Source organism: Salvelinus alpinus, chromosome 24 (genome assembly GCF_045679555.1).
Source record: "Salvelinus alpinus chromosome 24, SLU_Salpinus.1, whole genome shotgun sequence".
NCBI lineage: Eukaryota > Metazoa > Chordata > Actinopteri > Salmoniformes > Salmonidae > Salvelinus > Salvelinus alpinus.
Genome location: NC_092109.1, coordinates 26,613,903 through 26,683,249, shown reverse-complemented (window position 1 = coordinate 26,683,249; position 69,347 = coordinate 26,613,903). Strand labels below are relative to the sequence as shown.

Sequence of the window (69,347 nt, the reverse complement as noted above, 5' to 3'; positions counted from 1 at the left end):
TACTTGTTGTCAGTGTCTTCACTGATATTTCCAACCTCTCTGACCGAGTCTGTAATACCCACATGTTTCAAGCAGCAAAGGTAACCTGCTTAAATTACTAACGCCCCGTAGCACTCACATCTGTAGCCATAAAATGCTTTGAAAGGCTGGTCATGGCTCACATCAACACCATCATCTCGGAAACCCTAGACCCACTCCAATTCACATACCACCCCAACATCCACAGATGACGCAATTTCAATCGCATTCCACACTGCCCTTCCCCACCTGGACAAAAGGAACACCTATGTGAGAATGTACCTCCCCCTCAATGTGAGCAAGACAAAGGAGATGATCGTGGACTACAGGAAAGGGATGGTCGAACAGGCCCCCATTAACATCGACAGGGCTGTAGTGGAGCGGGCCGAGTTTTAAGTTCCTTGGTGTCCACATCACCAACAAACTATCATGGTCCAAACACACCAAGACAGTCAGGAGACTGAAAAGATTTGGCATGGGTCCCCAGATCCTCAAAAAGTTCTACAGCTGCACCATTGAGAGCATCCTGACCGGTTGCATCACCGCCTGGTATGGCAACTGCTCGGCATCTGACCTTAAGGCGCTACAGAGGGTAGTGCGTATGGCCCAATACATCACTAGGACCAAGCTTCCTGCCATCCAGGACCTATATACTAGGCGGTGTCAGAGGAAGGCCGCTCGCTGTTTATTATCTATGCATAGTTACTTTATCCCCGCACATTGACTCGGTACCAGTACCCCTTGTTATGTCATTTTATTGTGTTCGTTTATTTAGTAAATATTTTCTTAACTCTATTTCTTGAACTGCATTGTTGGTTAAGGGCTTGTAAGTAAGCATTTCACTGTTGTTGTCACGCCCTGACCTTAGAGAGCTTTTTATGTCTCTATTTTTGGTTTGGTCAGGGTGTGATTTGGGTGGGCATTCTATGTTCCTTTTTCTATGTTTTGTATTTCTTTGTTTTGGCTGGGTATGGTTCTCAATCAGGGACAGCTGTCTATCGTTGTCTCTGATTGGGAATCATACTTAGGTAGCTTTTCCCCATCTATGCTTTGTGGGTAGTTGTTTTCTGTTTAGTGTTCTTCACCTGACAGGACTGTTTCAGAGTTTTTTTGGTGGTGAAGGACACTGCCTACCGGTGTCCTAGCTAGCTAGCTACCGTGGTCGCCCCCGCCAAATGTGTACCGGAGTCCGAGTTAGCTAGCTAGCACAGAGTGTCCTTCACTAATACCTGCTCTCGTACGTCGATAACAGAACTGTGGGAAAGCGCTGCCCGACAGGCTGGGGTGAGGGACACTGTCTACCAGTGTCCTAGCTAGCTAGCACATCGTGTCATTCGCTCCGACCTGCCAAACACCTGCCCTTGCCGTCATTAACAGTGTCCGCCTCTTCTTCTTCTGTGGGGTTTATCGTTGGTTGGCATCCAACCTTATGGTGCATTACTGCCAGCTACTGTAATGGAGTGCACCCGCCTCCTTCCTGTGTACCGGAGTCCTAGCTAAAAATTGGACCAATAGCAGATGCAGGATGCCCACATGCAGGAACGCCCTGAATTGCGGGCCGCTATTACACCCTTCTCAGCACATGAGAAAAGGATAGTGGGAGGGGCCCTTGCGCATCTTGCAACCTGTAGCAGCTGCTATCTAGCAATCAGCTGATCCCAAATACTGCTTACCAGATCAGCAAAGAAAACACATACGCAAAAGCAAAATGTTTGAGGCATGATTGACTCAAGGTCTAATCCTAAATAAAGTTTTCTACTCACTGAAAAGACCTTATCACTGAAGCTTGCTGGAATGTGAGCTCCTCAGGTATCTCACTTCAGAGTATGGACTCATCACGTTTCCTCTGTGCACCTCAACCTGCGTAGCGATGGATTGTGTTGGTAACGTTGTGATCGCACTGTCGCTATGGGAGTTAACTTGTCCAGGTGGGTGAACAAAGTTTGCATTCATTTTCATGAGTCAACATTGATAACTATGTTGAGTTGACCTAACACTAACACTTGTTCACTGGCTTACTTGCAGCATATCCAAGATTTGAGGTGTGCAGGGAATGAGAACATCACCCTATGTGCAGGTGATAAGAAACTCTTGACCTGGTTTTGGGGACTGAAAGTAAGTAGGCCACACACACACACACACACACACACACACACACACACACACACACACACACACATTTCCTCAAACACCTGCTGACCAGCACCATGTAGCAAGGTCAAATATTTTCTGAGGAATGACCTAACTTGTAATGTTGTCTGTCTCTGTGTTAGATCAGGAGAAAGTATCTGACTATGTTGATGGACTTGGATGTGGAACAGCTCCGTATTCCAGTGAGCACTCTTTATTCTTTACTCCCAATTAGGTCAGTCCAATTAAGATGTGACCTTTTAAATTTCCATTGATGTACAGTGGGGGGAGCTGGTGATTTGGTAGCTTGAATTATATCCTACTCTCTCTGTAGGAGCAAGAGTACAGTGAGTTCTCCCGGATTTGTAGAGACCTGCCCCAGATCGGGGATGCTGTCATGATCACTTGTGCAAAAGGCGGGGTCCAGTTCTCAGCCAGTGGGGAGTTGGGCACTGGCATCATCAAGCTGTCCCAGAACAACAGCGTGGGCAGTGAGGATGAAGAGGTGAGAGAGGCCTGGAGGACTGACTGCCTGCTCACACATACACACATACACACACAAACACACATATAAACATTTTCCCTGACATTCAAAGCAACAGGCACAGAAGATAAATTATTGTAGCACTTGATATTCCAGAATGAAATGAAGTGGCAATAACATGGTTTCCATAATCACTGTTGGTCTTAAAGACTCAGATCTACATGGAGGCTTTGTTCAACATGTGTAAAACCATCTCAACCTGGTTAGTCTCTCCCTCCAGAGGTGGAGTATAGGATTGCAGACATGGGCCACATCAAGTATTAACTGGCACCTGAGATTGTCGAGGATGCATCCGAATCCTCAACCTGACTAAGCAAGTCTGAGAACACTTGGACTGAACCCTGAAGAAGACTGACGTCCTAGTGAAAGGTTACCGGTAAAGAAGTATGGCTGTTCTGCAGGTCCCAATATGTTCCAGATGCCAGTTAAATCCTATAGGAATGCTGTATACTGTATTATGGTTAAGGCAATACAACTTATGATATGTTTTGGTGATACTGTGTTTCTATGCGAGAAACATTTAAGTTGTTTGATGGATACAGTATGTTTGCCACGTCTTGTTTATCCTTATCAAACGGCTAATTTATGGGCTTATCAATTTTGCAAGTACATAGTCTAAAACTATGTTGTTTTGACATACTCACATACAGTACCTGTACACATCACAAGGCAGTTTGTATTTAGAGCAAGCTTTTTGCATGTTCTGTTGAGATAGACAATAAAATTAACATAGTATGTCCCAAATAATGCATGATGTGAACTACTGACATGTCTGGGACAGAGGAGGCTGGTGGGAAGACTTTTAGGAGGATGTTCTCATTGTAATTTCTGGAATGGAATCAATGGAATGGAGTCAAACACATTGTTTCCATGTGTATGATGTGTTTGGTACCATTCCATTGAACCACAGTCATTACAATGAACCTGTCCTCTTATAGCTTTTCCCACCAGCCTCCTCTGGTCTGGGAAATGAAGTCGCATACCTACCACTGAGTTAACAGAGGCACATGTTCTGTACACATATGTTATGTACAGTGGCGTCCATAATTATTGACACCTTTGATAAAGATGAGGGAAAAAGACTGTATAAAATAAATAATACAATACTGAGCTGTATTGTATGGACTGCCCTCGTCAATTCATGCCACAGGTTTTCAATAAATTTCATGTCCGGAGACTGAGATGACCATTGCAAAATGTAGATTTTTGTGGTCAATTAAACATTCCTTTGTGGATTTCGATGTGTGCTTGGGGTTATTGTCTTGCTGGAAGATCCAATTGCGGTCATTATCCTCGCAAGGGGAGGGTGCTAGAGTATTGAAATCCAGGGGTGGCAATAATTTAGATTGTTTTATCACTTGTTAATAACCCATAACAATCTAAGCCCTGTCAAAGCCGGGGGAGAGGAGGGGTTCTACTAAGCTATATGGAATTGTTTTAAGAATTTGATTTTGAATTATGAGACCCCTTGAAGTATAGATATATATAAAATCTAAAGGACGTTTGTCTGTCCTATATCTGAGAGATATAAGAAAGATCAGGAAACTATTTTTTATTTATTTTTACATGTATTTAATCCCTTAGTTTTGGCACTAAACAGTCTCCATATATACTTCAATGAATTTTTTCAACCGGTACCGGGGAACCTTCAGACGTGTCTTGTGGGAGTAAAACAACCGACATGTACGTGTTCGTGAGAGACTCAGCAACCACAGCTAATGAAGTCACTGAAACCCTTAACAAAGAGTTGCAGTCTGTTTTGGAATGGGTGGACAGTAATAATAAACTGGTCCTGAACATCTCTAAAACTAAGAGCATTGTATTTGGTACAAATCATTCCCTAAATTGAGGAGACTAAATTACTTGATGTTACCTTAGACCAGTGCTTCTCAATTATTTTCTGTTACGCCCCCCCTAGGAAGAAGTAAACATTTCGCGCCCCCCAACTCTCCGCCGCGACTGTAAATAGTATAATTTGTCTATAAAATTGTTATAAGTACACCTCTGCATAACATTGTATCCTTATTAACATTAAAGAAAACAAAAAAGAAAGATATAGATCAACTTACAAAGAATAACATTATTAACATAGTTTTTTAGTCTGTAACAGAAAATACTTAAAGTGCATTGATTTGCCTGAAATTGGAGAGAAAAAATTCAATCCTTATTTAAACTGTCAATTTTTTTTACCATTTGATACTGAAAAATAAAATAAAATATAATCAATAAATAATAATAAATTCAAATTGATCAGCAACATTAACTCAGGAGCACAATATATGAAACACTTTGACCTATAAAACAAAAATGAATTAAACAATTTGTGCTGATTTTTTAAAATCAAAATGAGGAAGTCATAGATTTTATTTTTGCAGCACTTGCGTCATTCAGCATGACAGAGACCATGTCTAATGCTGCAGGTAGTATCAGCTCCTCTGCTATGGAGTGGGTTTTTTTTGCACTGAGCAATTTGGTACGCCACCTTATATGATGCTAACAGTGCTCGCTGGTTTACTGAAGTAGCATTCACAAAGCGGGACGATTGTTGGCAATATTCGGCACGTTTTCGCTGAAAACACTCAAGCGGCTTATCAGCGTGATTGGGGTGTAATGTCTTTAAGTGACGTCTTAATTTATTTGGCTTCATGCTGTCCGCTGCCAACATTTTTAGACACAGTAAACATACCGGTCTTTCCTCGTCTCCCACCGTAGTCACAGTGAAGCCAAGCGCTACATACGCGTCGTCATATTTCCTCGTCTTAGCTTTCGGGAGACTTACGTTTGTCTCATTATCTCCCTCTCTCTCCGCCTTTCTTTTCATCCCTGTTAAATATTTTTCCATGGTGTCTCTTAAGGGTTTGTTATCTGCACTTCATATCTCCTGCTCTGTGCTATGTGCTCTTGTTCGGTGCAAAAAAAAACTACTCCATGTAGCAAAGAAAAGCATGTTCCCCGGGGTCACACGCGCGCCCCCCCCCCCCCCCCTGGCATCGCTCCGAGCCCCCCCAGGGGGGCGCGCCCCACTATTTGAGAAGGACTGCCTTAGACTGTAAACTGTCATGGTCTAAACATATAGATTCAATGGTTGTAAAGATGGGGAGAGGTCTGTCCATAATAAAGAGATGCTCTGCTTTTTTGAGAACCCACTCCACAAAGCAACTGTTGCAGGCTCCAGTTTGGTCTTATCTTGATTATTGTCCAGTCATATGGTCAAGTGCTGCAAAGAAAGACCTAGTTAAGCTGCAGCTGGTCCAGAACAGAGTGGCACGTCTTGCTCTTCATTGTAATCAGAGGGCTAATATTAATACTATGCATTCCAGTCTCTATTGCCTAAAAGTTGAGGAAAGACTGACTGTGTCACTTCTTGTTTTTATAAGAAACATTGATGTGTTAGAAATTACAAATTGTTTGCATAGTCAACTTACACACAGCACTGACACACACTTACCCCACCAGACATGCCACCAGGGGTCTTTTCACAGTCCCCAAATGTAAAGGAAATGGAGTCAGTTAATGGGGTCCTAATAAATCAAATCAAATCTCACCTTTCCACAGTGGGCTCATATTAGCATGTAGACCAAACTGTTTCGGATACTACAGACAGAAGTTGTCAGATCGTCTGTACCGACTTCAGACGGGTCCCAAAACACTTGTGGTAGAGCAAAACGTAGAACATGTGTTTGTGTTCGGGAGAGTCTTATCTTTCCATAAGGGGGTCATAATAGTTTGTTTGCCAAACCGTTCGGACGCTACAGACGATTTTGTGAGAAGACCGATTTTGGGGATGTCTCATGGTCTGACAAACACCGCTCTTGCTCTGTCACCTTTCACCGCAGATGCGGAGGTGCGACATCAGCGGATGTGGTGGATTGAGATGCACCCAATGCAAAAAGCAGATATCTGTAGCTTAAACTGACAGACTTTTATGGGGATTTTTTTATTATGCTAATTGGACTCTAGAGGGGGCTTAAACAAAATATATTTCTCTGAGCAATTGTATTAGTATAAAATTATATAAAGATTATAATTATTTAATAAGGGTGTCATAAATTCTGGACCAAACTGTACCTATGGTACCTATAGTATATTTCACATTCCCTTTTCCTTTTCAGTCTAGTTATCAAATACATTTTTCTTTTATTCACATGCACCGAATTCAACAGGTGTACGCTTTACTGTCAAATGTTTACTTACGATTCCTTTCCCAACAATGCAGAGTTAAAAAGTATGAAACATTTGCTAAATAAAAAAAGGAAATAGTAACACAATAAAATAACAATAACGAGGTTATATACAAGGAGTACAGGTACCGAGTGTGGTACATGTAGGTAGGAGTGACTAGGCAATCAGGATAGATAATAAACAGAGTAGGAGCGTATCTGAAGAGTGTGTGTGTGTGTGTGTGTGTGTGTGTGTGTGTGTGTGTGTGTGTGTGTGTGTGTGTGTGTGTGTGTGTGTGTGTGTGTGTGTGTTGGAGTGTCAGTGTAGTATGTGTGAGCGAGTGCAAGAGAGTCAGTGCAAAAAAAAGGGGGTCAAAGGAGAGACTGAATTGAATCTGCAGGCTGGCAGTTGATAGGAAAAGGATGACGGAGAGGCGGTGTGTGGCAAGTAAAGAAAGCAAAGAAAATATGACAGAGAATAGGAGTGAGATTAAAGAGAGGGAATAAGAAAGATGACAGAGAAGGAGTGCAAGAAGTGTGAATGTTAAACAGGCTGAGGAATAAAAGTACAGAGAGGAGAAAGGGATGGATATAGTGGATGAAATAGCGTGGCATAGACAGAGATGGGTTATTGTGTGTATGAGTGCATGCACAGCAACCTTTGTTGGAGAAGATATGGTGAAAAAGCAAACACACACACTCACACGCATCCTCAATTAGACTCAACATTGGAATGTAATCCACCAAGGACACCAAGCGCTCGCTGGAGCTAGTCGCTAAGCTAAAAATAGACTTAGTGTCGACAGGAATGTGATAGACCTGTAGGCAGAAAAGCACCCAGAGGCACACAGCGACAGACTCATGGAAATATTTAACCTTTTAAGCTTTTCCCCTGTAATATAAATTACAGTGGAATTTAATACATGTAGTGTAACGAAATTACTCACATGAAAGAGTATAAGCCTATTTAATTGGTAGATTTTTATGTGACATTAATTTATTGGCTCTTAAAACAGAATTACTTATTACTGTATTATTATTGAATGAATTACAGAAGACTTTACCCTGGTTGAGTGAAAAAGACGCAGAAATCCACACCTGCTTATAACTTCCCTTGCCCTTAGAGAACATGCGTTTTTGGATAGCTGAGATGGCTGAGAGAATATGTTTGCATTGGTAAGTAGAATTTCTATCTAAATCCATTTCAATCCTTGACATCATTGAGTTGGAGTCTTCACTCAGGCTGTTATCTGCATGCTCTCTATTTCTTTTTCTTTATTCAAATCTTTCTCCTCTTCACTTTTTACACCTCCCCCTTATGTCTGATTAACCTTTCGCTCTCCTTATGGTCTAAAACACTGCTTAGCAACAGTTTCCACAGCAACAAACTCCTAAAAAAAACTATATCTCTCTCTTCCCTCCCTGACTTGGAGTCTTGTTCATTATAAAGTTGACCATTTTTGACTGTAATACCCTTACCCCCCAAAAATGGCTTCTGGCAAACTGTTGTGGGAAACCTTTGGTCAATTTGCCACAATAGCTCATATTTTCACATGAAAATTAGTTTTGTGGCAAACTTGCAGCAAATTTGCAGTGACTTGTGAACTTCTGGCAAACAATTCTGGGAAACTTGTGGCGAACATTCTACTCTTTGCTGCAAATTTGCTGCAAACTCAGTATGAATATGCAAATTAGATCTGTTTTTTGGTTACTGTGTGTTGTATCTATATAAACCAAATCACATACAACTTTAAATGAACTTGCTTATCACAGATAAAACTATACTAAACATACTAAATATAATAAACAACATGTATTCAATGTCTTAACAGATACAAATAAATCCAATACAACCTGAAATCATCAGTACGCTAATGAAGGAAATAGCAAAGACTGGATATTTCCCTACCTTTTTATGTAGCTACAACATTTACAGATAAATGTGAACACTATGGGAATGTTGACCGTAGGATGTTTAAAGGGGCAACTGCAGAATTTATATGAGCCAACTGATAACTGAGTAATAGCTTTCAACCAATGGAAGTTTAAAAGATAATGAACAACATTTAAATAATTAAAACAACAAAAAATGTATCACACCCAGTTCAGAACTATTGCCTTTTTGAGTGAACATTGGAGATGGCGGTCCTTCATCCAAAGCTGGTTGAATTCAGAAAACACAATATCAAAACAAAATTAGGATACTGAAAACCATAACTGAATTGTTAGACTCAGCAGCTAATGGTCAGATGTTACAAAGTTGCCTCGATGTTGCTATACTTCTCCCTGAAACTGGCATTCTATATATTTTTCAGCAAGGAAACAATGTTTCTTCCTTGTATAAATGCTATATAAACAAGCGGTGTAGCTAGCATAAACTGGGACTTACTGTAGGCCTACTGAATCTAACTTCAAATGTGTGGCCAACTGTTCCTGGAGAGCCACAATTTACAATATTTTTCTCCAGCCAAGCTTCAACACAATTGATTAAAACAAATCATATAATTATGATATTCAATCTACGCTGGGGACTTGAGACAGTTGTCTACTAGCTGTCTCTTCTTCCTGGCTCAGGTGTATAAGGTTTGGGTGGAAGAAAAACAACATAAAATTGAGTTATGCCTAATATGGATATTCATATTATTCATATTATTTTCCCAAAATGAATTATAGCCATGCCTTGACCTGGTGCACACATATTTCTCTGTCCTCAGTTTGATTGAAGGCCTCAATCATAATTATTTACCTTGTAACTGATTGCTTCTAGAAAGAGAGAAGGAACAACACAACACACAAGTTTAAAGCAATCAAATATCTAACTGTTACAGATAATGAATGTATGGGCTACATTTATGAGAATAATACATTCATTTGCTTACTTTATCAAGCTTGAAGACAATACACAAATTCATCACTCAAAAAATGGGTTTTGAGTGAGTGCGCCACAAACATCTTCTCAGGGTGTTGATGCATCCTCCTCCCAAAACAGCCTCTTCCAACACCTTGGGTAGGGGAAGGGTATCCATCTGTAAAAGTGTCTTGCTGTTATGCTGGTGAATGAGGACCCAAAAGCGACGTAATAGTAACAGAGTCTTTATTCCAGTATTAAACAAATAATGATTCTCCTGGATATTATCAATGGTAAATCCAAAACAGGAAACTGAAATCCTCTCGTCAATAGAGAGGAACGACTGGAGACGCGACCACAGACTGCAGGTCGCTTCAGGAAGGCACTGGCCGTAGCTGACATAGACACCTGCTCACACGCAGCATCTGAAGAAGGCAAAGAACACGACAGGGCGGAACAAGGACACAGGAACAGCAAACATCAAACAAGAATCCGACAAGGACAGAAGCGGAAAACAGAGGGAGAAATAGGGACTCTAATCAGAGGGCAAAAAGGGGACAGGTGTGAAAGAGTAAATGAGGTCGTTAGGAGAATGAGAAACAGCTGGGAGCAGGAACGGAACGATAGAGAGAGAGAGCGGGAGAGGGAGAGAGGGAGGAGGAGAGAGAGAGAGAGAAAGAGGGAAAGAACCTAATAAGACCAGCAGAGGGAAGCACAGGGACAAGACATGATCAAAGACAAAACATGACAGTACCCCCCCACTCACCGAGCGCCTCCTGGCGCACTCGAGGAGGAACCCTGGCGGCAACGAAGGAAATCATCAATCAACGAACGGTCCAGCACGTCCCGAGATGGAACCCAACTCCTCTCCTCAGGACCGTAACCCTCCCAATCCACTAAGTACTGGTGACCACGTCCCCGAGAACGCATGTCCATGATCTTCCGTACCTTGTAAATAGGAGCGCCCTCGACAAGGACGGGGGGGGGGGAGGGAAGACGAACGGGGGCGCGAAGAAAAGGCTTGACACAAGAGACATGGAAGACAGGGTGGACGCGACGAAGATGTTGCGGAAGAAGCAGTCGCACAGCGACAGGATTGACGACCTGAGAGACACGGAACGGACCAATGAACCGCGGAGTCAACTTGCGAGAAGCTGTCGTAAGGGGAAGGTTACGAGTGGAAAGCCACACTCTCTGACCGCGACAATACCTAGGACTCTTAATCCTACGTTTATTGGCGGCTCTCACAGTCTGCGCCCTGTAACGGCAAAGTGCAGACCTGACCCTCCTCCAGGTGCGCTCACAACGTTGGACAAAAGCCTGAGCGGAGGGAACGCTGGACTCGGCGAGCTGGGACGAGAACAGAGGAGGCTGGTACCCAAGACTACTCTGAAACGGAGATAGACCGGTAGCAGACGAAGGAAGCGAGTTGTGAGCGTACTCAGCCCAGGGGAGCTGTTCTGCCCAAGACGCAGGGTTTCGAAACGAAAGGCTGCGTAATATGCGACCAATCGACTGATTGGCCCTTTCTGCTTGACCGTTAGACTGGGGATGAAACCCGGAAGAGAGACTGACGGAAGCACCAATCAAACGACAGAACTCCCTCCAAAACTGTGACGTGAATTGCGGACCTCTGTCTGAAACGGCGTCTAACGGGAGGCCATGAATTCTGAACACATTCTCAATGATGATTTGTGCCGTCTCCATAGCGGAAGGAAGCTTAGCGAGGGGAATGAAATGTGCCGCCTTAGAGAACCTATCGATAACCGTAAGAATCACAGTCTTCCCCGCAGACGAAGGCAGACCGGTAATAAAGTCTAAGGCGATGTGAGACCATGGTCGAGAAGGAATGGGAAGCGGTCTGAGACGACCGGCAGGAGGAGAGTTACCTGACTTAGTCTGCGCGCAGTCCGAACAAGCAGCCACGAAACGACGCGTGTCCCGCTCCTGAGTAGGCCACCAAAACCGCTGGCGAATAGAAGCAAGCGTACCCCGAACGCCGGGGTGGCCAGCTAACTTGGCAGAGTGAGCCCACTGAAGAACAGCCAGACGAGTAGAGACAGGAACGAACAGAAGGTTACTAGGACAAGCGCGCGGCGACGCAGTGTGAGTGAGTGCTTGCTTTACCTGTCTCTCAATTCCCCAGACAGTCAACCCGACAACACGCCCTTCAGGGAGAATCCCCTCGGGGTCGGTAGAAGCCACAGAAGAACTAAAGAGACGGGATAAGGCATCAGGCTTGGTGTTCTTATTTCCCGGGCGATAGGAAATCACGAACTCGAAACGAGCGAAAAACAACGCCCAACGAGCTTGACGTGCATTAAGTCGTTTGGCAGAACGGATGTACTCAAGGTTCTTATGGTCAGTCCAAACGACAAAAGGGACGGTCGCCCCCTCCAACCACTGTCGCCATTCGCCTATGGCTAAGCGGATGGCGAGCAGTTCGCGGTTACCCACATCATAGTTGCGCTCCGATGGCGACAGGCGATGAGAAAAGTAAGCGCAAGGATGGACCTTATCGTCAGAGTGGAAGCGCTGAGACAGAATGGCTCCCACGCCCACCTCTGAAGCGTCAACCTCGACAATGAATTGTTTAGTGACGTCAGGAGTAACAAGGATAGCGGCGGATGTAAAACGCTTCTTGAGGAGATCAAAAGCTCCCTGGGCGGAACCGGACCACTTAAAGCAAGTCTTGACAGAAGTCAGAGCTGTGAGAGGGGCAGCCACTTGACCGAAATTACGAATGAAACGCCGATAGAAATTAGCGAAACCGAGAAAGCGCTGCAACTCGACACGTGACTTAGGGACGGGCCAATCGCTGACAGCCTGGACCTTAGCGGGATCCATCTGAATGCCTTCAGCGGAAATAACAGAACCGAGAAATGTGACAGAGGAGACATGAAAGGCGCACTTCTCAGCCTTCACGTAGAGACAATTCTCTAAAAGGCGCTGGAGTACACGTCGAACGTGCTGAACATGAATCTCGAGTGACGGTGAAAAAATCAGGATATCGTCAAGGTAAACGAAAACAAAAATGTTCAGCATGTCTCTCAGTACATCATTAACTAATGCCTGAAAGACAGCTGGAGCATTAGCGAGACCGAACGGCAGAACCCGGTATTCAAAATGCCCTAACGGAGTGTTAAACGCCGTTTTCCACTCGTCCCCCTCTCTGATGCGTACGAGATGGTAAGCGTTACGAAGGTCCAACTTAGTAAAGCACCTGGCTCCCTGCAAAATCTCGAAGGCTGACGACATAAGGGGAAGCGGATAACGATTCTTAACCGTTATGTCATTCAGCCCTCGATAATCCACGCAGGGGCGCAGAGTACCGTCCTTCTTCTTAACAAAGAAAAATCCCGCTCCGGCGGGAGAGGAAGAAGGCACCACGGTACCGGCGTCGAGAGAAACAGACAGATAATCCTCGAGAGCCTTACGTTCGGGAGCCGACAGAGAGTATAGTCTACCCCGAGGGGGAGTGGTCCCCGGAAGGAGATCAATACAACAATCATACGACCGGTGAGGAGGAAGGGAGCTGGCTCTGGACCGACTGAAGACCGTGCGCAGATCATGATATTCCTCCGGCACTCCTGTCAAATCACCAGGTTCCTCCTGAGTAGAGGGGACAGAAGACACAGGAGGGATAGCAGACATTAAACACTTCACATGACAAGAAACGTTCCAGGATAGGATAGAATTACTAGACCAATTAATAGAAGGATTATGACATACTAGCCAGGGATGACCCAAAACAACAGGTGTAAAAGGTGAACGAAAAATCAAAAAGGAAATGGTCTCACTGTGGTTACCAGATACTGTGAGGGTTAAAGGTAGTGTCTCACATCTGATACTGGGGAGAAGACTACCATCTAAGGCGAACATGGGCGTGGGCTTCCCTAACTGTCTGAGAGGAATGTCATGTTTCCGAGCCCATGCTTCGTCCATAAAACAACCCTCAGCCCCAGAGTCTATCAAGGCACTGCAGGAAGCAGCCGAACCGGTCCAGCGTAGCTGGACCGACAAGGTAGTACAGGATCTTGATGGAGAGACCTGAGTAGTAGCGCTCACCAGTAGCCCTCCGCTTACTGATGAGCTCTGGCTTTTACTGGACATGACATGACAAAATGTCCAGCAGAACCGCAATAGAGGCAAAGGCGGTTGGTGATTCTCCGTTCCCTCTCCTTAGTCGAGATGCGAATACCTCCCAGCTGCATGGGCTCAGTCTCTGAGCCGGTGGGAGGAGATGGTTGAGATGCGGAGAGGGGAAACACCGTTAACGCGAGCTCTCTTCCACGAGCTCGGTGACGAAGATCTACCCGTCGTTCTATGCGGATGGCGAGTGCAATCAAAGAGTCCACGCTGGAAGGAACCTCCCGGGAGAGAATCTCATCCTTAACCTCAGCGTGGAGTCCCTCCAGAAAACGAGCGAGCAACGCCGGCTCGTTCCAGTCACTGGATGCAGCAAGAGTGCGAAACTCTATAGAGTAATCCGTTATGGATCGATCACCTTGACATAGGGAAGCCAGGGCCCTGGAAGCCTCCTTCCCAAAAACTGAACGATCAAAAACCCGTATCATCTCCTCTTTAAAGTTCTGATAATCGTTAGAACACTCAGCCCTTGCCTCCCAGATAGCTGTGCCCCACTCCCGAGCCCGACCAGTAAGGAGTGATATGACGTAAGCGATCCGAGCTCTCTCACTAGAGTACGTGTTGGGCTGGAGAGAGAACACAATATCACACTGGGTGAGAAAAGAGCGACACTCAGTGGGCTGCCCAGAGTAACATGGTGGGTTATTAACCCTAGGTTCCGGAGACTCGGAAGACCAGGAAGTAGCTGGTGGCACGAGACGAAGACTCTGAAACTGTCCAGAGAGATCGGAGACCTGAGCGGCCAGGGTCTCAACGGCATGACGAGCAGCAAACAATTCCTGCTCGTGTCTGCCGAGCATTGCTCCCTGGAACTCGACGGCAGTGTTGAGAGAATCCATAGTCGCTGGGTCCATCTTGGTCGGATTCTTCTGTTATGCTGGTGAATGAGGACCCAAAAGCGACGTAATAGTAACAGAGTCTTTATTCCAGTATTAAACAAATAATGATTCTCCTGGATATTATCAATGGTAAATCCAAAACAGGAAACTGAAATCCTCTCGTCAATAGAGAGGAACGACTGGAGACGCGACCACAGACTGCAGGTCGCTTCAGGAAGGCACTGGCCGTAGCTGACATAGACACCTGCTCACACGCAGCATCTGAAGAAGGCAAAGAACACGACAGGGCGGAACAAGGACACAGGAACAGCAAACATCAAACAAGAATCCGACAAGGACAGAAGCGGAAAACAGAGGGAGAAATAGGGACTCTAATCAGAGGGCAAAATAGGGGACAGGTGTGAAAGAGTAAATGAGGTCGTTAGGAGAATGAGAAACAGCTGGGAGCAGGAACGGAACGATAGAGAGAGAGAGCGGGAGAGGGAGAGAGGGAGGAGGAGAGAGAGAGAGAGAAAGAGGGAAAGAACCTAATAAGACCAGCAGAGGGAAGCACAGGGACAAGACATGATCAAAGACAAAACATGACACTTGCTTTGATGTCAAGTCAGCTCATATTGTTGCTACCTTAGCTGTTGTGCTAGCTAGCTAACATGCTACAGAACAGTGCCACTGCATATTGACATGCATATTAGTATTAACCTAAAAATATTTAGGCAAATCATTAGTTAGCTAGCCAACTATCACATATTGTGCAAAAATAGGATAGCTAACGTTAGCTAGCTAGCTATACACTAGCCTGCTAGCTCAGCGCTAGCCAGTCAGTGACACTGACAGATTGAAACTGGTATCAACAAAATGTGTTTCACTCTATGCCATAAAACATGACATTGCTAACTAGGCATCAATTAGCTAACAATTTGACATTTTAATTAAAAACTTAGACGCTCACAGGACAACTTTGGTAGGTAGCTAGCTAAATAGCTTGGTTACCATTTTACAACAGATTTTTCGAATCCCCCGATTAGTTGTCAACTGTTACTGGTCTTGGAACTCATGTGTTCAACAGAAATTACTTCTGGTAAACTGTTTGCCAATAGTGGCATTAAATATGGTTGCCACAGGTTTGCCTCAGATTCAAATAGAATCTTGGAAGAATTGTTTGCCACTAGCAGTAATAAAGCACTCTTCAGGAGAGACCTCTATGATTATTGTTGTGAGTTCTGTTATCTTGGTTTGAGTTCATGAGGAAATTGACCTCTTAATTGAAACTGCATGAAAGGTTTAAGAGGGCCAATCTCTAGTTATTCAGTTGTCTATAGAAAAGGAATGGGAAAGGATCTCAGATCACTGCTGAATTAGTGAAAATACAATAGTGAAGGCACATTTTAGAGACAGAACTGTGTAAACAATAGTGCCATGACAATTCCCATAAAATATCTTGCAACGCCATCTGCATTTTAATTCATTTCCAATTGGTACTTCATATGCTTTTTTAAAATCTATAAATATACAGTAAAACATACAATCACAGATTCCCAAGGGACATTTTTACCTTGACCTTACCATGCAGAGGATGCGCACAGTGCAACAATATGATGAAGTGTCAATATTTCTGTCACCCACACACAGGAAAAAGGTTCCAAATAAATGACATTATTACGTGTTCCACCACCCATGTTATTTACATTATTAAATGTCCATGTGGGCTCTGTTATGTCGGTAAAACCACCCGCTCTCTCAAACAGAGAATTAGTGAACATAAAAGTTCAATCAGGAGAAACGACAGGGATTATCCAGTCGCTGTACATTTCAATGACATGAAGCATGACATTTCCACCTTTAGATTTTGTGGCATAGAGAAAGTTAAGATATCAGACAGGGGAGGTGATATTAATAATACTCTGAGTAAAAGAGAATGTTTTTGGATTTTCACCCTCCAGACATTGTTTCCAAAAGGACTTAATGATGAAATGCCTTTGTATGTTATGCTGTGAATTGGAACATGAAATGTGTGTCTCTTGTAGATTATTCTGACGTTTTTCATATGATGTACCCAATGACTAATGAACTTGCTATGTCCTCATTGAGATTATACAGAAGTGTTCAATACGCCTTATTTATACACTTTTGTAATATTTATGAAATGCACATTGTTATATTTGGTAGCACTTATTTATTTTCCTTTGCCTCCAACCCCCTTCGATGTGTAGAACGGATGTGGGTGGAGCCTGGTCTACATAAGTGTGCAACTTTCAAAAAATCCCAAAAGCTCTGACGAAGGCCGTGTGGCCGATACGTAAGCTTATTAAATATCGGTGATACTATCAAGAGCAGTGTGCGGTTTCCTTTTCCTTCATCTTGTTCAATTGATGCCATGCACCTGCAAATAAGATTGCTCAGATGTGCGAGTGCCTTTTTGAATTTGACCTTGACCTTACCACACATTGATCTTGTGTTCATTCTATCATTACTGATAGAAAAATGTATTGTGCTGCTAAGACCTAGCCTGAGTAGCCTCTGAATACAATTCAGCAAAGCCACTGTTATCAGCGCAGTACTGCTGTCAAGTCTTAAACCCCGGTAATGTGTGAAATGTACATGTGCTCAATAGCACATAGCCTAACTACAGTAATTTACATATTTAGGGAACTCAAGCTAAAAAGTATTTTATTCAATGAAATCATTGTTTTATCTGTTATAGGCTATGTATTTAGTTGTTTAGCCCACATAACAATCTACAATCTACATGTAACTGTCCTCGTTGCTTATCATCATGATCAGCAAAATGTCCAAAGGTCTACAGAAAAAAACATCAAAGTAAGATATCCCCAATGAGCTCAATATGGCTTTTATCTTGAGTCCTACAAATCCAGCTCCCTTTGTGTGACCAACTTCAATGGAGAACAGATTGTTGGCCAGGTTCCGTTTGTGACTGTCTTATATTAGATAGGGAAAGACATCTTGCGCACGCGGTCAGAATCTAGACCAGAGAAACCCTACAGCGACTTCAGGACCACGGACAGCGACTTAAAGAAGGCTTACCGAGGGGGGCAGTTCTCTCTCTCTCTCTCTCTCTCTCTCTCTCTCTCTCTCTCTCTCTCTCTCTCTCTCTCTCTCTCTCTCTCTTTGAAATGCGCGAGTTTCCACTTACATCAAGATCCTCAGAACGAAAAGTGCGCGCGACTAAAGGAACGCCTCAGAGTGGTTTACTGTAAAGAGCAAGATATCAACACAATAACACCATGCAGGTAAATTGAAAAGATAACATGTATATTTTGTTGTGTTTGTTGTGTTAGTTTTAATTGTTGGAATAGCCTAAACAAACTGCTGCAGAGTTTTGAGTTCAGTACGAGGCAGACCTGCTGAATCCATGCCCACGTCATTCGTGGAATAACAGTTATGGCAGAAAATAATAATTGAGTTATTGCAAAACATGTCATACAGTGGACAAATAAATACATCCAATCAATTGTTATTATATTTTTTATTATTTTAATGTGAGTGTTGCTGAATCAATCAAATGAAACAGTAACCAACTGCCATGGAAAATATGTAATGTCAGCTACTTGGTGTCACTGATATTGTACCTGCTCTGACGATGGCTCTATTCTATGCCATTTTGTGACAATGGCTAGGCTCAACTTAATGATAGTAATTCTTACCATCTGCAGTATTGTATGTCACTATCTTAGCAACAACAACAATAATAACAATAATAATTAGGTGGGTGCTTATATTTGTCCTATTTCACACATGTACAACTGTGTATTATATGCATGTGTGAATTGGAAATGTTTTTTTCGCATATCCCAACTCCCCCTGAAACACCCTTGGAGAGTGGGGTCATGGCCAAGGTCTTAGTTTAAAGCGGTAATCAGCAGTTTAATTAATTTTAAAGCATACTCCCCGCCTGTTTCGATAACAAACTGAGGGATGGGGCTGGAGAAACTTAACCACTCTCACAGACAGGTCTCTGGATGCAAGGACTGACCATCCATGATATCAAAAATATAATTTTAACTGTGTTTTGAGGCTATATGGCATTTGTTTACATTTACTATATTTTGGGTTCTGATGGGGTACAACAGTTGAACTAAGATCATGAGAAATGTATAAGTTACATTCTTCAAGAATCAACGGATACATATCACAATTTATGTAACTGCAGACTGCCCCTTTAACTGTGTTGTAACCATGTACTACTAAATTATGTGTATCAATTTCAGACAGGCAATTACTATAAATGTTTTAAAGTTAAGCCATTGTCCAAAGGCAAGCATTCAGATATAATGTAATGTATTTTATCAACTAATGGTGTCCATATTGATATATAGAGTGACTGACTGTTCAACCCATTGTAGAGATTGTGCTAGACAGAAGTCTAGAAGCTGCAAAAAGCTTTTTATGAGTGCAATAGTTGAGTGTGTTGAGTGAAGTGCAGAGCATTGTGTCAGATACAGTATGTAGAGATCACTCATTGCTGCTGCAGCTCCAGCTGGAATTTGACCATGTGTTCTGCAGTTGCCTCACTGTTTGGAGTCGTACATTGAGACTTGGCATGAAATTATGTTGGTTAAGACGACACGTTGGAAAAGCTTAATGTGTTACTTGTTGGTCGGGAAAATATGTACAAGTATGGAGCTGAAATGTTTTCTTGGTTTGAAAGAAAAACAAGTGAGGTAGTAGTCCTCCCCATCCCCCACCCCCTTATACAACACACACACAGCGATGGTAAACTATTTTTTGGCATACACTCATGTCTTGGGACCGTCCGCCCAACAAAACCAATGAGGGAGCATTATCATCTAACCATTTTCAATGTAGTTGTCTCAGTCTGTACTGTAATATATTTAGACTCTGAGAGACACAGTGCATGTGCGATACAGTGCACAGAGATACAATATACCAATAGTGTTCTGTGATACAGTGCATCCCTCTGTGACAATAATCAGCTGAGTCCCAGCTGTTCCATGCAGCAAGGCATTACAGGCATGATTGAACCCTAGAGGCTCTGTGATTTACCACCCAACAGCACTGTACCCTAAAACTTCTCAACTGCCAGTCCCTTTCTCAGGAAATAACACAATACCAGAATGGATAGCTACAATTGCTTGAGTTAGGAAATATGGGCTTTTGTAATGTAAAAACTATTTCCCCAAAGTCCACACAATACAGTAGTTGAGGAAACCCTGGGGTCTATAGATCCAAGCAGAGACTTTCATATATTGTGATTGCAGACGCAGAGGGCAATTTGATAAGATTCAAATGTAACCACACTGTAACTTAAATTTAATTGTTCATTGAACAATTCATCCAGGCAAATAAAAGAGAGGTCACCCCCCACCCCTTTCTCCCCTGTCGTGGAATCTGTTTTATCTGAGGAAGTGCACGCGCGGCTACTTAATGAGCATGCCAATGGGAGAAGAGAGAGGAGACAACTTGTAGGGGTGCATAGGGACTATGGAGGCAGTTTGAAGTATTTCTATAAGAGAGTGTATTTGCTTGTTCAAGTACACTATATATACAAAGTATGTGGACACCCCTTCAAATTAGTAGTGACGGCTATTTCACCCACACCCGTTGCTGAGAAGTGTATAAAATCGAGCACACAGCCATGCAATCTCCATAGACAAATATTGGCAGTAGAATGGCCTTACTCGAGACCTCAGTGACTTCCAATGTGGCATCGTCATAGGATGCCACCTTTCCAACAAGTAAGTTCATCAAATTTCTGCCCTGCTAGAGCTGCCCCGATCAACTGTAAGTTCTGTTATTGTGAAGTGGAAACGTCTAGGACAACAACGGCTCAGCCGCGAAGTGGTAGGGCACGCAAGTTCACAGAACGTGACCGCCGAGTGCTGAAGCACATAACACGTAAAAAATTGTCTGTCCTCGGTTCTGTTATTGTTATCGCTCATATACCGAGTTCCAAACTGGCTCTGGAAGCAACGTCAGCACAAGAACTGTTTGTTGCGAACTTCACCATGCGCTATGCCAAGCATCGGCTGGAGTGGTATAAAGCTTGCTGCCATTTGACTCAGTGGAAGTAGTGGAAAAATGTTTTCTGGAGTGATGAATCACACTTCACCATCTGGGTTTGGAGGATGCAAGGATAATGCTACCTGCCCCAATGCATCATTTCAACTGTAAAGTTCGGTGGAGGAGGAATAATGGTCTGGGGCTGTTTTTCACGGTTCGGGCTAGGCCCTTTTGTTCCAGTGAAGGAAAATCTTAAGGCTACAGCATACAGTACAATGACATTACACACGATTCTGTGCTTCCAAATTTCTTGCAACAGTTTGGGGAAGGCCCTTTCCTGTTTAAGCATGACAATGCCCCGTGCACAAAGCGAGGTCCATACAGAAATGGTTTGTCGAGATCGGTGTTTAAGAACTTGACTGGCCTGCACAGACCATCACCTCAATCCCATCAAACACCTTTGGGATGAATTGGAACGCCGACTGCGAGCCAGGCCTAATCGCCCAACATCAGTGACCGACCTCACTAATGCTCTTGTGGCTGAATGTTATCAAATCGATGGTGCCAACTAAACTGACTTTTTGGGATATAAAGAAGGATTTTATCTAACAAAATGACCATGCATGTTGTAGCTGGGACCCTTGGGATTGCAAATCAGAGGAAGATTTTCAAAAAGTAAGTGAGTATTTAATCGCTATTTGTGATTTTACGAAGCCTGTGCTGGTTGAAAAATATTTTGATGTGGGGCGCCGCCCTCAAACAATCGCATGGCATGCTTTCGCTGTAAAGCCTATTGTAAATCGGACAATGCAGTTAGATTAACAATAATTTAAGCTTTTAACCGATATATGGCATTTGTATGTACATAGATGTTTATTATCCATAATTTTTACGATTTTTTATTTGAATTGCGCGCCTTCCAGTTTCACCAGAAGTTGTCGACAGGTGGCGGGACGCCTATCCCAAAGAAGTTTTTAACATGATCAATATGGGGGGGAAAAAAGTATTGACTGCTGATCGCTGCCTATGGTGCTGCAATTGCGACATGTCTATGCGACTGCATGCCTATCGAATCGATGATAGGCTTTCTGTGGTGCCAGGGCATGTATAGCTTTGCTTTAGCTAATGGATAAACGTTTATTTATAGTCCTATTTGGTCATCATTTTCTCATGTTAAGCCTAACAATAATTTCACGAAGCTATACACAGTGTCACAATGCTGCCATTTTTAGACTGCTGGCTGGTGACAATAATGTATCCAATGAAATGCAAACATTGCAGATTGTAAAATAAATGTTAGATGCAACAGCATACTAATCAGCTACCAATTGATTTTGTTGAATATACAACTGTCCTGTATAGGCTACCTGAACCTGCATGACATGAACTGTCCTCGTGCTCTTTCCCAGCTTGGATAGAAAAATGTTGTGCTTAAAACCAGTCCGTTAATGCCAAATAATACAGTCAGTCCACCCTCAAAACACTAGCTTACTAGGAATTGTTTCATTACGCAGTGTACCATCTATAACTATAAACCTATTTAGCTGCTATTTAGAAACTTTTTACAAAATGACATACAGTGGGGAGAACAAGTATTTGATACACTGCCGATTTTGCAGGTTTTCCTACTTACAAAGCATGTAGAGGTCTGTCATTTTTATCATAGGTACACTTCAACTATGAGAGACGGAATCTAAAACAAAAATCCAGAAAATCACATTGTATGATTTTTAAGTAATTAATTTGCATTTTATTGCATGACATAAGTATTTGATACATCAGAAAAGCAGAACTTAATATTTGGTACAGAAACCTTTGTTTGCAATTACAGAGATCATACGTTTCCTGTAGTTCTTGACTAGGTTTGCACACACTGCAGCAGGGATTTTGGCCCACTCCTCCCTACAGATCTTCTCCAGATCCTTCAGGTTTCGGGGCTGTCGCCGGGCAATACGGACTTTCAGCTCCCTCCAAAGATTTTCTATTGGGTTCAGGTCTGGAGACTGGCTAGGCCACTCCAGGACCTTGAGATGCTTCTTACGGAGCCACTCCTTAGTTGCCATGGCTGTGTGCTTCGTGTCGTTGTCATGCTGGAAGACCCAGCCACGACCCATCTTCAATGCTCTTACTGAGGGAAGGAGGTTGATGGCCAAGATCTCGCGATACATGGCCCCATCCATCCTCCCCTCAATACGGTGCAGTCGTCCTGTCCCCTTTTCAGAAAAGCATCCCCAAAGAATGATGTTTCCACCTCCATGCTTCACGGTTGGGATGGTGTTCTTGGGGTTGTACTCATACTTCTTCTTCCTCCAAACACGGCGAGTGGAGTTAGACCAAAAAGCTCTATTTTTGTCTCATCAGACCACATGACCTTCTCCCATTCCTCCTCTGGATCATCCAGATGGTCATTGGCAAACTTCAGACAGGCCTGGACATGCACTGGCTTAAGCAGGGGGACCTTGCGTGCGCTGCAGGATTTTAGTCCATGACGGCGTAGTGTGTTACTAATGGTTTTCTTTGAGACTGTGGTCCCAGCTCTCTTCAGGTCATTGACCAGGTCCTGCCGTGTAGTTCTGGGCTGATCCCTCACCTTCCTCATGATCATTGATTCCCCACGAGGTGAAATCTTGCATGGAGCCCCAGACCGAGGGTGATTGACCGTCATCTTGAACTTCTTCCATTTTCTAATAATTGCGCCAACAGTTGTTTCCTTCTCACCAAGCTGCTTGCCTATTGTCCTGTAGCCCATCCCAGCCTTGTGCAGGTCTACAATTTTATCCCTGATGTCCTTACACAGCTCTCTGGTCTTGGCCATTGTGGAGAGGTTGGAATCTGTTTGATTGAGTGTGTGGACAGGTGTCTTTTATACAGGTAACGAGTTCAAACAGGTGCAGTTAATACAGGTAATGAGTGGAGAACAGGAGGGCTTCTTAAAGAAAAACTAACAGGTCTGTGAGAGCCGGAATTCTTACTGGTTGGTAGGTGATCAAATACTTATGTCATGCAATAAAATGCAAATTAATTATTTAAAAATCATACAATGTGATTTTCTGGATTTTTGTTTTAGATTCCGTCTCTCACAGTTGAAGTGTACCTATGATAAAAATTACAGACCTCTACATGCTTTGTAAGTAGGAAAACCTGCAAAATCGGCAGTGTATCAAATACTTGTTCTCCCCACTGTATCAAATAGCCTAACACTGAGGAATAAGTATTCGGCTTGAGGATAAATTCAGCCACTATTTATTGTTGTACTCAGCAGTTTTGTCTGGCTAATAGCCTACACAAATGGGCTGCAATATTCAAGGTAAATTACTGTAAATAAAAAATTAAAAAATCTAACTTGAGAGATGCCCTGGTGTCTTGAAGTCTTCCTTTTTTGTAGGTCCGGGATGCGGACCCGACTGTTTTCAATACTGAATATTGCCAACCCAGACCTTCCTGAGACATTGTACAATATATGTCCATTGCGCTGCACACAATTTAAACTAGTCTTGAATGATGCATTCCAAAATATACCAGAGATAAGGGACTGTTGATTTCACTCTCAGTTAATCTCTTTCCGTAATATGTTGCGACTGGCAATTAAGGAGAATGAGAGGCTCAATTAAAGATGTTGCAGAACTGGTGTATTTGAAGTACAACTCCCTTCTGCCCAGTTTCCCTGATGTTGCTACGGCAATCAAGCTGTTTTTACCATCCCTGTAACTGTTGCTTCTACAGAGAGAGTGTTTTCTCAACTAAAACTCATAAAGAACTACCTAAGAATCATTAGGCTCCCGGTCTGATATGTGCTTTTGAACACCTGACCACCTGTAAGTCATTGCACTGGCACCGTCGTAGCCTTGACCACAGCATTTGTACAATAATCTTCACTTTTTCAGTCACATTCCTGAAGCACTTACCTTCCTAGTACATATGGAGATTAAAAAGGTTTATGAATGACTTTTTGGAGGGTTACTGTCAAAATGATTTATTAAATGTAAAACAAAATAGACATCGATGACAGCGCATGGGCCCCCAGAGTTTGCGGGGGCGTCCAGTACGCCAGTTCTCTCTTGTCCCAGACCTGTTGTTTTCCTCCCTCTCTCTCTCTCTCTTTCTCTCTCTCTCTCTCTCTCAGAAGAGGACTGCCCACCCCTCAGAGCCTAGTTCTGTTATGATGAGCGAAGGGGGGGAACCCAAGAGCGGACTCAGCAGAGGAAACCGGAATGAATGCAAAAAATGTTTATTGAACACAAAGTGCAGAACCGGGGCAGCTCAGATGAGTTGCAATAACCAGGAGTGTAGAGTGAGGTTGGAGGTGGCAGCGTGGAATAGGGGAACAGCTCCTGGGGGGAATCCAAGGTAATGGTGGTGAGTAATATCCAGAGCAAGGTGGTTGGTGGTGAGATGTGGAACAGGAGACAGGAGCCAGAGACAGAGCGGTACTGCAAGGAGAGGACAAAAATGATGTACGGTAGGGAAACATGCACAGCAGAGCAAACAGGATCTAGAGCAAAGACAAAAGGCTAGAATGATAACTAACAGATAATATATTACGATCTGGCAGCGTGGAGATGGCAGGAATAAGTATATGTAGAGGTCTTGATTTATGGGACGATATGCAGCTGGTAGGGATTAGCTCTGACTCCAGCACATCTGTCTCCAACCACACAATCACACCAAGGGAGAGAAAGAGAGAGAGAGAGAGAGAGAGAGCGAGTATACAGGGGGAGAACTGAAGGTTAGGACAACACCGGATGGACACCAGAGGGCGTAGTGGGAGCAGATGTGACAAGTTCCTCTCTAGTTTTCTTCCTAGGTTCCTGCCTTTGTAGGGAGTTGTTCCTTGCCACAATGCTTCTACATCTGCATTGCTTGCTCTTTTGGGGTTTTAGGCTGGGTTTCTGTATAAGCACTTTGTGACATCTGCTGATGTAAAAAGGGCTTTATAAATACATTTAATTATATGTCCTGGTGTTCAACACATGGCCAGTACTCATCCCCACCCTGACGCTGATCTTATGTTGATGCTGTTTTTCTGAGTTTCTCAATGCTCTGTGTGCCTTGGCTCCCTTTCATATTCAAATGGGAGAGGAAGAGATGATGAGGGAGCTGGGTATCTCCCTCGATATTTTGCTCCATTCTCTCTTCAAACACTGTAACAAAACAAGAATCCACACCACGCGGCCACACGCATACATATACACACACACACAAACACACACATGGTCCCTGGAATAGACTAAAATGAACAGCTTTGTATGCGTAAAAAAACATGATAGCTCCATCCTTGTGGCACGGTGGACTAATTCCATGGATAGAGAACAGAAGATTATAGGTTTGAAACTCACTGATGGCTCGTCACAATAAAAAATAAAATGTGTTTGCATGATTAATGCCTAAGGAAATGAATTTCCATGTGTCCTATCTGTCCTTGGAGTTAAAACAAAGTTATCCCAAAATAAGCTAGCCGTGTTATTGAAACGTTCAGTAAACATTTTAAGGATCCCCATTAGCTGTTGCAAAAGCAGCAGCTACGATTCCTGGGGTCCCCACAAAACATGAAACATGACATAATACAGAACATCAATAGACAAGAACAGCTCAAGAACAGCTCAAGAGCTCAAGAACTACATAAAAAATGTAAAAGGCACACTTAGCCTACATATCAATGCATACACACAAACTATCTAGGTCAAATAGGGGAGAGTCGTTGTGCCGTGAGGTGTTAATAGAGAATTTCCGTTCTCAGAGCGTTAATAAAACCTCCCAGGAAAACTTTCAAGGAAACAGAGTTAAATGTTCTCAGAACCTCCCTGAAACCTAAAAATAAACAGAACAGGAGAAATTCAAAACATATTAAAAAAAACGTTCACTTTTACCGGTCAGGAAATGTATGGCTTCGTTCCCACAACCAATGTGAAACCAAAAACACACGTTCCCACAACTTTCAAGGAACCAAATGTGCTACTGAATAGTAGGTTTTCTTCCACTCAGTCGGGGTTGATGCTACCTCTTTCCTTCTCTATTATTTTCTTCATCCTACAACCCATCCTCCTCTTATCTTCAGTCACAACATCCTGTATTACCAGCCTCCTGCCTCCCTTGTTTTATCACTCTTTCTTCTAACTTCTAATGAGACATTGTTGCTAGGTAATGCATAGGTGGCAAGTTGAAGGAATTGACAACTTAAGTCTGCTTAGGAATGGCTCATTTTAAGCCTTGTGGGGTTCTTTGCACAATTGTGTTTCTATTTTGAAATGATATTCTCTTCCTCCCTCTCTGTCCAGCCCATGATTTCTCCTCTGTGTATTCACTAACCCTTCTGTACCAACTACCCTCTCTGAAGTATACTAACACCTCTTTTGTGTCTGTACTAACAGTCCTTTCTGTAGTGTCCTTCCCCCTTTCTCTGTCATCTGTTAACCCAGTTCTATGTCCCCCAGGCTGATGGGAAGGGGATGGACAGTGGCCTCCTGCAAGATGCCAATGGAACGGAGCCCAGCCCGGGAGGACAGAGGGAGGACAGAGGGAAATGGCAGAAGCCGCGGATCAGTCGTAAATCTCTGATGAAGTGCTGTCTCGTCAAATGGATCATCGACAGCACAACACATGCACAGGGGCCAGGTAGGTATGGGACAGAGCAGAACTAACTACCCAACTAACTACTGTAAGTAATATGAGGCTCAGTCATCCCAGCCACAGTGTTGTATGTGTCCTACCCTGTTTGGGATAGCTGGGGTGGAGTGGAGATGAAGGCGGAGTAGAGGGGGAGGGGATGCAGTCTTTCAATCCCCTGGCCTATACTACTGATTACATTATTTCTGATGCATCTACCCTGTCTTATAGGACTATATTTAAAACTCTATCTTCTCTCTCTGTCTCTCGCTGTCTCTCAGTTGACTTCTGCTGTGCTAGCCTCTCCTCTCTTTGTGTCACTTCAGTATACCAGCCAATCAATCTATCAATAAATCTCTATTCATTCTAGCTCCCTCCACAGTCCCAGTAAACTGATTGCTGTAGGGTTACTGCTGAGTTTGTTCCTGTAAGCTCTTCCAATTTCTCCTGTCATAATTCTTTTGAATGGTCTTTATTAAATGTTTTATTGTTGACTATTTATTTTTCTCTCAATTCTTACAAATGGTTTTAGGAGGCATTTATACTTAACAGAAATATAAACACAACATGTAAAGTGTTGATCCTATGTTTCATGAGCTTAAATAAAAGATCCCAGAAATGTTCCAGATGCACAAAAAGCTTATTTCTCAAAACATTTTGGCACAAATTTCTTTACATCCCTGTTAGTGAGCATTTCTCCTTTGCCAAGATAATCTATCCACCTGACAGGTGTGGCATATCAAGAAGCTGATTAAACAGCATGATCATTACACAGGTGCACCTTGTGCTGGGGACAATAAAAGGCCTCTCTAAAATGTGCAGTTTTGTCACACAACATAATGCCACAGATGTCTCAAGTTTGGAGGGAGCGTGCAATTGGCATTCTGACTGCAGGAATGTCCACCAGAGCTGTTGCCAGAGAATTGAATGTTAATTTCTTTACCATAATGTCATTTTAGAGATTTGGCAGTACGTCCAACAGGCTTCACAACCTTTAACCACGTGTAACCACGCCAGCCCAGGGCCTCCACATCCGGCTTCTTAACCTGCAGGATCGTCTTAGACCAGCCACCCGGACAGCTGATGAAACTGTAGGTTTGCACAACCAAATAATTTCTGCCCAAACTGTTAGAAACCGTCTCAGGGAAGCTCATCTGCGTGCTCATCGTCCACACCAGGGTCTTGACCTGACTGCAGTTTGGCATCGTAACCGGCAAATGCTCACCACTGGCATGCTGGAGAAGTGTGCTCTTCATGAGAACAAATGGTGGTCACACCAGATAATGACTGGTTTTCTGATCCACGCCCCTACCTTTGTGACCTAATGTATTTATTTCAGTTGAGTGATTTCCTTATGAACTCTAACTCAGTAAAATCTTTGAAATTATAGCATGTTGCATTTATATTTTTGTTCAGTGTAGAAAGCTTAAACATATTATTGAAATAAAAATGCCAGTGTTAACAGTAATATACCTGTCATCTCTCAACAGATAGAGAAGAGCTGCCTCCTGATAGAGACTATAGCCAGTCATTTTGTCAATTGATCTTGTTCAATTATCGATGATTTTCGATTCAAAGCCTTTGTGAATTATTTAGTTTTAGATCATTTCCATACCCTTACCAAGTACAACACATGCAAATAGAGAGACTATGTAAAATATTGTTAAATAAATAGGGGCTGTTGAAGAAAGAATATGTTTTTCACTTTTCTATCCAGCACCTGAACTAGTTGGATGTGCATATTTTTCCTTTTTCATGGGTTGAAGCATGAGCTGAGTATGGAGGGAATAGTAGAGTGCCTGTTGCTGCTTATACCCTGTTAGCCCTCATTTTCTCTACCCATCTAAATTATTGACATTGCCCTTCTGTGCGTGCAGACTGGGGTTAACATCTGCACGTGCACTCACCAGAGCTAAGAGACCCTTACCCTTCTCTACCCCCAAACCCCCGTCCCGCCCCCAAATGAACCCCTTCATTGCCCTTCTGCCCTGCCTCAACTCATTCTACTCCAGTAAGGAACCCCAAATACAACCATGTCTAGGGATTTCCATCTGCTGGATAGTATCACTCATTACATGACATAGTAGAAGTACTCTCTATGCACACCAGATGGTACTCTCACTCTCTCTGGTAGTCTCAGAACTATTCAGAATTGTTTAAGTGATGGAAAGAGAGAGTGAGAGGGGAGAGAGAGAGGAGAGAGAGAGTGGAGTGGGGAGAGAGAGAGAGCCAGACTTCATCAAATAAATTGGAAATACAGACATTGTCATCCTACAAGAAACATGGTATAAAGGAGACAGACCCACTGGTTGCCCTCTAGGTTACAGAGAGCTGGTGGCCCATCTACCAAACTACCAGGTGTGAATCAGGGAAGAGACTCAGGAGGTATGCTAATTTGGTAGAAAGCAGACATAACCGACTCTGTTAAATTAGTCAAAACAGGAAAATTTTATATCTGGCTAGAAATGATCACAGAGAAAAATTTCCTCATGTGTGCTACCTAAATCCCCCCAATAGAATTCCCATAATGACAGCTTCTCCATCCTAGAGGGGGAGATCAACAATTTCCAGGCCCAGGGACATGTACTAGTCTGTGGCAACCTAAATGCCGGAACTGGACAAGAACCTGACACCCTCAACACACAGGGGGACAAACACCTACCTGGAGGTGACAGCATTCCCTCCCACATATGCCCCCCGAGACACAACTACATAACCAACAAAAATGGGTCACAAGTCCTGCAGCTCTGTCAGAGGCGGGTATGTACAGTGGCAAGAAAAAGTATGTGAACTCTTTGGAAATACCTGGATTTCTGCATAAATTGGTCATAAAATTTGATCTGATCTTCATCTAGGTTACAACAACAGACAAACACAGTCTGCTTAAACTAATAACACAAACAATGATACGTTTTCATGTCTTTATTGAACACACCGTGTAAACATTCACACTGCAGGGTGGGAAAAATATGTGAACCCTTGAATTGAATAACTGGTTGACCTTCCTTTGGCAGCAAAAACCTCAACCAAATGTTTTCTGTAGTTGCGTATCAGACCTGCACAAAGGTCAGGAGGAATTTTGGACCATTCCTCTTTACAAAACTGTTTCAGTTCAGCAATATTCTTGGGATGTCTGGTGTGAACTGCTCTCTTGAGGTCATGCCACAGCATCTCAATTGGGTTGAGGTCAGGACTCTGACTGGGCCACTCAGGAAGCTGTATTTTCTTCTGTTGAAGCCATCTGTTGTTGATTTGCTTCGGTGTTTTGGGTTATTGTCCTGTTGCATCACCCAACTTCTGTTGAGCTTCAATTGGCAGACAGATAGCCTAACATTCTCCTGCAAAATGTCTTGATGAACTTGGGAATACATTTTTCCGTCGATGATAGCAAGCTGTCCAGGCCCTGAGGCAGCAAAGCAGCCCCAAACCATGATGCTCCCTCCACCATACTTTACAGTTGGGATGAGGTTTTGATGTTGGTGTGATGTGATGTGCTTTTTTCTCCACACATAGTGTTGTGTGTTCATTCCTTCCAAACAACTCAACTTTAGTTTCCTCTGTCCACAGAATATTTTGCCAGTAGTGCTATGGAACTTCCAGGTGCACTTTTACAAACTTCAGACGTGCAGAAATGTTTGTTTTTTTGGACAGTAGTGGCTTCTTCCGTGGTATCCTCCCATGAACACAACTCTTGTTTAGTCTTTTACGTATCGTAGACTTGTCAACAGAGATGTTAGCATGTTCCAGATATTTCTGTAAGACTTTAGCTGACACTTTAAGATTCTTCTTATACTCATTGAGCATTCTGCGCTGTGCTCTTGTCATTTTTGCAGGACAGCCACTCCTAGGGAGAGTAGCAACAGTGCTGAATTTTCTCCATTTATAGACAATTTGTCTTACCGTGGACTGATGAACATCAAGGCTTTTAGAGATACTTTTGTAACCCTTTCCAGCTTTATGCAAGTCAACAAATCTTAATCTTAGGTCTTCTGAGATCTCTTTTGTTCGAGGCATGGTTCACATCAGGCAATGCTTCTCAAATTTTGTGAATGTTTTTATAGGCAATGCAGCTCTAACCAACATCTCCAATCTTGTCTCATTGATTGGACTCCAGCTTAGCTGACTCTTAACGCCAATTAGCTTTTGAAGAAGTCATTAGCCTTGGGGTTCACATACCTTTTCCAACCTACACTGTGAAGTTTTTAAATATGTGTTCAATATAGACAAGAAAAATACAATATTGTGTGTGTTATTAGTTTAAGCACACTATCTTTGTCTATTGTTGTGACTTAGATGAAGATCAGATCAAATTTGATGACCAATTTATGCAGAAATCCAGGTAATTCCAAAGGGTTCACATACTTTTTCTTGACACTATACATAGTCAATGGTAGGCTTTGAGGGGCCCCCTATGGTAGGTACACCTATAGCTCATCTCTTGGCAGTAATACTGTAGGCTACTTTATCACTGACCTCAACTCAGAGTCTCTTAGAGCATTCACAGTCAGCCCACTGACACCCCTATCAGATCACAACAAAATCACACTCTACTTGAACACAGCTATGCTCAATCATAAGGCATCAAAGCCAAAGGAACTGAATAATATTAAGAAATGCTATAGATTGAAGGAAAATAGTGTGGAAATCTACCAAAAAACAATTACTCAAAAACAAATTCAATCCCTTCAAGACAATTTCCTGGACAAAAGGTTTCACTGTAATAGTGAAGGTGTAAACTTGGCAGTAGAAATCCTAAAAAGTATAATTTGACCTCTCAGCTTCCCTAGCAAATCTAGAAATGTCAAGCAGACAACCTAAGAAAATTTGCCAAATTGACAAATGGTTTGATGAAGAATGAAAAAATCCAAGAAAGAAATTGAGAAACGTATCCAACCAAAAACATAGAGACCCAGAAAACTTGAGCCTATGCCTTCAATATAGTGAATCACTAAAACAATACAGAAATACACTACGGAAAAAGAACAGCATGTTAGAAATCAGATCAATGTAATTGAAGAATCCATAGAATCTAACCACTTCTGGCAAAATTGGAAAACTCCAAACAAACAACACAAAGAGTTATCTATCCAAATGGAGATGTATGGATAAAACACTTCTCCAATCTTTTTGGCTCTATAACAAAGAACAAAGAACAAACAGCAAAAACATATACATGATCAAATACAAGTCTTAGAATCAGCTATTAAAGACTGGAGAATCCAGTGGGTTCTGGTAATTACATAATTGCGTCAACAGCAACCTTGGAAAAATCCTCTGCATGATCATTAACAGCAGACTGGTACATTTCCTTAGCAAAAACAGTGTACTGAGCAAATGTCAAATTGGCTTTTTACCAAATTACTGTACGACAGACCACGAATTCACCCTACACACCCTAATTGACAAACAAACAAACCAAAACAAAGGCAAAGTCTTTACATGCTTTGTTGATTTTGAAAAAAAGCGTTCGACTCAATTTGGCATGAGGGCCTGCTATACAAATTGATGGAAAGTGGTGTTGGGGGAAAAACATACAACATTATAAAATCCATGTACACAAACAGAAAGTGTGTGGTTAAAATTGGCAAAAAACACACGTTTCTTTCCACAGGACAGGGGTGTGAGACACTAATGCAAAATATTTGTTATTGTAAAACAAACAAAAAACAGAAAACTTGAGCGTGCATAACTATTCACCCCCCCAAAGTCAATAGTTTGTAGACCCACCTTTGGCAGCAATTACAGCTGCAAGTCTCTTGGGGTATGTCTCAATAAGCTTGGCACATCTAGCCACTGGGATTTTTTGCCCATTCTTCAAGGCAAAACTGCTCCAGCTCCTTCAAGTTGGATGGGTTCTGCTGGTGTACAGCAATCTTTAAGTCATACCACAGATTCTCAATTGGATTGAGGTCTGGGCTTTGACTAGGCCATTCCAAGACATTTAAATGTTTCCCCTTAAACCACTCAAGTGTTGATTTAGCAGTATGCTTAGGGCCATTGTCCTGCTGGAAGGTGCACCTCCATCCCAGTCTCAAATCTCAGGAAGACTGAAACAGTTTTCCCTCAAGAATTTCCCTGTATTTAAAGCCATCCATCATTCCTTCAATTTGACCAGTTTCCCAGTCCCTGCCGATGAAAAACATTCCCACAGCATGATGCAGCCACCACCATGATTCACTGTGGGGATGGTGTTCTTGGGGTGTTCTCTTGTACCAGACATAGCGTTTTCCTTGTTCCTTGTACATTCTTCCATATGTTTGGGGAGTCTCCCACATGCCTTTTGGCAAACACCAAACGTGTTTGCTTATTTTTTTCTTTAAGCAATGGCTTTTTTCTGGCCACTCTTCCGTAAAGTCCAGCTCTGTGGAGTGTACGGCTTAAAGTGGTCCAATGGACAGATACTCCAATCTCCACTGAGCTTTGCAGCTCCTTCAGGGTTATCTTTGGTCTCTTTGTTTCCTCTCTGATTAATGCCCTCCTTGCCTGGTCCATGAGTTTTGGTGGGCGGCCCTCTCTTGGCAGGTTTGTTGTGGTTGAATGTTTTAATAATGGATTTAATGGTGCTCCGTGGGATGTTCAAAGTTTCTTATATTTTTTTATAACCCAACCCTGATCTGTACTTCTCCACAACTTTGTCCCTGACCTGTTTGGAGAGCTCCTTGGTCTTCATGGTGCCACTTGCTTGGTGGTGCCCCTTGCTTAGGGATGTTGCAGACTCTGGGGCCTTTCAGAACAGGTGTATATATACTGAGATCATGTGACAGATCATGTGACACTTAGATTGCACACATGTGGACTTTATTTAACTAATTATGTGACTTCGGAAGGTAATTGGTTGTACCAGATCTTATTTAGGGGCTTCTTAGCAAAGGGGGTGAACTTTTGTGCAACGCGACTCGGACCGGAGCATTCCGGGACTCTTTTTTTTTTTTTTTTTCTCTCAGTTTCCCCGGATTCCAGCCACAGGCTCTGGACACTTGTACCTTGATTTCGCAGCTAGCTAGCTGCAAACCGTGTGACTATTGGCTTACGTCGACCCCGGAGCAAACTCTAATCATTCTGGAGCTAGCCAGCTGAGGAGTTCCATCACCACCCGGACCCGTTTCTTTTGTTGCTGCTGCAGATACGGAACCCCACCGGGCCTTCACGACTGACTGCCGCGACTGACTGCCGACGTTATCTGCCCGAGGGATTTATCCAACTGGCACCTCCGTCCCGACGTTACCTGAACGCTCATCTGAGGCCCGCTAATCGTTAGCTGTCTTATCGGCTGCTATTTGAACAAGTATATTGGACAACTATTATTATTATTATTATTTATTTATTTTATTTTTTCCTTGGGTCACTATATCTATTTTGCCAATTTGGATTGATCCCCTCTACCACACGGAACCCCACTACACGGAACCCCACTAACCTACCGACGGAAACGCACGAGGTATCTACAAACAGACCTCCATCCTATGCTACTACCGATAGCCATATACCCGGCCAGCTGTCTGGATCGCCACGACCCCAACCAACCTCTACTCACTGGACCCTTATTGATCACCCGATTAGCATGCCTCTCCTTAATGTAAATATGCCTTGTCCATTGCTGTTCTGGTTAGTGTTTATTGGCTTATTTCACTGTAGAGACTCTAGCCCTGCTCTCTATACCATATCCAACCTCTCAGTTCCACCACCCACATATGCGATGACATCACCTGGTTTCAATGATGTTTCTAGAGACAATATCTCTCTCATCATCACTCAATACCTAGGTTTACCTTCACTGTATTCACATCCTACCATACCTTTGTCTGTACATTATTCCTTTAAACTATTTTATCGCCCCCAGAAACCTCCTTTTACTCTCTGCTCTAGTAGCTCTAGGCGACCAATTCTCATAGCTTTTAGCCGTACCCTTATCCTACTCCTCCTCTGTTCCTCTGGTGATGTAGAGGTGAATCCAGGCCCTGCAGTACCTGGCTCCACTCCTATTCCCCAGGCGCTCTCTTTTGATGACTTCTGTAACCGTAATAGCCTTGGCTTCATGCATGTTAACATTAGAAGCCTCCTCCCTAAGTTTGTTTTGTTCACTGCTTTAGCACACTCTGCCAACCCGGATGTTTTAGCCGTGTCTGAATCCTGGCTTAGAAAGACCACCAAAAATTCAGACATTTTCATCCCCAATTACAAGATTTTCAGACAAGATAGAACGGCCAAAGGGGGCGGTGTTGCAATCTACTGCAAAGACTGCCTGCAGAGTTCTGTTACACTATCCAGGTCTGTTCCCAAACAATTTGAACTTCTACTTTTAAAAATCCACCTCTCTAAAAACAAGTCTCTCACCGTTGCCGCCTGCTATAGACCACCCTCTGCCCCCAGCTGTGCTCTGGACACTATATGTGAACTGATTGCCCCCCATCTATCTTCAGAGCTCGTGCTGCTAGGCGACCTAAATTTGAACATGCTCAACACCCCAGCCACCCTACAATCTAAGCTTGATGCCCTCAATCTCACACAAATTATAAATGAACCTACCAGGTACCACCCCAATTCCGTAAACACGGGTACCCTCATAGATATCATCCTAACAAACTTGCCCTCCAAATACACCTCTGCTGTTTTCAACCAAGATCTCAGCGATCACTGCCTCATTGCCTGCATCCGTAATGGGTCAGCGGTCAAACGACCTCCACTCATCACTGTCAAACGCTCCCTGAAACACTTCAGCGAGCAGGCCTTTCTAATCGACCTGGCCGGGGTATCCTGGAAGGATATTGATCTCATCCCGTCAGTAGAGGATGCCTGGTCATTTTTTAAAAATGCCTTCCTCACCATCTTGAATAAGCATGCCCCATTCAAGAAATTTAGAACCAGGAACAGATATAGCCCTTGGTTCTCTCCTGACCTGACTGCCCTTAACCAACAGAAAAACATCCTATGGCGTTCTGCATTAGCATCGAACAGCCCCCGTGATATGCAACTTTTCAGGGAAGCCAGAAACCAATATACACAGGCAGTTAGAACAGCCAAGGCTAGCTATTTCAAGCAGAAATTTGCTTCCTGCAACACAAATTCAAAAAAGTTCTGGGACACCGTAAAGTCCATGGAGAATAAGAACACCTCCTCCCAGCTTCCAACCGCTCTGAAGATAGGAAACACTGTCACCACCGACAAATCCACTATAATCGAGAATTTCAATAAGCATTTTTCTACGGCTGGCCATGCTTTCCACCTGGCTACCCCCACCCCGGACAACAGCACTGCCCTCCCCTCTGCTACTCGCCCAAGCCTTCCCCATTTCTCTTTCTCCCAAATACAGTCAGCTGATGTTCTAAATGAGCTGCAAAATCTGGACCCTTACAAATCAGCCGGGCTAGATAATCTGGACCCTTTCTTTCTAAAACTATCTGCTGAAATTGTTGCCACCCCTATTACTAGCCTCTTCAACCTCTCTTTCGTGTCGTCTGAGATCCCCAAAGATTGGAAAGCAGCTGCGGTTATCCCCCTCTTCAAAGGGGGGGACACCCTTGACCCTAACTGCTACAGACCTATATCTATCCTACCCTGCCTTTCTAAGGTCTTCGAAAGCCAAGTCAACAAACAGATTACCGACCATTTCGAATCCCACCACACCTTCTCCGCAATGCAATCTGGTTTCAGAGCTGGTCATGGGTGCACCTCAGCTACGCTCAAGGTCATAAACGATATCGTAACCGCCATCGATAGGAAACAATACTGTGCAGCCGTATTCATTGACCTGGCCAAGGCCTTTGACTCTGTCAATCACCACATCCTCATTGGCAGACTCGACAGCCTTGGTTTCTCTAATGATTGCCTCGCCTGGTTCACCAACTACTTCTCTGATCGAGTTCAGTGTGTCAAATCGGAGGGTCTGTTGTCCGGGCCTCTGGCAGTCTCTATGGGGGTGCCACAGGGTTCAATTCTTGGACCGACTCTCTTCTCTGTTTACATCAATGATGTCGCTCTTGCTGCTGGTGATTCTCTGATCCACCTCTACGCAGACGACACTATTCTGTACACTTCTGGCCCTTCTTTTGACACTGTGTTAACAACCCTCCAGGCGAGCTTCAATGCCATACAACTCTCCTTCCGTGGCCTCCAACTGCTCTTAAATACAAGTAAAACCAAATGCATGCTCTTCAACCGATCGCTGCCTGCTCCTGCCCGCCTGTCCAACATCACTACTTTGGACGGCTCTGACTTAGAATATGTGGACACCTACAAATACCTAGGTGTCTGGTTAGACTGCAAACTCTCCTTCCAGACTCACATCAAACATCTCCAATCCAAAGTCAAATCTAGAATTGGCTTCCTATTCCGCAACAAAGCATCCTTTACTCATGCTGCCAAACATACCCTTGTAAAACTGACCATCCTACCAATCCTCGACTTCGGTGATGTCATTTACAAAATAGCCTCCAAAACCCTACTCAATAAATTGGATGCAGTCTATCACAGTGCCATCCGTTTTGTCACCAAAGCCCCATATACTACCCACCACTGCGACCTGTACACTCTCGTTGGCTGGCCCTCGCTTCATACTCGTCGCCAAACCCACTGGTTCCAGGTCATCTACAAGACCCTGCTAGGTAAAGTCCCCCCTTATCTCAGCTCGCTGGTCACCATAGCAGCACCTACCTGTAGCACGCGCTCCAGCAGGTATATCTCTCTAGTCACCCCCAAAACCAATTCTTCCTTTGGACGCCTCTCCTTCCAGTTCTCTGCTGCCAATGACTGGAACGAACTACAAAAATCTCTGAAACTGGAAACACCTATCTCCCTCACTAGCTTTAAGCACCAGCTGTCAGAGCAGCTCATAGATTACTGCACCTGTATATAACCTATCTACAATTTAGCCCAAACAACTACCTCTTTACCTACTGTATTTATTTATTAATTTATTTTGCTCCTTTGCACCCCTTTATTTCTGTCTCTACTTTGCACTTTCTTCCACCGCAAACCAACCATTCCATTGTTTTTTTAGTTTTTATTTTACGTGCTGTGTTGTACTCACTTCGCCTCCATGGCCTTTTATATTTTTATTTATTTATACATATATTTGTTTGCCTTCACCTCCCTTATCTCACCTCACTTGCTCACATTGTATATAGACTTATTTTTTATTTTTTTTTCACTGTATTATTGACTATATGTTGTTTTACTCCATGTGTAACTATGTGTTGTTGTATGTGTCGAACTGCTTTGCTTTATCTTGGCCAGGTCGCAATTGTAAATGAGAACGTGTTCTCAATTTGCCTACCTGGTTAAATAAAGGTTAAATAAATAAATAAATAAAAAAACATATGCACGCACAAGTTATTTTTTTCATTTCACTTCACCAATTTTGACTATTTTGTTTATGTCCATTACATGAAATCCAAATAAAAATCTATTTAAATTACAGGTTGTAATTTAATTACATGTTGTAATACAACAAAATAGGAAAAACGCCAAGGGGGATGAATACTTTTGCAAGGCACTGTATAGACATAATATCACATTTGAAATGTCTTTATTCTTTTGGAACTGTGTGTAATGTAAAACAATATATATGTTTATTTCACTTTTGTTTATCTATTTCACTTGCTTTATCAATGTAAACATATGTTTCCTATGCCAATAAAGCCCCTAAAATTGAAATTGAATTGAGACAGAGAGCTGTACTGTAATTGTTTGGGACTATTGGCCTTAATGCTGCTCTCATTACAGTTATTAATGTTTGATCCGAAGAGTATGGAAATGACGATATGCCATCAATGTCTGTCTTTAATGTAAGATCGATCAGCACTTTGTACTGCTGTCTTTGTTTCAAGGCTGTGTTAATTTACGCACACTACGTAACTGCTGCTCAAACTGCCACTTCCTTTACTTTCTGTCTTTACTCACCCTCTTCTGAACCATGATGATGTAGCCTATGTCTCCTCATATGTTAACCAACACCATCCCATCCCTACTAACTGCTTTTTCGCTTCTCAATGATCATGCAAGTACCAACGAGTAGGCTACCAAGCTGTTCCACCTCTGTGCAGCCGAATGTTATAGGCAGCTGAGCATGTGTATCAGGACAGGTAACCAAAGTCTGACAATGGTCAAGTTCATTTTGCATCACCCGGCACCCTTATGTCGTTTGTCAACTACTGCTTTAGACTGCCTACTATTTGTGATGATAATCTTCATAGTTATGCTGCCATATCTTAGCGAGAGTTGATGAAAAAAGACCTAGCCAATGTTAGCAATGATTATGAGAGACTGCCTGTCTCTGTCTTGCTTGAAATAGACTACCTTTGTTTTGTGCTTATGTTTGCAATACTGTTACAACACACAACAAAGTTGGTACGGACATGTCGATCATGTCTTTTGTGTACAACATGATAGCTGCATGTAGCCTAACACCCCTCCTGAAAAAATAGGGGCATAGAATTTATAGTTTGAATATGTCAACCATATCTTTAGTGTAGAGAAGCAGGACCAAAGTAACACTTTTAGTTTTGTTCCTAATTACTCAGAGATCGATAGAGCTAGATACACCATATTTTATGACAAATATCTTATATATTTGCCTCTACCATTAGGAATTGTAATTTCATTTCTAGGGTAAATAAGTTGAAATGAAATAGACAGAGAACAGAACTACCGCAACATTACTTTTGTACCTGCCGGTGGGGCGAGAATAACACAGCCTTGGGATGGAAGAAACAGCTGGCGAGAAGTGCACAATATTTGTCTCATCGCCATGTTTCTGGTTTGTAATGCTCGTTACTTTCAACAAATGTACTATAAGCCATCATTTCATGTTTGTGTCGATTTGAATAATTAATCCTATAGGTTCGGAATGTATGAAAATGAACCATGCATCAACATTGTAATGTTACGCAAACACAATATTTTGCCTTACAATATGAATCAGACTAAAATGGATCACATAATAGCTACATTAACCATAATTTTCTTATCTCACTTTAATTGGAATGTAGTAGGAGATGTTTTTCACCATTTTCAATGATTATTCATGCTTAGCTGGACCAATTATGTGCGCTCTAGCTGTCCTTGTCATGCGCGCTCCTCGTGTCTTGATAAAATAAACAGCTTTATTCTCTTCACAAACAGCAAACTCATCATGCTTATCACATTTCCATGGCTTTACATAAGGTATTTGACCTCCAGAATCATAAATGTATTTTTAACCACTAACCTGCATATAAAAGCTTATGTGAGAAGCTGATCCATCAAGTCAATTGATTAAGTCATAATTCTAATGTCATATAATTTTCAAACATTCAGTCACTTGTTGATACATTGCTAACATTATAAAAGCAATATGAACTAGCAGGGACAATGGCCTGTGCATAAATGTTTATTTTATTTTATTCCTGGTCATCAGTTTACATTGTTTTGCTGTAATTTCACCCAGGCTAACACCCAAGACTAGCTAGCATGATACTTGAAACCTATGCTGTCATTTAGTAACTAGATAGGATAAGAAAATGACATGTTTGGAACCTTAAACAACTAAACACAACTCTACAACCGAAAAACACTGTTTTAGCTCAAAACCACTTTTTGTTGATAACTCGGTGAAACATGGTCGGAATGGGCTGCTGTTTTGCAGGGAGCTCGTCCTCCACATTAGGAATGCACTGACCTCACTGTGCATCATTCTAGCTTCTGTGTTACATGACAAAATGGGCATTACTTTCGCACCGTGTTGCTTTAATCCCTGCTCTCCCCTACAACATAAAGTTTCCCCCTCCATGTCAACGAGGGAGAAGCGGCAGTGGGAGACTGAGCAGAAGCTACGTACAAGAAAAATCCTGCACTTGCGCAGAAATCTCCATATGAATAGCCAAGGCAAGTCGGATTTCAGAAAATCCGGAACCGCAGCCACTCAGTTGTTTTAAATGGTCTATTACATGAGCTAACCTTATACCGTATGCATGGATAGAAGGGTCTGCCTGGTACTGTTCTGGCAGTTCACATGTTTATGGAGACATCAGTGGAGTAAATATGTTCTGTGATCATTCTGATAGTAGTGGTTTGGTCACCTGTGTTTGCTCCCTGTGGAAATAGAGTTGACAGTGAGGAAACTTCTCCTAAAAGGCATTTTTTACTCTTAGTATTTCAACTTGTATGTGTTTGCAAAGAAGCACTCGCCCTCCATTTGGCAAATCTGACCATAATTCTATCCTCCTAATTTCTGCTTACAAGCAAAAAATGTACGCAGGAAGCACCAGTGACAAGATCAATAAAAAAGTGGTCAGATAAAGCAGATGCTAAGCTACAGGACTGTTTTGCTAGTACAGACTGGAATATGCTCCGGGATTCCTCCAATGGCATTGAGGAGTACATCACATCTGTCATTGGCTTCATCAATAATTGCATCGATGACGTCGTCCCCACAGTGACCGTACGTACATAACCCAACCAGAAACCATGGATTACAGCCAGCATCTGCACTGAGCTAAAAGCTAGAGCTGCCACCTTCAAGAGGCGGGACTCTAACCCGGAAACTTCTAAGAAATCCCGCTATGCCCTCCGACGAACCATCAAACAAAGCGTCAATACAGGACTAAGATCGAGTCGTACTACACCGGCTCTGATGCTCGTCGGATGTGGCAGCGCCTGGACACCATTACAGACTACAAAGGGAAGCACAGCCGAGAGCTGCCCAGTGACACGAGCTTACCGGACAAGCTAAACTACTTCTATGCTTGCTTCGAGGCAAATAACACTGAAACATGTATGCGAGCACCAGCTGTACCGGAAGACTGTGATCACGCTCTCCGCAGCTGATGTGAGTAAGACCTTTCGACAGGTCAACATTCACAAAGCCGCAGGGCCAGACGGATTACCAGGACGTGTACTGCGAGCATGCGCTGACCAACTAGCAAGTGTTTTCACTGACATTTTCAACCTCTCCCTGTCCGAGTCTGTAATACCAACATGTTTTAAGCAGACCACCATAGTGCCTGTGCACAAGAACACTAAGGAAACCTGCCTAAATGACTACTGACCCGTAGCACTCACGTCTATAGCCATGAAGTGCTTTGAAAGGCTGGTCATGGCTCACATCAATACCATCATCCCAGAAACCCTAGACCCACTCCAATTTGCATACCGCCCCAACAGATCCACAGATGATGCAGTCTCTATTGCAATCCACACTGCCCTTTCCCACCTGGACAGAAGGAACACCTATGTGAGAATGCTATTCATTGACTACAGCTCAGCGTTCAACACCATAGTGCCCTCAAAGCTCATCAATAAGCTAAGGACCCTGGGACTAAACACCTCCCTCTGCAACTGGATCCTGGACTTCCTGACGGGCCGCCCCCAGGTGGTAAGGGTAGGTAACAACACATCCGCCACGCTGATACTCAACACAGGGGCCCCTCAGGGGTGCGTGCTCAATCCCCTCCTGCATTCCCTGTTCACTCATGACTGCACGGCCAGGCACGACTCCAACACCATCATTAAATTTGCCGATGACACAACCGTAGTAGGCCTGATCACCGACAACAACGAGACAGCCTATAGGGAGGGGACCTGGCCGTGTGGTGCGAGGACAACAACCTCTCCCTCAACGTGATCAAGACAAAGGAGATGATTGTGGACTACAGGAAAAAGAGGACATAGCACGGCCCCATTCTCATCGACGGGGCTGTAGTGGAGCAGGTTGAGAGCTCCAAGTTCCTCGGTGTCCACATCACCAACAAACTAACATGGTCCAAGCACAACATAATAGTCGTGAAGCGGGCACGACAAAACCTATTCCCCCTCAGGAAATTGAAAAGATTTGGCATGGGTCCTCAGATCCACAAAAGGTTCTACAGATGCACCATCGAGAGCATCCTGACTGGTTGCATCACTGCCTGGTACTACAGAGTGTGAACGGCCCAGTACATCACTGGGGCCAAGCTTCCTGCCATCCAGGACCTCTATACCAGGCGGTGTCAGAGGAAGGCCCTGACAATTCTCAAAGACTCCAGCCACACTAGTCATAGACTGTTCTCTCTCATACCAAACGGCAAGCGGTACCGGAGCGCCAAGTCTAAGTCCAATGGGCTACTAATCAGCTTCTACCCCCAAGCCATAAGACTCCTGAACATCTAGTCAAATGGCCTCCCAGACTATTCACATTGCCCCCCCTCCCCTCTCCACACCACTGCCACTCTCTGTTGTCATCTATCCATAGTCACTTTAATTAACTCTACCTCCATATACATACTACCTCAACCAACCGGTACCCCCGCACATTGACTCTGTACTGGCACCCCCCCCCCCCCCCCCTGTATATATTGTTGTTTTTTACTGCTCCTCTTTAACTACTTGTTACTTTTATCTCTTATTCTTATCTGTATCTTTTTAAACTGCACTGTCGGTTAGGGGCTCGTAAGTAAGCATTTCACTGTAAGTTGTATTCGGGGGATGTGACTAATAAAATTTGATTTGATTTGAAATTATGAACACAGGCTCAGTTGTGGGAGGGGCCTCAGACTGTCTTCCCAGTGCAGTGGTCAGTGCTGCTTAAGTGTTTTCCCTATAGTATCCAGCACCTTTATGTGCAGCATCTCTGGGCACTTAGAAGAGAGAGTCAAGTGACTAACTCCATCTAAATCTCTCTCTCTCTCTGGTAAAATGCATTTCTGGCCTGTTCCCATTCCAATCCTAAGACCAGCATTTTGCATCTCAATGATTGATGATTGATTTATCCCCCCTGCCCCCTCTCTCAGCTCCAGCTTAAACTCACTCCATTAAGATGTGCACACTCATCAGTTATGAACTCTACCCATCTTTGTCTCTTCTCTTTGTCTTGTTTACGCCCTCACAGTCATGCACACTACCACAACTGATATCATGAAAGTGTTGGTGGATTGTAAATTAATGGAGAGCATTGTTGCTAAAACTTGACAGAGACTTAAAGAGAAATAGGATGGGAAAAACCTTAGGGCACTCTGTCTACCTCCCCTCTTCCCTCAATTTGTGAATCCATCCAGTGTTATGTTTGATGTGAGTCTGCCTTTTTGTGCTATATGTGTCAATGGGAGGTAGACACAGGCAGCGCCACACAGGGCAGGGCAGACTCCTTCACTCTAAGTGCTGCTGGTCATATTCCAGCCATCAGCGGATGTGGATCAATGCCTGGTTTACAGCTTTACATCATCCTTAAAATGCCTGGGCAAACAAGGAAACGCTCAGACGGTCAATCAGAAACTATTAGTAAAAAACACACATCATCCCTCCGGACTCGCTGCCCTCCTCCCCCCTCTCTCACTCATCTTTCTCGCTCACTCAAACCGGAGACTGCACTAGAGGGAGAATTCCTGTCTTGATGGACCTGTGGGACGGACTTACCCAAAAAGGGAGACACAGGGGGTTCAGCCCTTAACTGGGACAGAATGTTTACTACAGAGGATACTTCACAAAGGATGTAGAGATTTGGGAGATGAGGAATTAAGTAGTATACCTTTGTTGTTTTTATACTCAAAACCATGCACTGGACCTGGATTTAGAGGGACTTTTGGAAGACAAAATATTATCAACAAACTCACCTTTTTGCCTTCGCTGGAGATCAAGGGGTTAAATGAATGGCAGCTGAAACAGAGTGACTGTTACTGGATCTTTACCTTGTTCACCCATGAAGAGCATCGTCACTTGCAGATTTCACCTGCTTTACAGTGTGTGTGGGTGGGAGGATGGGGGGAGTAAAGAGTGACCAATAGATTTCAGTGTTTGCAGCTATTTTTCAGGCATCTTCTTCAATTCTTTGATAGGATGTTTTTTAGACACACACTTACAGCAGCAAACATTTGTAAAGTTATGGAATACACATCCTATATGTCCAGGGCTGGCCAATAGAAAGCATATAAAGGTTCTTACTCAATCAATCAGCCATGGTGCTGGATGGCATGGAACTGATTGCAATTACTGTAGTCATTGGCCTTTTTTTTGTAATGTTCAAGCAGTTTGGTGTCTGGGAGCCCTTGTCATTAGATGGTAAGTAACAGGGACAGACTCCCCAGTCTCTTTTCTGATCAAGGCCATCATATTCCTCACAAATAGACATACGCTATTCGTACTGTGTTGTTGATAGTTGACGCTACATGATTTCACTGTTGTCAATTTATGAGAGACAGCTGGCTTCCACTGCATATCAAGACAAAATGCCTCAAAACACGAAGGTCTCATGTCTTATTAAAGATAGATAGAAATAGAAAAGACAACACTGTGGCCACCTGACTTAACCTGATTGTGTGTTTCTCCCTTTCTCACCTCCTCACTTCCCTATACTTCAATCTCTTCCTCTCTCTATTCCTCTCTCTGGTTGTTTGTATATCATAGATGGTGAGCACACACACAGTAGTAACTCCATGTATTCTTCATTTCCTTTGTCTTGATTATGTATGTTTTAATCTGTGCCCCACTCTCTCATTATATATATATATTTATTTTTTTTGTCTCTCTGAGGGTTGCTTATCTTCCACTCATCATCCTCTCTTACTTTATTATCCACCATATTTTTGCTTTAAAAAATGTTATTGTACACCATTGTCATCCAACCCCATTTCTGTTACCCACCACACAAATGTCTCTCCCTCCCAATTTCTTCTGATTATCCCCACATCTTCTTCTCCCGATTTCAACCTTTCTCATCCATTTCTGTCCTGTTTTTGCCTCTCTCTGAATCCGCATTCTCCTCTCCCTTTCACCTCTCCCCTTCTCCCGACTTTCCTTCCTTTCCCTGGGTTGTCCTCCTCTCTCTCTCTCCTCTCTCAAACAGAGAGTAGTGACTGTGAATTGGAGCTTTCTACTGTTCGTCACCAGCCCGAAGGCTTAGAACAGCTCCAGGCCCAGACCCAGTTTACCAGGAAAGAGCTGCAGTCACTCTACAGAGGCTTCAAAAATGTGCGACTGGGACTTGGCTGGGCTTAGAGCACCGAATGGGAGTGGGGTGGTTAAATAAACATTGTCAGGGACTTGAAGGACTGCAAAGATATCATCTCACAATATGTTTTACATACTTACATAGCTACATACATTTACACAGATATTTACACACACTACAAGCCGTTTAGACATACAGGTAACTGCCAAAATAATGGAAACACTTGAGTAAAGGAGGGATACAACGTATATTGAAAGCAGGTGCTTCCACACAGGTGTGGTTCCTGAGTTAATTGAGCAGTTAACATCCAATCATGCTTAGGGTCCTGTATAAAAATGATGGGCAGGCCATTATTTTGGCCATTATTCTGGCAGCCATGGCTATGCCTCCATAGGATAACAATGCCCCCATCCATAGTGCACGAGTGGTTACTGCATGATTTGATGAGCATGAAAATTATGTAAACCATATGCCATGGCCGTCTCAGTCACCAGTTTTAAACCCCATTGAACACTTATTGGAGATTCTGGAGCGGTGCCTGAGACAGAGTCTTCCACCACCATCAACAAAACACCAAATTATGGAATTTCTCACGGAAGAATGGTGTCACATCCATCCAATAGCGTTCCAGACACTAATAAGAATCTATGCTAAGGTGCATTGAAGCTGTTCTGGCTCATGGTGGACCAACGCCCTATTAAAACACTTTATGTTGGGGTTTCCTTTATTTTGGCAGTTAACTGCATATTAGCCGTTTACAAGCCGTTAGACACACCTATTTTCACAGATATTTAACTACATTTTAACATGCGTACAGTACATACAAGTTAAGTAAGACAAACTTATTCAAGATATTTTATTTTCTCTCTGAACAGGAATGTCCTAGCGGGCTGGTGGATGAGGAGACGTTCAAGACCATCTATTCACAGTTCTTCCCCCAGGGAGGTAGGATTCTCTCCCCTCAAGAGATGCAAGGGGGGCACCATGGTTGATAGCAGATGGGTGGGAGACGCCCTTTTAACTGCCCCTACTGTTATCAGCAATTTCAACCTGGACTCAGGGGTAGACCTCACATAGTAAATGTATATCTGTGACACTCAAATGAGTATGATATGTTTTGTATGGTATTCATTTGTGGATGTCCATCATACATTTCATATGAAATGTTACGAATTACAATTTGTGCAATATGTTACAAATTTGCAATACATATGACATGTTGTGGCTAATGTTAGCAAGGTGGCTAGATAGAGCAAGTTAGCTAGGCTAGGTGTTAGGGTTAGAGGTTAAGGTTAAGGTTAGAGTTAAGGTTAATAGTTATGTTAACTAACATGCTAAGTAGTTGCAAAGTAGCTAAGAAGAAGTAAGTAGTTGCAAAGTTGCTTATTAACTAAAATTGCCCGTGACGCCTTTGGGTTGCTAGACTTTTGTGTATGCCCACCAATCCTCCCCGACCAACCTCATTTTTGGCTTAGGTAACAATACACAATGTAACATATCATACTAATTTGAGTGTTACAGATTTACATTTACTATATAATGTCCTTGAGGACAGGCTGGCTATTTCAATGGACTGTTATTTGATAGAGCTTTGTCTTACTGTTTTTGAATGAAAATTTGATCAGTAGATGCAAGATTCTGACAACTCAGAACCTCATCGATTGATATATACAGTGCATTTGGAAAGTATTCAGAACCCTTGACTTTTTCCACATTTTATTACTTTACAGCCTTATTCTAAAATGTATTAAATATGTTTTCCCCTCATCAATCTACAAACAATAACCCATAATGATGAAGTAAAAGCAGGGTTGTAGAAATTTTGGGAAATGTATCAAATAAAAAAACACAGCTATCACATTTACATAAGCATAAAGGCCATTGACTCAGTACTTTGTTGAAGCACCTTTGGCAGCGATTGCAGCCTCGAGTCTTCTTGTAACAAGCTTGTAGCTTGTTTGATCGGGTTCAAGTCCGGGCTCCAACTAGGCCACTCAAGGACATTCAGAGACTTGTCCCAAAGCCACTCTTGCGTTGTTTTGGCTGTGTGCTTAGGGTCGTTGTCCTGTTGGAAGGTAAACATTCGCCCCAGTCTCAGGTCCTGAGCGCTCTGGAGCAGGTTTTCATCAAGGATCTCTATATACTTTGCTCCATTCATCTTCCCCTCAATCCTGACTAGTCTCCCAATCAGTGCCGCTGAAAAACATCCCCACAGCATGATGCTACCACCACCATGCTGGTGGTCCCAGGTTTCCTCCAGGCGTGATGCTTGGCATTCAGGCTAAAGAGTTCAATCTTGGTTTCATTAGACCAGTGAATCTTGTTTCTCATGGTCTGAAAGTCCTTTAGGTGCCTTTTGGCAAACTCCAAGCAGGCTGTCATGTGCCTTTTACTGAGGAGTGGTTTCCATTTGGCCACTCTACCATAAAGGCCTGGTGGAGTGCTGCAGAGATGGCTGTCCTTCTGGAAAGTTCTTCCATCTCCACAAAGGAACTCTGGAGCTCTGTCAGAATGATAGAGTTCGGGTTCTTAGTCACCTCCCTGACCAAGGCCCTTGTCCACCGATTGCTCAGTCTGGCCGGACGGCCAGCTCTAGGAAGAGTCTTGATGGTTCCAAACTTCTTCCATTTAAGACTGATGGAGGCCACTGTGGTCTTGGGGACCTTCAATGCTGCAGACATTTTTTGGTCCCCTTCCCCAGATCTGTGCCTCGACACATTCCTGTCTCCGAGCTCTACGGACAATTCCTTCGACCTCATGGCTTGGTTTTTACTCTGACATACACTGTCAACTGTGGGACCTTATATAGTCAGGTGTGCCTTTCCAAATCATGTCCAATCAATTGAATTTACCACAGGTGGACTGTGGTCAAGTTCTAGAAACATGTCAAGGATGATCAATGGAAACAGGATGCACCTGAGCTCAATTTTGAGTCTCATAGCAAAGGATCTGAATGCTTACTGTATGTAAATCAGGCATTTCTGTTTTTTATTTTTAATAATTTAGGAAAAAAATCTAAAAACTTGTTTTTGTTTTGTCATTATGGGGTATTGTGTGTAGATTAATGAGAAAAAATATTGAATCAATTTTAGAATTAGGCTGTAACGTAACAAAATGTGGAAAAAGTCAAGGGTTCTGAATTCTTTCCGAATGCACTGTAGATGCTTTAAAGACTGACCCATTTCACCCTGAGCAACCGTCAAAATGGATGAAAGTGAAAAGAGAATAAATAACCAACTGTCATCCACTGTACACCTGCCTGATGTTAACTACATTATTGGTATCACTTCTCAGATGCCACCACATATGCACATTTCCTGTTCAACGCTTTTGACATGGACAGAAATGGCTCTATCCGTTTTGAGGTAAGCAAAGCTCCTTTAAAGTAAGGTAATTTCTTCTCTCGCATAAAACCTTCCTGAACAATCAATCTTAGCCATCCCAATAACCTGCTCAACCCCCCGCCCCTCCCCCTCCCCTCCAGGACTTTGTGATTGGACTATCTGTACTGCTCAGAGGTTCAGAAACAGAGAAACTCCTGTGGGCCTTCAATCTGTATGATATCAACAAGGATGGCTGCATCACCAAGGAGGTGCTGTCTGTTGCATAGTGAGAGTTCTACTGCTAGACGTAACACTGCAAGTTATAGCACTGACTCATGACTGTGTGTGTGTGCGTGCAACTGTGTGTCCATGTGTTTGTGTGTGTGTTATGTGTGTGTGTGTGTGTGCGTGCAAGTGTGCATGTGTGTGTTATGTGTGTGTGTGTGTATGTGTGTATTGTGTGCACCTGTGTACAGGAGATGTTGGCCATAATGACGTCCATCTATGACATGATGGGCAGGTATACCTCTCCCAGTGTACGAGATGATGACCCATCTGAGCATGTGGACAAGTTCTTTCAGGTACATAAACCACCCAGTGTGTAACCCCCTCCCATGTCTGACATTTTACATGTTGTTTAACACCTTCTGTCCTTCTGTTTGTATTGTTTCTGTCCTAAGGCTTTATTGTTGGTTATTGTTTGATGAGAACTCTGGTCGGATTTAATTTTCACAACCTTAAAGCTTCACATTGTGTCACTGTGGAGGTCAGTAGTACAGTCGTGACCAAAAGTTTTGAGAATGACACAAATATTAATTTCCACAAAGTTTGCTGCTTCAGTGTCTTTAGATGTTTTTGTCAGATGTTACTATGGAATACTGAAGTATAGTTACAAGCATTTCATAAGTGTCAAAGGCTTTTATTGACAATTACATGAAGTTGATGCAAAGAGTCAATATTTGCAGTCTTGACCCTTCTTTTTCAAGACCTCTGCAATCCACCCTGGCATGCTGTCAATTAACTTCTGGGCCACATCCTGACTGATGGCAGCCCATTCTTGCATAATCAATGCTTGGAGTTTGTCAGAATTTGTGGGTTTTTGTTTGTCCACCTGCCTCTTGAGGATTGACCACAAATTCTCAATGGGATTAAGTTCTGGGGAGTTTCCTGGCCATGGACCCAAAATATCGATGTTTTGTTCCTCGAGCCACTTAGTTATGGCAAGGTGCTCCATCGTGCTGGAAAAGGCATTGTTCGTCACCAAACTGTTCCTGGATGGTTGGGAGAAGTTGCTCTCGGAGGATGTGTTGGTACCATTCTTTATTCATGGCTGTGTTCTTAGGCAAAATTGTGAGTGAACCCACTCCCTTGGCTGAGAAGCAACCCCACACATGAATGGTCTCAGGATGCTTTACTGTTGGCATGACACAGGACTGATGGTAGCACTCACCTTGTCTTCTCCGGACAAGCTTTTTTCCGGATACCCCAAACAATCGGAAAGGGGATTCATCAGAGAAAATTACTTTACCCCAGTCCTCAGCAGTCCAATCCATGTACCTTTTGCAGAATATCAATCTGTCCCTGATGTTTTTCCTGGAGAGAAGTGGCTTCTTTGCTGCCCTTCTTGACACCAGGCCATCCTCCAAAAGTCTTCGCCTCACTGTGCATGCAGATGCACTCACACCTGCCTGCTGCCATTCCTGAGCAAGCTCTGTACTGGTGGTGCCCCGATCCCGCAGCTGAATCAACTTTAGGAGACGGTCCTGGCTATTTTTGGACTTTCTTGGGCACCCTGAAGCCTTCTTCACAACAATTGAACTGCTCTCCTTGAAGTTTTTGATGATCCGATAAATGGTTGATTTAGGTGCAATCTTACTGGCAGCAATATCCTTGCCTGTGAAGCCCTTTTTGTGCAAAGCAATGATGACGGCACGTGTTTCCTTGCAGGTAACCATGGTTGACAAAGGAAGAACAATGATTCCAAGCACTACCCTCCTTTTGAAGCTTCCAGTCTGTTATTCGAACTCAATCAGCATGACAGAGTGATCTCCAGCCTTGTCCTCATCAACACTCACACCTGTGTTAACGAGAGAATCACTGACATGATGTCAGCTGGTCCTTTTGTGGCAGGGCTGAAATAAAGTGGAAATGTTTTTGGGGGGGATTCAGTTCATTTGCATGGCAAAGAGGGACTTTGCAATTAATTGCCATTCATCTGATCACTCTTCATAACATTCTGGAGTATATGCAAATTGCCATCATACAAACTGAGGCAGCAGACTTTTTAAAAATGTATATTTGTGTCATTCTCAACACTTTTGGCCACGACTGTACGGTATGTAATCATCCACGATCTTTAATGGCCACGTTTTTCAGAAAATGGATCGGAACAGAGACGGGGTGGTGACCATTGATGAGTTCATAGAGACCTGTCAGAAGGTAAACACATTCTCCGCAATCTTTACTGGCGAAAATATGTACCTTATATTAAAAATTCCAGGACAAGCCACTGGCTATTGCATCGTTTTAACCTGCCTGGCTAACATTTCAGGTATTCCTGTAGTTGGTAGACAGCAAGTTCTGTCAGCTTTGTCTTACAGAACCTGTACAACATGTCAGAGGAGCACAAAACATATGAAAAGCTAAGAACAGTACTGCCATAAGTAGTGTTCAATTGACATTGTGTCCAAAACAACAAATTCCTTAACTCTTAATTTCTCTCACCAGGATGAAGATATCATGGCCTCCATAAAGCTCTTTGAGAATGTCATCTAGGTCTAGGAATGGACAGAGAACACAGATATATGTCAAGATGATCTTTAATTGATTCCAATAGCAGACCCTACAAGCCCCTCCGCACTTTACCCCTCACCGTTGGATAATAGAAGATTATTTACACACATCAAAATGAGGACAGTAAACATTTAGCATGTGGCATAGGGAAATGTGACTCTAAACATTTGACTCCACTATGTATGGGAAAACAATCCCTAAAAATGGTCCTGCTGACAGTTCTACTTTCCTTACCTTTTTTTCTCTCCAATTTTTACTAACGACATGCCACTGACTTTGAGTAAAGCCAGAGTGTTTATGTATGTGGACTCAACACTATACACGTCAGCTACTACAGCGACTGAAATGATTGCAACACTTAACAAAGAGCTGCAGTTAGTTTCAGAGCGGGTGGCAAGGAATAAGTTAGCCCTAAATATTTCTAAAACTAAAAGCATTGTATTTGGAGCAAAACACTCACTTGACCCTAAACCTCAACTAAATCTTGTAATAAATAAATGTGGAAATTGAGCAAGATGAGATGACTAAACTGCTTGGAGTAACCCTAGATTGTAAACTGTCATGGTCAAAACATATTGATACAGTAGTAGCTAAGATGGGGAGAAGCCTGTCTTTAATAAAGCAATGTTCCACCTTCTTAACAACACTATCAACAAGGCAGGTCCTACAGGCCCTAATTTTGTCGCACCTTGACTACTGTTCAGTCGTGTGGTCAGGTGCTACAAAATAGGACTTAGAAAAATTGCAATTGGCTCAGAACAGGGCAGCACGGCTGGCCCTTGGATGTACACAGAGAGCTAATATTAGTAATATGCATGTCAATCTCTCCTGGCTGAAAGTGGAGGAGAGATTGACTTCATCACTACTTTTATTTATGAGAGGTTTTGACATGTTGAACGCACCGAGCTGTCTGTCTATACTACTGGCACACAGCTCGGACACCCATGCACCCCACAAGACATGCCACAAGAGGTCTCTTCACAGTCCCCAAGTGCAGAACAGACTATGGGAGGCACACAGTACTACATAGAGCCATGACTACATTGGACTCTATTCCACATCAAGTAACTGACGCAAGCAGTAAAATTAGATTTAAAAAACAGATTAAAAAACACCTTATGGAACAGCAGAGGCTGTGAAGCAACACAAACATTGGCACAGACATATACAAACACACACATACACACACTTGGATTTAGTACTGTAGATATGAGGTACTGGTGGAGTAGGGGCCTGAGGGCACACAGTGTGTTGTGAAATCTGTGAATGTATTGTAATGTTTTTAAAATTGTATAGACCGCCTTAATTTTGCTGGACCCTAGGAAGAGTAGCTTCTGCTTTTGGCAATCTTGTTATTGAGTAGCCTGAAACAAATATTATTGTATTTGTTTGTGTGTGTGCTGTAGGGGGCTCATAGTAATGGGTGGAATGGAATAGATGGAAATGAATCGAGCACATCAAACACGTGTTTTGTTACCATTCCATTAATTCCATTCCAGCCATTATTATGAGCCATCCTCCCATCAGCAGTCTCCTGTGCACACAACAGCTTAGAAATGTAAAAGTTTTTTACATATCTGTACCCTTATGTATAGGTCATCAGCATTATGATAGGAAGGTGGGATTTATTAATGTTGCCATATCATATAGCTACTCGCACCATTATATACAGTACATGCAATCATCTATCATACCGCCATACTCCCAACCACCCCCTACAGCCTATGTCATATACTAATTGCATACCTGGAGAGAGAATGTACTTAAAAATGTTGTTGAATATCACTCGATTTCAGGATTGAATTACACTCTAAATAAAAAAGGAACCTGCACATCGCATGATATTTGATATGTAATTGTATATCACTTTCCTAAAAATAGTTTCCTGTGGCCTAAAATGTTTATGAATTACAATGTGATTTGTACAGTTGAAGATGACCTGTACTTTGGCTCATATATAAAGTCAAGGCTGTTTTCTACTAACAAGTTGAGTCAGTGTTTTTGTTCTCAAATGCCGCAAAAAAAAGTAATGCTCTGCTGCATTATATGGTGCATTGGAATGTTGTTTTGTTGCATTTTAGAACAGTAAAGCAGACCTAACTACAAAGTAGCAAAGACACAGAAAAGCATACTTTTTTGAAATGTGAAAATTCAATTTGAATAAAAAATACTGCTTCAAGTCTTTGTCACAAATAAATGTTTGGATTCTTGTTGCTCTTTACTAGTTCATTATTACTTTTTGAATTATAACCATTTTGCATTTGCATAAATGCTCCATAGGCAATAATGGTAAATTCTAGGTTCACCACTGCTCTTGAACCGTTTAAATGCCCAGTACAGTCAAAAACATGACTTATATATATTTTCACACTATGAGGTTGGAATAATACTGTGAAATTGTGAAAATGATGGCAATGCCCTTTTAATGTAAGAGCTGTTTGAAAATACTGCCTGAAATTGCTGCCTGTTTTGGAGTTTTGGCCTGCCTGGTGACCAGGCAGTAAATTAGTTTATAGACCAATAAAAAAGAGAGTTCCAAACATCTCTGCCAATAACAGGTCGTTTTCAGTAATTTTTCAGCCAATAACAGTTTGTTTTCATTTTTCCCCTCCCCACTCAGACCACTCTGAGTATAAATAGTAATTTTGCTGTCTCTTGGTGTCTTTCCTATATATAACTCATATTCTATTTTTTTATTTTTTATTTAATGTAATATCTTATGTTGTTCTTGTCTTATTACTGTTCTGTACTTTGTCATGTATTTGTACGTTTTATGTGGACCCCAGAAAGAGTAGCTGCTGCATGTGCAGTAGCTAATGGGGATCCTAATAAACTAAACTCCCAGACAGTCCTAGCTAAATTATTGCGCGAGAAATTGCTCTTTGCTAAGAACACATTTTTTCACAAAATGTTTTACAAATTTAATCGAAAACAATCACACTGCGGTACTTAATTGTTACCCAGAAATTATTTGATATTCGGATAAAAAAAGGCTGCATTGGACCTTTAAGTTACAAACACCATGACCAACATTGACATGTGCAGAATGACTTAGCCAGACTGGCCTGACTGCATTCCTGTCAGATACAACCAGAGGGACAACCCACTGGGCAAAAACTGTTTGAATCAACGTTTTTTCCACATCATTTCAACAAAAAATGTAATGTTATGACATTGAATCAATGTTAAACTGATTGGATATGAAAACGGGTGACCCATCATTCAGGGCACGTGGAGCAACCAAAAATAATATACACTGCTCAAAAAAATAAAGGGAACACTAAAATAACACATCCTAGATCTGAATGAATGAAATATTCTTATTAAATACTTTTTTCTTTACATAGTTGAATGTGCTGACAACAAAATCACACAAAAATTATCAATGGAAATCAAATTTATCAACCCATGGAGGTCTGGATTCACACTCAAAATTAAAATGGAAAACCACACTACAGGCTGATCCAACTTTGATGTAATGTCCTTAAAATAAGTACAAATGAGGCTCAGTAGTGTGTGTGGCCGCCACGTACCTGTATGACCTCCCTACAACGCCTGGGCATGCTCCTGATGAGGTGGCGGATGGTCTCCTGAGGGATCTCCTCCCAGACCTGGACTAAAGCATCCGCCAACTCCTGGACAGTCTGTGGTGCAACGTGGCGTTGGTGGATGGAGCGAGACATGATGTCCCAGATGTGCTCAATTGGATTCAGGTCTGGGGAACGGGCGGGCCAGTCCATAGCATCAATGCCTTCCTCTTGCAGGAACTGCTGACACACTCCAGCCACATGAGGTCTAGCATTGTCTTGCATTAGGAGGAACCCAGGGCCAACCGCACCAGCATATGGTCTCACAAGGGGTCTGAGGATCTCATCTCGGTACCTAATGGCAGTCAGGCTACCTCTGGCGAGCACATGGAGGGCTGTGCGGCCCCACAAAGAAATGCCACCCCACACCATGACTGACCCACTGCCAAACCGGTCATGCTGGAGGATGTTGCAGGCAGCAGAACGTTCTCCACGGCGTCTCCAGACTCTGTCACGTCTGTCACATGTGCTCAGTGTGAACCTGCTTTCATCTGTGAAGAGCACAGGGCGCCAGTGGCGAATTTGCCAATCTTGGTGTTCTCAGGCAAATGCCAAACGTCCTGCACGGTGTTGGGCTGTAAGCACAACCCCCACCTGTGGACGTCGGGCCCTCATACCACCCTCATGGAGTCTGTTTCTGACCGTTTGAGCAGACACATGCACATTTGTGGCCTGCTGGAGGTCATTCTGCAGGGATCTGGCAGTGCTCCTCCTTGCACAAAGGCGGAGGTAGCGGTCCTGCTGCTGGGTTGTTGCCCTCCTACGGCCTCCTCCACGTCTCCTGATGCTCTGGACACTACGCTGACAGACACAGCAAACCTTCTTGCCACAGCTCGCATTGATGTGCCATCCTGGATGAGCTGCACTACCTGAGCCACTTGTGTGGGTTGTAGACTCCGTCTCATGCTACCACTAGAGTGAAAGCACCGCCAGCATTCAAAAGTGACCAAAACATCAGCCAGGAAGCATAGGAACTGAGAAGTGGTCTGTGGTCACCACCTGCAGAACCACTCCTTTATTGGGGGTGTCTTGCTAATTGCCTATAATTTCCACCTTTTGTCTATTCCATTTGCACAACAGCATGTGAAATGTATTGTCAATCAGTGTTGCTTCCTAAGTGGACAGTTTGATTTCACAGAAGTGTGATTGACTTGGAGTTACATTGTGTTGTTTAAGTGTTCCCTTTATTTTTTTGAGCAGTGTATATTTACTTTTGGGGGGGGGGCTTGCCTGTTTTGCATGTTATTTTTTCCTTAATACTTAATAAAGCTGCATATAAACATGGTCTCTTTTTGTTTTCTTGAGTAAGGCAGCTCCAAAATGCAGGTGTTTCAGCCTAGCTCAGTGCTTTCTGTGGTGGTGGGGTATGCCAGCAGAAAATACGCAGCGTTGCGCCGTGATTGGCTCAGTGTTCTGTCACTCATGGGGACACTAGTTCACCGCCAAGTCTAAGGGTAGAGCTCGAAAATTCAAGCCCCTTGGGTGCCCCCATAGAGTTACATTAGAAGTGCCCATCCAAGAAGGCTCAAGGTCATTGGCCACAGATAAAATAACACAAATCACATTATACCTACAGTAGCTTTGATTGGACTGAACATCATACTTCCAAAATCTTAGCTAACAGTCATCATCATTCTTCAAATCAACAATCTACAGGCAAATCCTATTTAATCCTTATCATATGAAGATAAATAATCAAGAGAAATTATAGATAAAATGTATCGGTGCTCATCTGCCATTGGACATAAATATTACACAACAAGTTGGAAATCGCTAATTCAACAATGAGTGGTTTGGAAGGAATCAGTGGCTAACTGCAAGCATTGCAAAGCAATCATTAGCCTGATATTCAGTGGAGTGGCTGTGTGGTCCCAAGTCTATTAATGGTCTCTTTTCCTAGTTTAAAATGATAAATATTCAACATTGGCCATGCTGTCAATGAAGCATGATTTGTGCCACGCTCAAAACAACTGTTAAGTCGGAACTGCAAAATATTTGTAATACATTTTCTGAATCAGTCATCTAAAGTAATGCTTTGGTTCTAAGGATGGTAAGTGTACAGTTAAGATGGGGGCGGAACTCAATCTTTGAGAATACCTCTGTATTGGAATGTTGTGAAGCATGTTTTTTTTTTTGCACCGTATTTGTGGAACAATATTGAAAATGTTCTTAAATTGGTTGTTTTGGTGCCTTGAGGGCAATTCAGAAACCTGACTGAGGACCTTATTACTGATGAATGTGTTTGTTTTTATTAATGTTTTTAATTTCACCTTTATTTATTTTACTTTTATGACCGTGTTTTGTTTCTACCGTGTTTTGTCTTTCTGTAATTTAGGGCTTGTCTGTAAAATAGACCTTGGTCTCAGTATGACTCCCTGATAAAATAAAGCTTGAATAAAAAAAAAAACACTCAATCATGCATGATACAGCTTCACTAGTACAATGGAGAATATAAGTCATAGTGTTTAATGTATCAACCAAACTGTACATGCTCTTGTGTTAATTGTGAAAAGTAAAGATAACAGATACACTATATTACCAAAAGTATGTGGACACCTGCTTGTTGAACATCTCATTCCAAAATAATGGACATTAATATGGAGTTGGTCCCCCCTTTGCGGCTATAACCGCCTCCATTCTTCTGGGAAGGCTTTCCACTAGATGTTGGAACATTGCTGGGGGACCATTCAGCCACAAGAGCATTAGTGAGGTCGGGCACTGATGTTGAGCAGTTAGGCCTGGCTCACAGTTGTCGTTCCAAATCATCCCAAAGTTGTTCGATGGTGTTCGACTGGCTCTGTGCAGGCCAGTCAAGGTTCTTGCAAACCGATCTCAACAAATGATTTCTGTATGGACCTCGCTTTGTCAATGGGGGAATTGTCATGCTGAAACAGGAAAGGGCCTTACCCAAACTGTTGCCACAAAGTTGGAAGCACAGAATTGTCTAGAATGTCATTGTATGCTGTAGCGTTAAGATTTCCGTTCACTGGAACTAAGGGGCCTAGCCCCAACCATGAAAAACAGCCCCAGACAATTATTCCTCCTCCACCAAACTTTACAGTTGGCACTATGCATTGGGGCAGGTAGCGTTCTCCTGTCATCCGCCAAACCCAGATTCGTCCATCTGAATGCCAGGTGGTGCAGCATGATTCATCACTCCAGAGAATGCATTTCCACTGCTCCAGAGTCCAATGGCGGCGAGCTTTACACCACTCCAGCTGATGTTTGGCATTGCGCATGGAGATCTTAGGCTTGTGTGTGCGCTGCTTGGCCATGGGAACCACCCTACTTTAGTTTTTTGCCTAAAGTAACCATCTGTCTTATGTAAACACACCAAACGTAACATTTAATAAAAATTTGTGTATCCCAGATTTAAGTTCACTATGTTGTGTCTAGTCTATGAGACCTGGCTGAGACAGCAGGTGGGGTAGAAAGGGAGAGAGAGCGGGAGGGTCGAAAACAGCAGGTCCAGGACAAGTTAGCACGTCCGGTGAACAGGTCAGGGTTCCATAGCCACGGGCAAAACAGCAGAAACTGGATCAGCAGCACAACCAGGTGGACTAGGTACAGGGACAGCCAGGAGGCTCTGTTCCTCCGGGAGGGAGAGAGAGCGCGATGGGAGAACTAGACAGAGCATACTTAAGTTCACACAGATAAGACAGGATAATTACACCAGGTTGGATAGACTGACCCTAGCCCCCCGGCACATAGACTATTGCAGCATAGATACTGAAGACAGACTGAGACGGTGGGGGTGGGACAGAAGATCATGTCAGTGACTAAACCCATAGTACAGCGAAAAAAGCCTGGCACAACGTGACACACCCCTCCTAGGGACGGCATGGGAGAGCGCTAGTAAGCCAGTGACTTAGGCCCCGTAAAAGGGTCAGAGGCAGAGAATCGCAGTGGAGAGAGGGGAGCCGGCCAGGCAGAGAAAGCAAGGGCCGTTCGTCACTCCATTGCCTTGCCGTTCACCTTCTCACCCCTCGGCCAGACTACACTCAATTATCGAACCTACTGAAGAGATGAGTCTTCAGCAAAAACTTAAAGGTCAAGACCGTGGCTGCGTCTCTCACATGGATAGGCAGACCATTCAATAAAAATTGAGCTCTATAGGAGAAAGCCCTGCCTCCAGCTGTTTGATTAGACATTCTAGGGACAATAAGGAGGCCTGCGTCTTGTGACCATAGCGCACGTGTAGGTATGTACAGCAGGACCAAATCGGAGAGATAAGTAGGAGCAAGTCCATGTATTGCTTTGTAGGTTAGCAGTAAAACCTTGAAATCAGCCCTAGCCTTAACAGGAAGCCAGAGAGGCTAGAACTGGAGTAATATTATATTTTTGGGGGGGGTTCTAGTCAAGATTGTATTCAGCACTAACTGAAGTTAATTTAGTGCTTTATCCGGGTAGCGGGAAAGTATAGCATTGCAGCAGTCTAATTTAGAAGTGACAAAATTAAGGCTTAGCTTTTCGGCATAATTTTTGGACAAAAAGTTTCTGATTTTTGCAATGTTAAGAAGATGGAAAAGCTCTGCCCTTGAAATATTTTTGATATGTTCGTCAAAAGAGAGATCAGGGTCCAGATTAACACCGAGGTCCTTCACAGTTTTATTTGAGACGACTGTACAACCATCAAGACTAATTGTCAGGTCAAACCGCAGATCTAATTTTTTTTCTTGGGACCTAGAACTAGCATCTCTGTTTTTTCTACGTTTTAAAGGAAAAATTTGCCGCCATCCATTTCCTTATGTCTGAAACAGAGGCTTCCAGGATAGGCAATTTTGGGGCTTCACCATGTTTCATCAAAGTGTACAGCTGTGTGTCGTCCACATACCAGTGAACGTTGACATTATGTTTCCTTATAATATCACCAAGAGGTAGAATATATAGTGAGAACAATAGTGGTCCTAAAACAGAACTTTGAGAAACATCGAAACTTACTATTGATTTGTCAGAGTACAAACCACCCACAGAGTCAAAGTTATATCTTTCTGACAGATAAGATCTAAACCAGGCAAGAGATCAATTAGGTTTTCCAATCTCTCTAAAAGAATGTGGTGACCAATGGTGTCAAAGCGAAGATTGCCTCGGTGAATGACCATCTGGGTAGGGGCTGAGTGGCTAGGATTGGAGGAAAGGGACACAAAGTAGTGATCGAAGACATGGAGGGGGGTTGCAGTAAGATTAGTAGGCGACCAGCCTCTAATAAAGTTGAGGTGAAGCGTATTTCCTGCCTTGTGAGTGGGAAGTGACTGGGAAAGGATGAGGTCACAAGAGGAAGGGAGGGGAAAGAAAGAGGTGGAAAGAAATGAATCCGGCGTCGGGAGGTTAAAGTCGTGATGAGCCATCATTGAGAAATTAGCTTATCGAGGTGTCAATCTCATTGAGGAACTCTCCAAGGACACCTGGTGGGCGATAGATGACAACAACGTTAAGCTTGAGTGGACAAGTGACAGTGACCACATGGAATTCAAATGAGGAGATAGACAGGTGAGGGAAGAGAAGAGAAAATCTCCATTTAGAAGAAATTAGTAGCCCTGTGCCAACACCGCGACAACCAGATGCTCTCGGACAATTAAGAACATATATAGTCAGATGACTAGAGAGCAGCTGGAGTAGCAATGGGAAATCTTTAGGGAAATCCATGTCTCAGTCAGAGCCAACAAGTGTATGGACTGAAGTGCAACATAGGCTGAGATGAGCTCAGCCTTATTCACTGCAGATCGGCAGTTCCAAACACTGCCTAAGAATAGGAATTCAACATGGGTGTGTGCGTGCAGGGTACACTAAATTAGAAGGGTTGCAGCCACGGGTTCGGGAGCGTCTGTACAATGTACAGGGAGAGGAGCGAACTGGGATGGGAAACACACATACTTGCCAAAGCTTCAAAAGAGCTAAATGAGATCAGAAAATAACTAAGTAAGATACGCAAGTAAGAGAGTGGTGTGGAGCCTTCCTCTTTCCGTTCTCAAACAACTCTGCAGAACGTCTTTGTTTCAGCGACAGTCTTCGTTTTGGTGACAATACTGCCGCTGAAAAAAATAGAGGAGACTGAAGTACTAGCACTAAATGCCTAGCAGAGGTGAAAGACACACCTCCCAGCACTGATTGTTGATTGCCTGGCAGAGGTGAAGGCAACGCTCCCTACAATACAACACACCCACAATGTAGTAAGACTGTTACACAAAATGGCCTGAAATGAATCCAAGTCCACAACGACAGTCACAAGTGCTGAGAGAGAGATTAAAGTAGATGTGACGTGTCAAAATTTTGATTGATGACCCTATGTGAACTCTATGTGAACCCTATGTAGTGATGACGTGTGCATGTCTTCTGGTCAGGCAAGCCTGGTTAGGTGGGGGCTATGGGGTGAGTAAGGGTCCATTTGACAGGCCGTTAATGATTGATGACCCAAGCCTGATTTATGACCCTATGTCATGTAGAAGGGTGCATGCCCAGGGGGGTTGGTGGGGTTGAGTAAGTGACCATGTGTCAGGTCAACCTGTTACTGTTTCTCACGGTTTGGGTTGGTTAATGCCCCTTATAAAGCCGCTGAACAATTCCTGTTTAAGAGTGCACAAGATAACCCCCTGAATATTAAACAAAAATGACACCTATGCCAATTTTAGGGATGTTATGCTCGGCTTGTCATGAACCCAGTGACCAAAGCCTTGAAGAAGTTCTGTGTGAAGCTCCAGAATGTTTTAAAGGATTTTTGGGTACGAGTGAGGGCCCTATGTCTTACATATTCCACCCTGAGGATTCTACGGTAAAGATATTCACAGACAGTGGATCCAAACCCATTTATCAGGCAAAACCTGGGATTTTTTCTCCTGCTCTGGGGATGAGAGAATGGCTAAAGATCAGGTTGGCTCTCTGTAAAATTGAACAGGCTCTGAGTGGTACACAGCTGCCGGGCTATGCGTTGGAAGAACAGGTCTGCGGACGCAGTGATCTGAAAGCTCTAAGAATCGCTTCAATGGACTATGCCCCTAATAACAAAGTGACAATTTTAGCCTGTGAATTTTATGATGGTGCTAATGCTACAAAGTCTGTCAATTCTCCTGTAGCTTCCAGAGCCTGCAAAGATGTCAACTTTTTTATGCCTGTGTTTAGTTTTAAATGGTTGGATTATCCGATTTTCATAACCCTTATGAATAAGCTGGACATTCTCTTCCAAAATGGGGAACAGTTAAAGCGCTGGGCGAGGCTTTCCTTGAGACAGAGTCAAGACCAAAAGGCCCGACGGAGGATCTACCCCTGGAGTGAAAACTTACCAAGTGTTGATGTACCTAGCAAGAGAGCCTTGCCTTTTGAGGGCGAACTCGACACGGACAATGGCGGGTGGTTGCATAAGCCCCCTGGATCTGTAAGAAAGGCATCGTAAAAGACCTTAAGAATGTAAGGATATAAAATGTATGTACTAAATATTTTGAATGAAATAAATGGTTTTAAAATCAGAATCTCACCACGTTATGAACTCTCGCGTTTGTTCACTCTTAGCGCAGTCTGTCCCTGAGAAAAAACTTGCGGAAAAAGCCATGTGCGCGCGTATGTGCGTGAGGGAGTTTTCTTTAGTGGGTGTGTGTGTTTCAAAAACAGAAAAAGTGGGGGCTGGGGTGTGTGTGTTAAAAAAATACCCTTGCATCTGCGCTCAAGGCTCTCTCTCTCTCTCTCTCTATGCCGGGGGGGTCGTTTGAAACCAAGGTTTACACTAGCCTGCAAAACAGATGCCTACCCCCCAACAATAATATTGTGTCTTACGACTCCTAATCTTAAAGGCCTTTCATAAAACTATTTTTTAGGTGGGGTAAAAAGTCATTCATCCCAGCGATGTCGAGACCACCCCACCCCTGCATCTAGGTGCTAGCACCCCGGAGATTTTAGAAGATCCAAAAGGATCCTAATGTTTAGACACACCCAATACCATGTGTTTGAAATGTGTCAAATATACCATGGGCGGGGGTATAGCCCGAAAAAACGACAAACCCCAAATGCTATGTAAAAATCATTCAGGGGTTTTTCTCTAGGTCGTAGGGTACAAAAGCGCTAGAAACCAGGGGCAATGTTAGCAGCGTTTTAGTTCCGATGCAAACAGCACCTCCAGAAACTCCAAGAATCGTTATCGGACTGAAGCGTTAAAAAGATAATCGGGGAAAACAGTCTAATGGATCTATCGCAAGGTGAGTTCTTGAAATAAATCTTTATATTAGATTTGGTTGTTGTGGGGAATTGTTTGAAAAGCGGGGTATGTTATAGAAATATTAAACAATCATTAGGACCAGTATGCTTACCGTATAACAAGGCAATATTAGCTAAAGTGATTATAGCTTTAATATTGTCGAATGTTTTATAGATTCTGAAGCATTCACGCAGATACTCCGAGGTATAACTGAGCTCGAACCATCCAATGGGGCTCCGGAACAAAGTGCAGACAAACAAACGCCTACCCTGAATTGTAAACGTAAGTAAGCTCCAAGAATTCCATACATAAAAATATTTATACCTTAAAAACAAAAAGTGTGGGCTTCTTATATTAAAAGTTATTTTATATGTTTACAGAGGACCTAAAGCCTAGAAGGTTAAACGAGGCCCTATGGAGCCTGAACGGTTTCTGCCAAGCATATGACTACGAGACAATTATCCCCTATGACCCGGATGTTTTTACACACAAGCCACGAACACAGGATTTAAACGCCAGGTCAACTCCCCTGGGACAGGACAACGTTGTCCCCCATATTTCTAAACACCAAAGGATAATTAGTGCTCAGATCCACAGTTCCGCTTCACCCGAACAATTCTACTTGGCCGATATTCACGAGACCTCGTTCCAAGGACAAGGTATGAATCAATTATATATTATTATTTATAGCGTTATTTTATTATTTTTTTATTTATATATTTTTTTTTTTTATGCCGGAATATGTTAAAACCAGGCCTTATATTGTTTTTTTTCTTTTTTTTTCCAGGCTCAACATCTACCGAACCTGCAGATGCTGTAATACTGGCTGAACAAAGACATCAGCCCCTGGTTTCAGAACTTCTTCAGAACAGCCCTCGTCAAAAAAGCCGAGGTATTTAATTAATGTATTGTTAATATATAGGCTTATATCTGAAATGTATTTGGCATTTTTAACATATTTTAGGGTTAATAACCTATTTTTGTATGTATTATTTTTATTTCAGACTCCTCACCGGCTTATAAAGAAAACACACAAACATCGGAGGATGCCCAGACAAGCATCCCCGAGGAGGCTCCAAAGACACCAGTCAAGAAAACAGCGAAACCTGATGATTTCAAAGATTTAAATGACATTTCTGAGGTAGACGATTTGATGTTCTGTGAAGCTGCCAACCTTCTTGAATCGGCCAATTCTGTGGGGGCAACAGCAGATTCTGAAATAGACCAAGACCGTTTTTTCAAAGCGTTTACCCTGGGTTTAAAATCACGAAAGGCTCTACTCCAGAGGCGCATGTGTATTCTACTCGAGCATCAATACAATCAGGATGTGTCATTCTGGCGTAGCGAGCTACCCCGTATGTTAAAAAACATTAGGGCTAAAACAAGCAAATACCGCTGTTAAAAAACACACATGTAAACACACACACACACATCCTTAATTAGACAAATGGCGCCCCCTATAGACCTAAGTGAGACAATTGAAACCCTCTTAGCCATGATCCCTACAGAGCTCCAAGATATAGTTAACCATATGAATGATTCGGGGGTAATTGACATAATGACAATAGATGAAAATCTATTATCACAGATTCCCTCCGAACTCATAGACATTATTACACGTATGAATGAGTCAGGGCCTTCCGAGGAAAACATGTTATCACAGATTCCCGAAACCATCATATCTCTAATTACCCAGCTTAACGCGAGCCCTAGGTTTAATTCGGCCCCACATACACCTCTAAGACAGCCTTTAACAACATTGTCCGAAGAGTCTGAAAGTCAATATGATGTTTTTGAACAGTTGGACAAATGTCTAGCAAATCTGGAGGGGGGCGGTCTTGAGATCAGTGTACAGAACGAGAGCCCTAGGTTTAATTCGGCACCCCAGACACCTATAAATCAGCCTTTAACACCAATGTCCGAAGAGTCTGAAACCCAATACGATGTTTTTGAACAGTTGGACAATTGCCTAGCAAATCTGGAGGGGGGAGGTCTTGATCGAAGTGTACATGTTTTGCGTCGAAATAAATTCAGCAATATTGAGGTTCGACAGTTTTTCAATTTCGCATGGGGGGGTCAGATTCGGGAATATGCTGTGTTTTACGTAATGCTTATGGACACTTTGAATGAACTGTTAGCTAGGATTAGAGATTATAGCGAACCTAGGGATCTCTTACAGTTGGAAATTTGTGGAGACAGTCTACAGAGCAAGGTATCGCTTATTTTACAGAATGGTGAAGCAGAGCTTGAACAATTTGTTAAACTGCTAGAACGCCTTGTTCAGTCAAATTTAAACGTGCTAGCAGATAGGACCCTCGAACTTGTAGTACAATTAGTACGACAACCACAAGGGGGCGGGGGTCAGAGAAGAAAGCTCGAGAGTTTAATGCAGTCCGAAATCATAAGCAATAAAAGGGCCTATCTCATAAACGTTCCCAATCCAGGTAATAAGCTGTGTTTTGCCATAGGTTTGGCCCACTTACTCAGCCCAGGATGTACTGATCAAGCCGCGTTACAAAAAGCTCGAGAGCTACAAACTGCGGTGGGTCTCGGTATACAGGATGCTGTGGCTTTCTCAGACATAGTCAAATTTGAAAACTTTCTGAACATCAAGATTGTGGTTTTGTACCACAGTAGGGCTAATGACGCTCTCCTCAAGTTCCAAAATATACCCGAACCACATCCTAAGACTATGTACTTTTATGTGCAAAATGAGCATTACTATGCCGTAACTAACATCACAGCCTTTTTAGGCGCTCCATATGTCTGTCCAGCCTGTCATACCGGCTACACACGCATGGGGGGGCACTCGTGCCGTTACAACTGTTCAGTATGTCTGGATAAACATTGCCCTATGCAGCCGCTAAACTTGACCCCCTGTGCGGATTGTCACCGCACATGTCGTTCGGCCTACTGTTACGAAAAACACAAAACTGAAACATGGCATCCCAAGGCATGTAAATCTGTAAGCAGTTGTGACATTAACAAGAAATGTCCAAAATGTCATTGCAATTACAACCTTAAAATAGATAGCCCTAAACCTCATGTTTGTGGAATTATACACTGCCCAATCTGTAAAGGTCCTTTGAAAAGCAGAGACGCGGAAGCGGTTCAAGAAGTAACACATGAGTGTTACATTCAGCCCTTGGCTGAAGATGAACATACAGAGAAATATGTGTTTTATGATTTTGAGACAAATCAGCAATCAGGGGTTCATTTGCCTATTTTTGTGTCAACCATGACTTTCAAGGGTGAAAAATGGTCGGCCGAGGGACCCAATTGTGCCCGGCTCTTTCTAAAACATTTTAGAAAAGCCCAGTACAGAAACTTCACGTTTATAGCTCACAATGCTAGAGCCTATGACGCCTATCTGCTTCTGAACCCTTTGATACAGCAAGGCGTGGCCCCCAGTGTCATAGCTCAAGGGAGTAAAATATTATGCTTTGTTGACCCCGCCTTCAAACAGAGATACATTGACAGCTTAAGCTTCTTACCCATGAGATTGGCTCAAATGCCAGAGGCCTTGGGTTTTGAAAACTCTGTCAAAGGCTATTTCCCTCATTTCTTCACATCTGAGGAGAATCTACATTATATAGGATCTTATCCAGCCCCCGAAATGTACGGGTGTGATCAAATGTCTCCCAAAGAGCGGGAGAGATTCTTGACATGGTACGAGACCGTAAGACATGGCACTTTTGATTTCCATAAAGAGATGGAATCATACTGTGACAATGACGTTGTTATACTTCGTGAAGGATGCCTCAGATTCAGAGAAGAGGTAATCAAAGATGCGGGCATTGACCCCTGGAGCTGTACAACTATTGCATCCGCGTGCATGAAAACCTATCGTACACACTATCTAACTCCTGAATCTATAGCTATCCCATCGCCAGACAACTACCGACGCCAATTCAAGGCCTACTCTAGTGGTTCCATTCAATGGTTGGAGTACTTGGCCCAGGATAAAGATATTTTTATCCAACATGCTTTGAATCGGGGGGAGAAGGCTTTTGGGCCTTACCATGTAGATGGATACACACAGATTGACGGGGTTGAGACAGTGTATGAGTACAACGGTTGTTTCTTCCACGGTTGTAAATTATGCTTTGTCCCCCAGGCCTTGTGTGTCCTAACCCAAAAGACTTTTGGGGAAATGTATCAAGAGTTTCAAGACAAACTGAATTCTTTAAAGGCTACTTACGGGTTAAAAGTTGTGGTTTTGTGGGAGCACGAATGGACAGCCCTCAAAAAGGCGGATCCTAGTGTTAAGGCCTTCCTTACCCATTATGACCCTCCAGAGCCCCTGGAACCGCGACAGGCCTTGTTTGGAGGCCGGACCAATGCTTTGACATTGCGTTATGTAGCTCAACCCGACGAGACAATAGGCTATGTAGATTTTACATCCCTATATCCTCATGTAATGAGTTCCTCATTCTATCCTATAGGGCATCCTGAAATTATTCACAGCGACTTTGACGAACCCCAAAATTATTTTGGTTTAATCAAAGCGACTGTCTACCCTCCTAGGGGGCTGTTTATACCTGTGTTGCCTTACAAGGGTCCTAAAGGAAAACTTTTCTTTCCCCTTTGTCGCACATGTTGTGAAAACAACAACCAGGAAAACCCCTGTGATCACTCAGATCAACAAAGAGCCCTGACCGGGGTATGGGTCACTGTAGAATTCTCTAAGGCTTTAGAGAAGGGGTATCGTGTGGCCAAAATCTTTGAAGTGTGGAACTTTTCCAGGAAATCAGACACACTTTTTAAAGAGTACATCAAAACCTTCTTGAGATGCAAGCAGATGGCTTCAGGCTATCCTGCATCGGTCACAGATCAAGAAAGTAAAGATCAGTACATTCAAGACTACCATGACAGAGAAGGCATACTTCTTGACCCTGACAGAATAGAGGTCAACAAAACCAAAAGAAATGTGTCGAAATTGTACTTGAACTCCCTTTGGGGGAAATTAGCGCAGAGATGCAATATGCTAACAACTTCGATCATTAAAGACCCCGAAGAATTTTTGGAATTTGTTTTTTCGGACCAATACGAAATTTCACATTTTTCCTTCTTGAGTCAAGACATTGCCTTGGTGCAATGGAGGCGCCACCAAAAGTGGGTTCTACCCCCGGGTAATGTAAATGTGTTTCTTGCAGCATTTACCACAGCCTATGGCCGACTTGAACTGTACACCCTCATGGAACAGCTTCAGAGGCGGGTTCTTTACCACGACACAGACTCTGTGGTCTATGTAAGCAAACCGGGGGATTGGAACCCCCCACTTAGCAACTATCTTG

At 43.0% G+C, this 69,347-nt stretch overlaps 3 protein-coding genes and 1 long non-coding RNA gene across 6 annotated transcripts in view; 3 read left to right on the top strand and 1 right to left on the bottom strand.

Annotated features, from left to right (window-relative positions):
• LOC139551950 (proliferating cell nuclear antigen-like) overlaps window positions 1-3,873 on the top strand; it is a 5,295-nt gene extending 1,422 nt beyond the window's left edge. The window contains exons 2-5 of the mRNA XM_071363272.1: window positions 2,044-2,133; window positions 2,292-2,351; window positions 2,483-2,653; window positions 2,900-3,873. Coding sequence (XP_071219373.1) covers window positions 2,044-2,133; window positions 2,292-2,351; window positions 2,483-2,653; window positions 2,900-2,956 — 378 coding nt within the window. The 3' untranslated portion in view covers window positions 2,957-3,873. The remainder of the gene's footprint in view (window positions 1-2,043; window positions 2,134-2,291; window positions 2,352-2,482; window positions 2,654-2,899) is intronic.
• Window positions 3,874-17,816: 13,943 nt separating this feature from the next.
• LOC139552440 (calsenilin-like) lies at window positions 17,817-54,436 on the top strand. 3 transcript variants are annotated; one of them, XM_071364191.1, is made up of 9 exons: window positions 17,817-17,936; window positions 27,099-27,279; window positions 46,061-46,185; window positions 47,041-47,110; window positions 49,460-49,530; window positions 49,650-49,757; window positions 49,965-50,069; window positions 51,865-51,927; window positions 52,216-54,436. In XM_071364191.1, exons 1-9 carry the CDS (start codon window positions 17,931-17,933, stop codon window positions 52,261-52,263), a joined length of 777 nt encoding a protein of 258 aa, XP_071220292.1. In that variant the 5' UTR covers window positions 17,817-17,930; the 3' UTR covers window positions 52,264-54,436. The 3 variants fall into 3 exon arrangements, with proteins under 3 accessions (XP_071220292.1, XP_071220293.1, XP_071220291.1); XM_071364192.1 differs by lacking the exons at window positions 17,817-17,936; window positions 27,099-27,279 and adding an exon at window positions 43,621-45,276; XM_071364190.1 differs by lacking the exons at window positions 17,817-17,936; window positions 27,099-27,279 and having other exon boundaries at window positions 45,293-46,185.
• On the bottom strand, window positions 24,880-25,322 carry LOC139551949 (uncharacterized). The gene is made up of 2 exons (XR_011670346.1): window positions 25,196-25,322; window positions 24,880-25,097 (listed from the first exon to the last, which is right to left on the bottom strand). It is a non-coding gene; the product is annotated as an uncharacterized lncRNA (long non-coding RNA).
• Window positions 54,437-63,914: 9,478 nt separating the features above from the next.
• Window positions 63,915-66,097, top strand: LOC139552443 (uncharacterized). The gene is made up of 5 exons (XM_071364194.1): window positions 63,915-64,051; window positions 64,225-64,332; window positions 64,431-64,709; window positions 64,838-64,942; window positions 65,055-66,097. Exons 1-5 carry the CDS (start codon window positions 64,036-64,038, stop codon window positions 65,450-65,452), a joined length of 906 nt encoding a protein of 301 aa, XP_071220295.1. The 5' UTR covers window positions 63,915-64,035; the 3' UTR covers window positions 65,453-66,097.
• Window positions 66,098-69,347: the final 3,250 nt, after the last annotated feature.

Bases quoted from the DNA above. Each gene is read 5' to 3' on its own strand.
- LOC139552440 (XM_071364190.1), top strand. From the start codon at position 45,622: ATGGTGAGCACACACACAGTAGTAACTCCATGTATTCTTCATTTCCTT. The intron at 49,531-49,649 runs GTAAGCAAAGCT...CCTCCCCTCCAG, and splicing joins ATGGCTCTATCCGTTTTGAG to GACTTTGTGATTGGACTATC. The intron at 49,758-49,964 runs GTGCTGTCTGTT...ACCTGTGTACAG, and splicing joins ATGGCTGCATCACCAAGGAG to GAGATGTTGGCCATAATGAC.
- LOC139552443 (XM_071364194.1), top strand. The intron at 64,710-64,837 runs GTATGAATCAAT...TTTTTTTTCCAG, and splicing joins GACCTCGTTCCAAGGACAAG to GCTCAACATCTACCGAACCT. The intron at 64,943-65,054 runs GTATTTAATTAA...TTTTTATTTCAG, and splicing joins CCCTCGTCAAAAAAGCCGAG to ACTCCTCACCGGCTTATAAA.